The 72089-nt window shown below is 41.6% G+C and overlaps 1 gene segment (V, D, J or C); it reads right to left on the bottom strand.

Annotated features, from left to right (window-relative positions):
• Positions 1 to 30278: 30278 nt before the first annotated feature.
• On the bottom strand, positions 30279 to 53383 carry LOC122546401 (Ig heavy chain C region, membrane-bound form-like). The segment is given in 9 exon segments: positions 30279 to 30661; positions 30801 to 30928; positions 33729 to 34058; positions 34514 to 34822; positions 36767 to 37078; positions 40177 to 40482; positions 51571 to 51618; positions 52811 to 53137; positions 53265 to 53383. Coding segments are annotated over 9 exon segments (1818 nt in total).
• Between the last annotated feature and the right edge of the window lie 18706 nt (positions 53384 to 72089).

Genomic DNA, 72089 nt, shown 5'->3' with positions numbered 1-72089 from the left:
CGAATTTCTGTCATATATTCAATTAGGAACCATATAATAGATCATTGCACACTGAGAGAGTTCACGGTGTTGGATAATAAATCAGCATTAACTGTCCACTGTCTACTCACAAGAAGTCACCGAATCGGGATTATTGAATAGTTTTCAAGTTGAAAACATATAATTAGTGAAATCCAGAATGGTCAGTCATCGGGCTTCAATGATTTCTCTGTCTTAATGACTTGAAGGAAGTGGCAGAGTGAAATGTGTCCAGTTCTGCTGCCGATACGCAATCAGTGAGCGGGCTTATTTTGATGAGGATGTGCAAAACTGTAAAATGATATCGATAGTATGAGTGAGTGGAGAAATCTTGCAGTTTCATGTTGTGAGTGTGAGGTCATGCACTTTGTCAGGAATAATCAAAAGACAGACTAATATTAATATGGAAAAAAACCCAATAAAAGGGTGGTTCAGATGGTTTCCAAGAAAAGTCGGAAACTAAGTCGCCTGTAAAGTAATCGATGACCAAGATATGGCTTGTCTTGGTCTATGGGCCATACGTATTTTATTGATTATTGTTCTCCAAACATTCTTTACAATAGAACCGGGAGTGGGAGAGGGGAAAATAAGATCACCCGTGATTACTGCCATCTTTTAGCGCTCACACACAGTACTTTTTCTTGTCCGTCTTATTTCTCACTCTGGTTACTGCGAGTGGATTTACCAACTACACCTGCTACTGACTTCTTTTCTCACTGTTCCTTATCTCGGCACAAAACACATTTTACATCCTTATTTCCTGAATCAAGGCAATCTCTAATCATTGCATAAATATCACTAAAATCTCGGCCTTTCGCACGCCTCTGAATGCCATCTTCCAATATTAATTGATTCTTTACTGTGTTTTAATTGCACATGATGAGAGAAAGACAAAAAAGATATTGGTGGACTTGGGCTTCACACGCGCGTTATTGAAGTTAAAACGCAGATTACTGCCCACAATACGATCATAGAAGCACTCACTTAATCTTCAGGAAGCACAGAATAAGTACAGTGTTTTAGGGCATGTCAAGAGTAGCACTAGAAACACAACAGAAATACTGCTCTGGGCTACTATTTTGTATGTATTTCTCAATGAGCAATAGACTTTTACATGTGTTCCATCAGGAGGTACTTCACACAAGGAAGTAACCAGTGCTGCAGACGGTCATATAATCCCAGTTCCAACTCCCGGGATCAGAGATACTCAGTGTCCTGCATATCGATATGAGGAACAGCTGTCCGTGGCATTTACGGACTAGATGAACTTTATGAATGCAGCTCGCACGTTGTCAGCCTATTTCTCCTATATATTGTTTCTTGCAGTCCCTTGGTGGAATCTCGTCAAATACTTTGTCCTGCACTTGATGGTCTTGTGTTCTCAAACCCCAACAATCGGAAGCGGAAACTATTGATTGAAACTAATTCAATTCCTGAACTCACAGGACCGCAGCGTTTCACATGAGCTTCAGCAGCACTGAGAATGTCATCGAGAAAGGGGCGGAAAAGGCTGGAAACCTTCTTCACAGTTCCGCTGAAAATTCCAACAACAACTCCGAGGACTGGAGCTTTACATCTTTCTGCTCCAAAACTCTATGGTTTTCTGCCGCAGAGAGTTGCACCCTCAACTCCCGCGTGCAAGGTGAGGATACCAAGCCCTGCACTATCAAGGATGGTAGTTAGAGCGAGGGCAACACCGGTCACTATCATATGGACAGCCACAAACACACTCTTTTCATATGGAAGTCCATTCCTTCACAGTCTCTTCATTTTACCATCATCCCAGAGATTATTCTGATAAAACAGCTTTGCACTGCCTCTGTGACAAGGGGACCATTGATTTATAAAGGTCAGAAAGTCTGTCCACAATAGCCGAAATACTGCCTCAACAACACTCCACAACTCCTCCACATGATTCATTTTGTAATGAAGGCTGACATTTCATTTCCTGTCCTGGTTAATGGATGCCCTGCATGAATTCTGTTCGTGTTGTGTGACCAAGGACATTCCGGTCCTTTTTGGCAAAAGCACTTCCCAACCTCTCACCTTCTAATAAATACAACATGAAAAGGAATGTATAAGTTAACAAAAAAGAACAAAGGAAATTTACAGCCCAGCAACAAGCCCTTCGGCCTCCAAGTCTGAGCCGATCCAAATGTACTGTCTAAACCTGTCGGTCAATTCCTAAGCATCTGTATCCCTCTGTTCTCCATCTACTACATCTGTGCAGACGGCATCTTAAATGAATCTACCGTGCCTGCCTCTACCACCTCTGCTGGCAACGCCTTCCAAACGCCCACCACCCTCTGTGTGAAGTAGTTGCCACGTGTATCCCCCTTAATCTTTCCACCTCTCACCTTGAAATTGTGACCTCTCGTTATTGAATCTTTCACCCTGGGAAACAGCTTGTCTCTATCCAACCTGTCTATACCCTTCACCATTTTGTAAACCTCAATCAGGTTCCCCCTCAATCTCCTTTTTATTAATGAAAATAGACCTCACCGACTCAACCTTTCTTCATAGCTAACACCTTCCATCCTCGTAAACCTTCTTTGCACCCTCCAAAAGGCGTCCATATCCTTTTGATAATGTGGCGACCAGAACTGTATACAGAATTCTAAGTGCGGCTGAACCAATGTCTTGTACAATGTTAACATGATTTGCCAGCTTGTATACTCAATATGCTGTCCAATGAAGGCAAGCAAACCATATTCCTTCTTGACTACTCTATCCACCTGTGCAGCAACCTTCAGGGTACAATGGACCTGCACTCCCAGATCTCTCTGCCCAACAACTTTACTCAAGGCCCTTCCGTTCATTTTATAATTCGCTCCAGAATTAGTCTTGCCTACATGCATTACCTCACATTTGTCTGGATTGAAAACCATCTGCCACTTTCCGCCCAAATCTCCAGTCCCTCTATATCCTCCTGCATTCTCTGACAGTCCCTTATGCTTTCGGCTACTCCAACAATCTTCGTGTCATCTGCAATCTTGCTGATTTTACCAACAGTGTCCTCTTCCAGATAATTTATTTATATCACAAACAACAGTTGCCCCATCACTGACCCCTGTGGATCACCACTGGTCACCTTTCACCATTTCGAGAAACTTGCTTCAAATACTCCTCTCTGTCTCCTGTTTCTCAACCTGTTCTTTATCCACCTAGCTAGAATGCCCTGCACACCATATGACTTCAATTTCTCCATTAGTCTACCATGGGGAATCTTATAAAACGCCTGACTAAAGTCCATGTATATGACATGTACAGCCCTTCTTTCACCTAGCAAATTGCTCATTTCCTCAAAGAGCTCAATTAAGTTGGTAAGGCACGATCTCCCCTGCACAAAACCATTTTGCCTATCACTGTAAACCCATTCTTTTCTAAATATAAGTAGATCCTATCCCTCAGTACCTTCTCCAGCAACTTTCCCACCAACGACGTCATGCACACTCGTCTTTGGTTTGCCAGAATATTCCTACTACCCTTCTTGTACAGGGAGACAACATAAGCTACCCTCCAATCTTCCGGCACCTCACCTGTATTTAAGGATTCCACAAAGATATCTGTCAGAGCCCCAGCTATTTCCCCTCTCGCCTCCCTCAGCAACTTGGGATAGATCCCACCCGGTCCTGGGGATTTGTCCACCTTAATAACCACTAGCCTACCCAACACATCTTCGCCACTTATGTCAGCATGATCAAGACTAATCAAACTTCTATCTCTAATCTCAACATTCATCATGTTCCTCTCCTCAGTGAACACTCATGCAAAGTAATCATTCAGAATCTCACCCATTCTCTCAGGTTCGACACACAGCCTTCCTTCGTTATCCTTTAGTGGACCAATCCTTTCTCTAGTTACCCTCTTGCTTCTTGTATAAGAATAAAATGCTTAGTGATTCTCCTTAATTCTGCTCGCTAAAGTTATTTCATAATCCGTTTAAGCCCGCTTGATTCCTCGTTTAAGACTAGCCCGACTTTTCCAATATTCTTCCGGGGCCCGTTCTGCTCTTAGCTGCCTAGACCTTATGTATGCTTCCCTTTTCCTCTTGGTTAGTTGTAGAATTTCTCCTGTCATGCACGGTTCACAAATGTTGCACTTCCTATTATTTGCCTTCAACAGGACATGCCTATCCTGCACTATCCTTAACCTACCTTCAAAGCATCCCACGTCTCAAATGTGGACTTCCCTTCAAATAGCTGTGTCCATTCCACATTTCCGAGCTTCTGCCGAATTTTGATATAATTAGTCTTAGCTCAGTTTAGTACTCTTCCCTTAGGACCACTCTCTCCTTTATCCATGAGTATTCTAAAACTTACAGAATTGTGGTCACTGTTCCCAAAGAAATCCCCCACCGCAACTTCTACCACTGTCCTGGCTTGTTCCCCAGTACCAGGTCCAATATGACCCTTCCCTCGTCGGACTATTGACATACTGCAGTAGAAAACTCTCCTGGACATTTCTTACAAATTCCACCCCATCCAGACCTCTGACGCTAAGTATATCCCAGTCAATGTTGGGAAAATTAAAATCTCTCATCACCACTACCCTGTTGCCTCTACATATTTCCAAAATCTGTTTACCTATTTGTTCTTCTACCACATGCTCACTGTTGGGAGGCCTGTAATACAGCCCCAATAGTGTAACTGCACTCTTCTAATTTCTCTGCTCCACCCATTATGCCTCACTAACCAAGACCTCCATAGTGTGCTCCTTTAGCACAGCCGTGATATCGTCCTTGACCAGCAATGCAACTCCACCCCTCCCTTTTACTTCCCTCCCTGTCCTATCTGAAGGGTCTGTATCCAGGGATGTTTAACTGCCAATCTTCATGCCCTTACTTCAACCAAGTCTCTGTGATTGCAATGACATGATACTCCCAGGCACCAATCCAAGCCCTATGTTCATCTGCCTTTCACACTTTACTCCTTGAATTAATGTAGACGCATTTTAGGCTCCCAGTTTTTTTTTGTGCTCATCTACTCTCTGTCTACTCTTCCCTTTATGAACGCAACCTTCATAATTCTTACAGTCTCCGGTCTCCACATCACTGCCTACTTGTTTTCTCTTCTGGTTCCCAGTCTCCTGCCACATTAGTTTAAATATTCCCAAATGCAGTAGCTAAAAACCTACTAAGGACATTGGTTTCAGTCTGGTTCAAATGTAGACCGTCCATTTTGTAATAGTCCCACCTGCCCCAGAACCGGTCCCAATGTCCAACAATTTGAGCCCCTCCCTTCTATATTATCTCTCAAGCCATGTGTTCAACCTGTCTTTTTTTTATTTCTACGCTGGCTAGCACGTGGCACTGGTAGTAATCCCGAGATCACTACCTTTTAGGTCCTCCTCTTTACCTTCTCTCCTCGCTCCCTGAATTCTTCTTTGAGGACCTCATCTCATTTTCTACTTATATCGTTGGTGTCCATAAGCACCAAGACAACTGGCTGTTCACCCTCCCCTTTTAGAACGATCTGCAGCTGATCGGTGGCATACCTGACCTGAGCACCTGTGAGGCAACATACCATCCAGAAGTCCCATTCCAGCACAGAACCGCCTATCTTCTCCCTTCACAAGAGAATTCCCTGTGACAATGGTCCTACGAGTCGTTTTACCGCCCTTCTGAACAGCAGTGCCTGCCATGATGCCATGAACCATGCAACTGCTGCCCTCCCCTGGTAAGTAATCTCCCCCAACAGCATGCAAAACGGTATACCTGTTTTGGAGCGAAATGACGGCAGGGGACACCTGCACTGTCTTCTTAATCTTTTTCTTTCTTTTGGTCACCCATTCACTGTCTCCCTCAGCAATTCGAAACTGTGTTGTGACCAGCTCACTAAACGTGCTATCCACGGCATCCTCAGCATTGCAGATGCTCCACAATGAGTGCATCCACAGCTCCAGAGTCGTTATGCGGTCAAACAAGAGCTGCAGCTGGACACACTTCTTGTAAGAGTCTGGAGCGTTAGCCATGTTCCTAAGCTCCCACAACAAGCAAGAGGCACAGGCCATGGGTCTGAGTCAACCATTGTTGTTTTGTTAAAAGGTTGACATAATACTGTAGAAGTTTATAGTATCCATTTGCCTTACAGACATCTTACATTTCATTATTTTCCGTGATCCATGGTGTATGTATGTGTGTGTGTGTGCATGTGTGTGTTTGTGTGTGTGAGAGAGAGTGACAGAGAGAAAGGGGTGCTGACTAGAATCCTATTGTTATTTTGGTATACTCTAATTATATTCAGGGATTCAGCCTTTTTGCATGAATGTTCATTACTTCGGTGTTTGTTTGGAACTGAGAATTAACCGGACAGAATGGTTAGAATAATATAACTTGAGCAGCTATTTAAAACAAATCTGTATCTGCTCAAATCTTCCAAGTATTGACTCAGTCCATGACTCACGAAGGAATTAATATAAAGCTGACATGACAAAGAAAGTCTAAAAAATAACTCCAGAGGACATTGGGGCGCTATAGAGAAATATGGGTTAAGTGAGTAGCCAAAGGCCTGACAAATAGAGCTTTCCATGGATAAAAGTGAAGTTGTCCATTTTGACTGGAAGAAAAGAATTTTGTTTTGATAGAGGGAGATTCCATAGCTCTGAGATGCAGTGGGATGAGAGTGTAACATTACCTGAATCACAAAGTGCTAGCAGTACGTAATTAGGACAGTGAATAAATGTTTTCCTTTTATCATGGGCGAATTTAAACACAAAAGTAGAGAGCACTGTTGAGCTTGTATCTTGAATGCTCTAATTCTTATCGGTCACCCTGATTATGGAAGGAAGTAAATACGTTGGAGGCAATTCGGAGAATGCTTACCAGAATAATACTTACAGAATGACTTGTCATACAAAGGGAATCCGGATAGTCTAGGCTTTTTGTCAGTTTGTGGTTAGGAGAGGAAAAGGCAAATTAATTGAAACAAGATGTTTCCTCTGACAGAAGGGACGGGAATGAAGGATTGCTGTCTAAATGTCAGTGGTTGCCCATTTAAAACACATCCAGATGATTTGTTTTCTCTCAAAATGTGGAAACTCTGGCACGTTATTAAAGCAGATTTTGGAATATTTTAAAGGCAAACATAAACAGTTTATTTTTGAGAGAGAGATGGCGAAAGGTTTTCAGGGTAGGCAGGAATGTGGATTGAAAGTTACAATTAATGAGACATATTCATGTTGAATATCTAACTCATCCCTGTTTGTATGGGATGTGGCAGGTTGATTAAACTGATAAATTGGAGTTTCAGTGTAAAGATCCAACAAACAAGTTTATAATGCTGAAATCCTCCACCTTCAGAGCTTTTTCAATGGTTAAATTTTTCTAGTGTTTGTTTAAAATCACTTAATTTGTGCTGTAACACTAATTGCCGATATGGAAACTGTGACACTTCCAAGGCAGAAGAGATTCCAGAAATGAATGCAGTGATCACAAAGAAAGTTTTAGTCCAATGTGTGACTTAATTAAGATTCATCTAGAACACAACAATGTGAAAGAAAATTAGTGCCACTTCCTGTAAGTTCTATGGAGGGGTTTCTGTCTGAGTAATGCCACAGCAATGCAACAAACACCAACCTACGGCAGTCACATTAACAAAGTTGCTTTAATATGTCTATAATGTTTGCATTTTTCTGAGAGATTAGAGATTTTGCTTGCTTAAAAAATAGTTGCATCAATACAAAACCTTCAAAAGTGGTCAGTGGAAAATTGCTTGCCCATTCAATATTCAGATCTCAATTTGTATTCGAACATTTAGACAGCTGAACTCTGAAGAAAGAATAAATATATTGAACAATTAGGGTTCCTATATCCTCTGCTCCCCTCATTCTGCCTGTGATGTCTTTCAAAGCTCCTATGAAAGTTTTAAAGAAAAAAACCTACTGTTTTCCATTGTCCCACTACCTCTGGAAGTTGATCTACTTAATAAATACAGTTGATCAAAGAATATAATACTGAATCCCTGAGCATCCAGCAATTTTATACCAGCCATCAGCCAATTGTGCATACAAGACCTAGCTTAAATTGTTTCCTTTCATGACTAATTTCAGCTGCGTATACCGTGAAGAACCGGGAAATCTAATTTCTCCAGGGACAATTGCAGAAAATAAGTTTGCTCCAGTTTGTGTATAAATGATCCTTGATTCAGAATTCAAAGACGTGAAAGGAAATTGCTGGAGAGCTGTTGTTTAGATTGTTCAGGGGCTTCCTCTTGAAAGCATGTGACAGCAGTGCCACAAACACCTTTGCAGACCAGACCACAGCAATCGCACTAAATTTGCATCCCTATTGCTTGCTTTGTTCCTACTGATTGATGCTCTTATTTAACTAGAACAACAGAAAGCATCCAAATAAAACCCGAAACAACTGCGAATGCTGTAAATCAGAAAGAAAAACAGAGTTGTTGGAAAAGCCATTGCTTTAAAACATCCAAATCTCTTCAGTGAAACGTTTCCCCTTCATCAACCTGGTCCTGAACGTTTTTCCTCCCATTGACCTCTCTGGTCTATCCTGCAAGGAAAAATTCCATCTCCCCGACATTCTCTGCCTCTCCCCCTACCTGTGCTCTGACTTCTTGCAAACCAGTTATGTAAGTTTGACAAAAAAAATCACCAACTCATGCAGTTATCCTTCTGCAGCGTGAGCAGGTTTTTAAAAAAACAGCTGAATAAGTGCTGTAATACTGAATCCAGATCCTTCAGCCATTCCAGTAGCTGGCATACAATTGTAAATGCAGACAAATGCTAATTTCAGTGACTAAACTTGCTTGTTCAATTGCAAGCCTGGTAAATGTGACAGCCTGAACTGCGATGGAGATGGGAAACCATTCCTTTCAAATCTAAGGCCGTCTCGAAAAAGTATGTTTGATACGATATGTTACCATGATTTTGCTTCATTCAGAGTACAAGAAAGTGAAAGTAAGTTGCTGGTGGGCAGGCGGTTATGGTACGATAACGTACAGACCCCTCATGAAAACACCACACAGCAGTGCAGAGATTACCATTCCAGACCATAGCAATCACATACTGCCTCTCCATTATCCATATTGTTCTTTGGGTCGGAGAGTTATTTTCAAAACAAACAGTTTTAGGAGAGGACATCAAGGAAGCTTGAATTCAAAATTGCTTGCAAATTTGGGTTACTTATTCCTGATCAGTTTATTCTCTTAAAATGAATATATTCAAGAAATATGTATCCCATCACACACTCACCCCTATCACCAGCTATAGTGTCCTATGAAAGGGGTTGAAGAATAAAATCAGTATTGATTGCAGTATCCATCTGGATTGTAAGAAGTTTAACAAAAGCAGCTGAACTCAAGTTGCACGACTGAATCCAGAGTCTTCAGCCATTCAAGCAGCTAGATTAGATTAGATTACTTCCAGTGTGGAAACAGGCCCTTCGGCCCAACAAGTCCACACCGGCCCACTGAAGCGCAACCCATCCATACCCCTAACCTAACACAACGGGCAATTTAGCATGGCCAATTCACCTAACCTGCACATGTTTGGATTATGGAAGGAAACCGGAGCACCTGGAGGAAACCCACGCAGACACGGGGAGAACGTGCAAACTCCACACAGTCAGTCGCCTGAGGCGTGAATTGAACCTGGGTCTCTGGCCCTGTGAGGCAGCAGTGCTCACCACTGTGCCACGTTCTGCACATCAATAATACTCAATAGCTGGCACTCAATAGTAGCTGGAGGCAAATGCTAACATAAGGACTTAATTTTTCTTGCTTGACCAGTTACAGGCATGGCAAGTTTGACAATCCAAACAGATAGACATGAGTGGCTCTCAAATGGTGCCTTCATTTGCCCACCACTGACAAGATAATATAATGGTGCAGAAGGGATTGGGCTTTGCTCCTGAACTCCCCTCCACTTGGCCTGACTCATGAGAATCTTGGCAAGATCAAGTTGACGTAGAAAATTCAACCCTGTATGTCGAGACAGTACCAAAGGTCCTCATTGGAGACATTGGAAAATTGGTTGCCTCGTCTTCATTTGGGCCTGGAGCTCTTCAGTTGAGATATTTTGAGACGTTTCAACAAGTATAAAGTATTGAAGAAATGAAATGGTTGCATCGTATCTCCCTTTCTTTGCTCCCACACTCCAGCCTCATTACCTTGTCTTGCAAACAGCCAATGAGGGTTTTGGGGAAATAAATCACCATCTACTGTAATTGTGCCTTGAACGGAGTTTTACAAAACTAGCTGTCCATGGCTTGAAATACTTACTCAATGTTTCAGGTTAATAATGATGATTTTATTGTGGATGTAGATGTACGCTTAAAATGACTGAATAGCACTTTTCTGACTATTAGCAGACCACCTGACAGTCCATAGTACAAGGTCGATGGAAAACTGTACACTCCAAAATCTATTATGAAAAAAGTAAGTTTGAAAACAATATGTGATTAATGTTTTGTTTCATTCAGAGTACACAAAATAGAAAGAAAATTACTTTCTAGGTACTTTTCAGGAAACATCACACAGCAGCGCAGGGAACACCACTCCAGGCAAGAGCATTTGCATTACTGTCTCTCTGTTATCTGTATTAGAATTAGGGCTCCAGAATGTTGGTTCAAGAATATTGTATTAGGAGAGGACATCAAAGACACTTCATTGTAAGTTTGCTTGCATTTTGTTTTTGAAGTTTCTAAACTCTGAATATGAATACATTCAAGAACTTGATATCCCATTTCTGTCGCTAATAGTTTTCACCAGCAACAAAGGCTTTGAAAAACAAATTCACCATCTCATGCAGTCACCCATCTGGAGTGTGACCAGTTTCACTCAAACGGCTGAATGCAGGCTGCAGTCCTGAATCCAGAATCTTCAGTCTCTCAAACAGCTGGCACACAATTGTGGGATGGAGGCAAATGCTTATTTAAATAACTTCATTTATCTTTTATGACCAATTGCAGACATGGTAAGTACGACAATCCAAACTGCAATGGAAATGAAACCTATAGTCCGTCAGGAACAACTGAAGAAATTAAAGAGTCAGTTTGATCCAAAGTGCAATTTAATTCCTGATTAATATGGTATTTGGAATAAAGGTTATTGCTGGAGAACCAGCAATTCCTGTGCAGATATGTAGATACTTCCTTCTGCAACATGCGAGAACAATGTCAAGTACGCTAATCCAGGCCATAGTTAGCACATGACGGAAACTGCTGGGCTCTGCCTCCCAAGTGGGTATTTTTTCTAGAAGTTAGATTGTGGTGGTCTTTCTTAAAAACAAGCCATTTGCAGTAATAATGTTGTGAATTGTTGTGGAGCCCTGTTGCTTGGACTGAGAGCTGGACCCAGCGCTGCTGTGAATGATGGTACCACTAATGTTGACATGCTGCTGATGTGGACTGATCAAGAAGCTGTTGCTGGGTCACTATCCCAAGAAGGAAACGGCCAAATCTAAAGAGCTGATGGATCAATTGGAGCAGAAGCAGAGTAGCAAACCTTTCTGTGTCACTATTAATGTTTGCAATTGCTGAGCCACTACCCTTTGATGAGGAAAAGTCAATCCTGTATGTAGAACCAGAATCCAAAGCTCTTAAATGGAGAAATTGGACAGTTAGTTGCCCTTCTCTAATTGTCCTAAGCTCTTTATTTGAGACTTTTCTAGACTGTGCAACACGTGGAAAGTATTGACGAAATGGCTTTGTCACATCCTTCATTCCATGTTCCAGCCTGACTGTCAGTGGCTTGAAATCCTGACACTCCTATTCAAGTTTCTAAAAATGTTTTTATTCTGAACGTAAATGTTTGATTCAATTGACTTAATGGCACTTGATGACCATTTGCAGCTCTGAAAACATCAACTGCTGAAAGTGCAAGGGAGCTGGTCTTTCTGCTTCTCCAGAAACTAAGAAGGTCATTGAAAAGTAAGCTGAACACAATGTGTGACTGTCTACTAACAGCTAGCAGATCTGGCTGCATTTGTGGAGTGAAAGCAGAGTTAATGTTTTTCGTTGAATGACTCATGATCACAACTTCAGATGTCTCTGAAGAAGGGTCACTTGACTCAAGGTGAACTCTGCTTTCTCTCCACAGATGCTGCAAAATATGTTGAGTTTCTCCAGCAATGTCTGTATTTCTTTCAGTTTGTCAACTTCCACAGTTTGTTATTTTACATTAAAGAGATTATTGACTGGCATATAGTCGTTGCTCTATCGTTCGTCTTGTAAGAAAACATTTTAGGTGAAGCTTCCAGTGAATGCTGCAGACCTGATGCTGGGACTGAAACCTGGAGGTTTTGGCGTATGCTAAGGATTGTATATTGCCAGCAGTGACCAATGAAGAGATTCTTCATTGATGAAAGGCTTTTGCCCGAAACGGCGATTTTCCTGCTCCTCACATGCTGCCTGAACTTCTGTGCTTTTCCACCTCCATTCTAATCTAAAATGAAGAGATTCTTGCCAGGGTTACTCATCAGTTGACAGCGCAGCTTAGTTTCAAGAGTTGCTACTCCAGTTAGAGGGAGCACAGATCAACACATTTCTGAGCCCTACTGTTCATACTGATCATTGCTGAGGCTGCAAAGGTGGGCACAATCAGGGAAATGAGGGAGGCAGGCTTGAGAGATCATGGAGAGTCAAGATGTCAAAGAGAACTGGTCTATGTCAGCATGGCTTAGCAATGAGAAGTGCCAGAGTCCCGACCTGCCATTTTCTAAATCATACCACCTCCCACTTAAAAGCCAGTGAATAATTGAGCATGCATTAACACAAAGTCATTCAATAATCATTTCCAGACCTTCAATGTTCAGGCCTTCAGTTGTTCACTTCAAAGCGCTGGACTGTGCAATGAGGATAAACATATTGAAAACACATTGACTACCTAACTCTCTGCTTCCCAATACTATTACATCGGCCATCTCCCCTCACCCGATCTCTTCAAAAAGAACAGACCATGGTGTCCTTCAAACCTCTGTGCAAGTTGAAAAAAAGGCAACATATATTGCAGTCATAGCTTTTGAAAGTGGCCTTTTTAAAGAGAATGTAATGTGAACAGGAATTTCTGGAAAGCAGGAATTTCTGTAAGATTCCTCTTGACAACATCTCCCAGTGATATAGCAAACACCACCATTCCAGACTACAGTCCCTCCCAATATTTGCATTACTCTGGTGAGTAGAGTGATTCCTCTTTTTTTAAAAAAAATGTTGTATCAGCTCAATAGAGCCTTTTGATCTTCAGGGTTTATTTCCAAATGTTTGCAAGTTGGTTATAGGTGTGAGCCTTTTGCTTAATTTGTGCTTCATGATGACTTATGACTGGGGACGTTTTGACAGACCAGATTGTCAGGAGGATGGGAATCAAAGTTTGCCAGACATGAGGGCAACCATGAAGAAGCAAGTTTGATTTGATCTGATTTTGATGTGGTTTAATTATGCTTCATTTGGAAGAGAACAAGGTGTAAAGGGAATGTTGGAGAACCACTGATTCCTTTAAAATATTTTGTGCAATGCGACAAATGCCAGTTCAGACAACAGCAGCTACATTAACGATGCTGCTAGACTGCCTCGCAAGGAATTTAATATTAGTGACAGAGTTGTCTTAAACAGTAGTACCACCACCCTAAATGCTGAGACGGGAAATTATTTGCTGATCAATATTGAGGTTCTGTTTCTGGCCATTGGAGCTATAGTCAAAATACTGAAGAATCGGGTTCCTCTCCTTCACCCCATCTCATCGCTTCTCTTTTATTCTCTTTCCTGCTCATCCTCACTCCCCCACCCACCATTCCACACTCCCTCCAAAATCATTGCATGGTCTCCAGACTTTGGTGACATTTGATGAAATATGGCTATGGATTGCGACCAGCTCCTGGTCTCCACGCCTTGTCTATCTCCCACACAATGTCGCCATTGAATGCTTCGCACTTTTTATTCTTTAAGTTGACCAGAGGCCATGTGTATCCACGGAGTCAGGCATATTCCGTAGTAATAGTTATTTGTTTGAATCAAACTTATAAAGTGCTTTCATGGTGAATTCAATACAGGCAGCATCACATCCACACCGTTTCACTGATGTCATCAATTAATCGAAGCCTAAATACTGAGGTCATTACACTGCTCTGGGTCAGAGACCTGTAATTACTTCTGGGTTTATTATGGTCAGATCTTGCAGTAAACTCCGAATGGATGAAGGAGCATGAAAGGAAAAGGAATTTTTTTTTCAACAATACAGCCAATACTGACTAATATGACATGAACCTTCAGTGAATTAGCAAAATGAGAAATTACTATATTCGGATTCTGAATCAAACATTGAGTTACAAATTCTGCGTGTAAGGGTTAAATTAGCAATAGTATGTGAAGAGCTTGAGTTTCTTTTTCTAAGATCAGGAAGTTAAACTTAAATCCTTGCATTTGGGATGTTTTCCCTCTGTCCCAGTGCAGAAAGTCTTTATTTGATCTCTTTTCTCCCCAACCACCAGCTCCTGCCCTCACAGCCAAAACTCTCGATGTTGATAAGAAGTGCCAAATATTAACTTGGTGATCATGCACATATTTAAAATGACCTAATTGGCACTTTATGATGAGTTGCAGCTGTGAAAATGTTGACACCTCACACTGTGAATTATGTGGAAACCTAAGTTTGTCAGAAACAAAAGGAAACAGATTGGCAAGTAAGTCTGCTATAATGTCAGATTTAAATCTGCTATGTTAGGGATCCAATATTGTGAAAGGGAAGTGCTGGCAGTTGTTGTAAGATTATGTCAGGGTTGCCTCACGAAGGCATCCCAAGGCAGTGTGGTGAACAGTAACACAGATGAGAACAATCACTGAAAACAACTGCTTGACTGGTTCAGAAATGCTTGGCTTATTTTGAGAGACCAATCTTGAATCAGCATAAAACATCCAAAGTTTTTCAATGGTCGGTTGAATTTTGCTTGTTTTTTAGTATGAAGGTCTTGCATAGCCCAGAAATGGCTATAAACAATGGTGACATACTAAATAAATGGTTTTCTGTTCTTTTCACCCTGTACTGTCTTTTCCACACCCCAAACCCAGCATTCCCTCAGTGTGGTGTACTGTAGACATCCTGTGGAAGTCAAAAGAACCACATACCAACACGACCACGATGGTTCATGATGCATCTTGAAAACAAATAAAGTCCCAGCAACATTTTCCAGATCATAGGACAGCATTGCCAATACACTCCACGGGGATGGGTGGTGATAGCAGCAAAACTAATAACATTAGCAAGATTACAAGACTGGGATTCGAGGTATACTGCTTTGTCATTACCCCCTCATTAACTTCACCATTTCAAGGCTAAAATCGGGAGCATTGGAATCTTCACTGCTCACCTGGTGATTGGTTTAATTGCAACAATAGTCAAGAAGCTCAATATGATCAAAGAGAGAGCAGTTTGATTGACTGGCAAAAGAACTAACGTACCTAATTACCACTCCCTTCACCATCACTGAGCTACGATGTTGGGTTACCGAGCACGTACACTCCACGGAATGGACGACAGCAATTCATTAGACTTACACTGAAAGGACCTTTCCTGTCTATAATCTCTATTTCTGAAGAGAACAACGATGAGCTAAAGGCCTGTTACACCTGATTCTGACTTTGCATGGATATCTCTGTTCTTTTATTATCACTGTGGCAAAATAATGCGATTTATTAAAATTGCACAGTCATTGACTAACTTAAGAAAACTAGTCGATCAGGCTTGGAATATTGAATCTCAAGTCTGCGATTATTTTTTGTTGTTAAATTGCTTTGGACTTAATTCTGGATAAGGTAACTGATGTTAAATGACTGAATTTGTGCTCTTTGATGAATTGCAGTTCTGGAAACATTGTCAGTGCAAACAGTGAGGGAAATGGGAATGCATGTTCTCCTGCATCAAGTGAAGTAATTGCAAAGTAAGTTTAGTTGCAGGCATGACTAAGTTAGTCATTATACCAGAATATGACAAACCATTGGGAAATAACTGGTGAGCTGGTAGTTTGTGCAATGTTATACAATGATCAATGGTAACAGATCGGACGCAATGATTTGATCAGCTCTCAAAGAGGAACTTGCCTATGTCCACTCCCAAGTCCTTTTACTATGTGATACTGCAAAACCTCTCCTTATGAAAATTGTAGATTCCTTTTGAAGACCTCAGTTGAAGCTGCCTCCTCCACTATACCATTAGGCAGAACATTCCAGTTTCCGAACAATGCAGTTTTTTTTAAGTATTCCTTGTCACCATTGATTTTTTTTGCTGATCATCTTAAATCAGTGTCCTTTTCTTCTCAAGCCTTTTTTAAATAGAATCCGCACAGTATGGAAACAGGCCACTTGGCCCAATAAGTCCACACCAACCCTCCACAGAGTTCCCAATCCAGATGCATTCTCCTACCCTTTTACTCTACTCTATCCAAATCCCTCATGATTTTGAACACTTGTAAAATGTCTTATTTATCTTCAGTTCTCCAAAAAGAGCAGCCCGAGCTTCTTCAAACTATCCACATAGTTGTCCAGTTACTCAACTCTGGTACCAATTTTGTGTACCTTTTGTGCACCATCTCAAATCCCTTCCTGCAGCGTGCTGCATAAATACTAGACATGGGGGAAAAGCAGGACTGTTTATAACCATTTGTCATAATTTCCTTATTCTGCATGCCACGGTCCTATTTATAATGTTCAGAATCCTAATGATATCTTCAATCTGCACTGCCAACTATATATTTTGTGTGCATGCACACAATATGTATAAAAGGCATTAAATATTAAACTGGGATCATTTAAGGAAGCATTGATACTTGTATAGAAAGAATTTCGCTTGTGTATAAAATGAACAAGGAACAATCCAGAATAATTCTGAGTTGGAGGAGGGCTGAGTTCAATGGGCCAAGAGGGCATTTGAGCACAAATCTGGGCAATGTTCAGCTTCAGCTGTACAGTACAGCTTAACATTTCCACAAGCAGGAAATGGTGTCAAAAACAATACTCTAATTCCCTGCATGATGTTACAAAGAATATGGATTATTGTTAACCCCAGTGAGAACCATACTAAATATAGACAGTTCAGAGGGGAAATAAAGATTAAGGGAGACTGACAGCTAACTTTAAAACGGAATCTAAAAGTCATCATTAGTCACAAACAGTGAAAGGGTGGCAAAAGAATGAGTGGGGCCAATTATCATGAATCCCCTGTTTAAAATTCATAGGTGCAGGGGCCTGGCTGTGGTATTATGAAGAGGAAGTTCATGCCCAGTTCATGGTAAAAAAAGAGTAGTTGAGACTTGGATGAGATGAAGTTTGACAGAATTTTAGAAAGGCTAAAATAAATCAAAATTGCAGATGCTGGAAATCTGAAACAAAAATGAAACTGCTGGAGAATCTCAGCATGTTTGGCAGCATCTCTGGCGGGAAAGCAGTGTTAATGTTTTTGAGTCCTGTGACACTTGAGCATCTCCAGCTATTTCTGCTTCAATTAGAAAGGCTGATTGTCATTGAGTGTTGGAAACTGACAACAACTGAATTGGAGGCACCTGAGGATACAGAGAAGAGGAGCATTGAAGCTGCAGCGGTAATATCCACAACAACCTGATCCTGTTCAAATAGAGGCATGGAATCAGAAACTGGAGAATCACAACATTTAAAATATTTTTGTTCAAAATTGTCTGGATAAATCCAGCAACCAGATTCATCTTAGTGGTGGGAAAGCTTCTAATGAACTGTAATCTCAGCCTCAAGCAACAATACTGGGAAATCATATGGACTAACTTTATATGCTGACTAGAAAATCTAATGTGTAACCTGTTTACCTAAATCATCTGATGACGGCTTATAAATCTGAATCTTCAGTTTTCTTGGGTATTTAAGCCGGTTTAGAAATGTAGAAAATAGGAGCAGGAGGAGGCCATGCAATCTTTCGAGCTTGCTCTGCCATTCATCACGATCATGGCTGATTGTCCAACTCAATAGCCTAATCATGCTTTCTCCCCATAACATTCGATCCCATTTGCCCCAAGTGCTATATCAAGCTGCCTCTTTAATTGTAGTTGAAAGTGCTTGCTTGAAGTATCTTAATTTGCCCTTACGTTCAATTGAAGCTGAGAAACAAACATGGAGTCCAAACTCTGTCCAAATTCTGAGGAAGTTGACAATTTAAGTTCACGAGAAAAGACAGTGACAGTCAAAAAGTAAGTTTGATCCAATGTACGACCATGTCATGCTTCAGCATGTGTTCAGTCTCTTTCTGAACCTGTGCCAAGCTTCAAAGTTTAAGTCTGTAGGATGTTGCTTGATTGGAACAACATTTCCTCAATCAATATTATGTGTAGTGAGATTAGTAATTCCCAGGTTATTCCCATATATCTCCCCATGTGATTATACCAACTCTTTCAGGTCATTTCGATTTTCATCTGGAAGGTAACTCATCAGTTTATTCCAGTTTTCCAGAACTTCCTCATTGTTCAATTTAATTTGAGGAATGTCTAATTCACAATCATCTTGATGAGCTTTTGAACAAAATCCATCTCTTCAAGCCATAGAACGGTCACAGAAATAGGTGGAACAGTAAGCCATTCAGCCCCTTAAGCATGCGCTGCTGTTCAAAATGATGATGGCTGATTATCCAACTCAGTACTCTGTTCCATCATTCTTTGATCCCTTTAGTCTGAAAAAAAATCCATGTTTTGGACTCAATCAATTTCTATGACAGTGAATTCCAAAGAGTCACCACTGTCAGGGTGAAGAAAAGTTTCCTCATCTCAGACCAAAATGCCCAAGCCAGTCTCCTCAGACCGTGAGGCTTGGTTCGGGACTCCCCAGTCATGGAGAACATCCTTCCTGGTTATCTCATTCTGGACATAAACACTGATTTGTGTTGCATCTTGTGATCTTCGCCTGGGTCATGTATGGGGAGGGTTGTTCTCTGTATTGCCACACTTTGACAGTGCAAGTTAACCTCTTGCTGATAGCAGGCTCGAAGCAAGGTAGCCATTTGTTGCTAATAAAGAGATAGGACTGAGTGCTCACTACCCATATTCAAAAGGGAAGAATGACCTACTGAGGAGAGATATTAGAGAACTTTTTGTAGCTTTAACGGTGGACACTGACAGGAATTACTGACTCCCGTAGAACACACAGGGAATCAGCAAAGGTGACCCAAAGTGCTAATTCCTAATTACACATATTGCACTTTCCAAATGACAACAGCCCATTGGTTGAGAGGTTTTCCTTTTTTAAAAATTAAAATGTTCAGCGATGTATGACACACCTCTGGAGTAGGTGGGACAGGAATCCACGTCTACTAAATCTAATTTAGGACCTTACGCCTACTGACCAAGGGTAGGGAGACTATCATTCTATCATCAGAGGTCTGTTTTGCATCTCATACAGAATTGGTGCAATTGCCCTTAATTGCTTCATTAATCCCTGGGGATGTAAATAATAAGCCACTTATCAGAGCATTGTGTGTTGCTCAGGTGCCACTGAGTACAATGCTGGTCTTTGAGTCGGAGGGTTCAAGATCTACCCTCGGGGTTAGAATACACTAATTGATACTGCCACTGCAATGCAGTCCTGAGATAATCCTGCACATCAGACGTGTATGAGGCATTAAACCAAAGCAACTCTGCCCTCTAATGGGACCCTTATTATTTTGAATTAAAGTGAGATTATATCTGGTGTCCCAGCCAATATTTATCGCTCAATCCCGATGAGCAGATCATCTGGTCATCATCTCCTTCCTGCTTTTCTCACGGTACACAAATTAGATATCACATTTCTGACATGTGACTACATGATCAAAAGTACTTCGGTTGTTGTATAGAACATCTCTGATTGAAAATTGGCTTTGTCAGAACCTGCATGTATTATTACTCAACTTGGCCGTTCATTTTTCACTCTCTTGACCCTCTGTTGTAAGAAAGCGCTCCTTTCCAACTTCCACCAAAGGAGAATGAGACAAAGCTCAGTGCTGCAACATTTCACTTTATACTAACATCTGGATCAAACTGAAATACCATTCAATGCAAATATAAAACGAACTGAACCGGTTTTCAAGGATTAAAACAAATCATATTTGGCACCAAAGGAGTGTATTGAAATATTTCAATAGTTCTCATTGTGTCAAGTACAAACAAACAGTGGAGTCTGTTGCAATCTATTTTATCTTGTCGAAAGAATAGGCTGAGGAAAAGCATTGCACGCTCTTTAAATTCGAGAATGAGGAAAGGAGTACAGTGTGGAACAGTGACTAACAGCAGGAAAATTATTCTTCAGATTAGAATAGATGTGTAGTAGAATATACTAAAATGATAGAATGAGAGAAGCTAAAGTGGGATATTGTCAGCGGAATGTTTTATAAGCTTGTTAATATCGGGTCAGTCAGGATCTTATTGAATGGTGGAACAGGCTCGAAGCGCCAAGTGATATATTCTCATTTACTGTTCATACCTCGAAAACATTTTGCTAGTTACTCGAGCGGAGGTGTTAAACACATTTTAAACTGTTACTTGGGCACATGCTGATATTTCCGTCTATGATTCCCTGGGTTTGATAGTATGTAGCTGACAGTGGCCCCAGGAGTTCTGCACTTGTTTCAGAGATCTGGAAAGAGATGTTTAGGATACTCTGAGGTGGCATTAAGATGTTATATAAATGCGCAACTTTTCTACTCTGCGAGGGTAGAGAGGATTTTGCTCTCTATCAAACCTGTGCATCATTTGACTTCAATCTGCTTTTCTTTGTTGCATTATTGTATGGAGTTTATTCTCTTAAGTCAATAGCCTGGGATTTGCCAAAGTTTAAGAGGTTTTTACTCACATTGGTGAGTTTCTGTATCCCATGAGGTAGATTCAGTGCAATCAGTAATGGGAAATATAGCAGATCAAATATAATGTTGTTAATTGTTATTACATCTTTTAACATGGATCACTATGAACCTCAAGATTTAAAAGCCTTTTCAGTGGAGCCACTGCTGATTTACCCAATGCGCTATACTGGTGAACTCACTGATACTGAAACCTCTATAATCTGGGACAATGATGAAATTGAAACTGACTGGAACTGCAACTTATCAAGAAAACTAGGGATCAGCAAGAGGTTGAGGCCGAAGCTCAGAATACAGAGGCACTGCAAACCCAAACACCCACTGACACAGTTTCTCAAGATGAATTATGATGTGGTTCTGCATTATTCGGTTCTGATCTCTGTGGTTTGTGGAAAAATATGATATCTGCTAGAAGACAACTACAAAGCTCTCTTGCGATAATGTGACACAGAATCAAGTGAAATTTGGAGTTCTCCTTATGGGGCTTCTTTCATCCTTTCAAGTGGCAGCTGAATTTGGTGATCAGGTATCAGTTACTATCAAATTGGATGAAATCTTGATAGTGATTCCTTTATTTACATTTCCCTATCTCTGAGGTTTGCCCCATTTCTTTATTAAAGGGCCAATGGGTGTGAGATCTCTTTAGTGCTGTCCATAGGATAGCCGTGCTCCTGCCACTGTGTAACTTCATATTGATAGCTGCCTTTAAAAACAATCTGAATCTATGGTCAAATACTGGTGTCGGAACTAACCGGGATTCATAATAGAATGACTAATTCTTCAACTGCTGCAAACCAATATGGGCTAGACTTCCAAACTGTCATTATCACAAAGGTGCTTTTGGTGCCACATTCAGCATTCAGAATGAAAATTAGGTTTTCTGTTAGTGCAGAATTTCTCTCTATTACTTTAAATAATAGTGTGCTGTGTGTATGTGCATGTGGTTTGTTTCTATTTATTTCTGTTCCTCAATGACTTTGAAATTGTTGTTGTATAGGATCAAAGGCAAAGTATTGTCTCCACAAGGACATTGTTGCTGGTTTTCCTCTGAGACCAGTGCCGAACTTTACCAGTTCATTGTAGGCCTGATACATTATAGTTAAGTTTCACCTCTGCCAGCTGGTACAACATGGAAATTTGAGTACTGATGAAAATAAAGTTTTTTTTTTATTTAAGTCTTTAATATTGTACTTATCGGGACACTCTCAAGAATTCCAATGGAAAGGGAGAAAGCATTTAATCTGTCTGGGTAATGAATGCTGATTGGTAAAGGTATGGAGAGTGGACCAGGTGATGGTCGGCAGTTACCTGCCAATGCTTGTTGTGATTCAACTAAATTGGTGATGGCCATTCTCTGCCTCATTTGGCATGACAATACCTTGACCACTCAGGTAACCTGCCAATTGAAAACATAACAAAGTTCAGTTGTCAACTGTCCATCACCATCTGACCAGTCCATTTTTCCATTGGGAACGTCTCGATGAATCATTGTGCACTTTCCAAAGCATCAGAACTCTTTTCTTGTTCAGTATAAAATGTTGTTTCCCATTATGTCAAAATATTTCTGTATTTGCAAAAATCGTTTGAATTTGGGAACCTTTTGTTAATGGAGTATCCAACATCCAGCTGATATGATTAAAATGGAATCTAGTTTTCGAATTGAAATGATTTAACCCCCTGACAAGCCCACTTTGTTCATGAAGATCCTCTTTGAATATTGTATCAGTCTGGCTGTTGAAAGACAGCTTTGGAAAGTTGTTTACTTTGGTCAATGTCTATTTAATGAATTGCTGAAATTGTGCAAAATGCATTCTATCGCATTTACAAAACTAAGATATCTTGTGAAATCAGGAGATGTGCACAGTGCAAATAAAAATCCCATTTACTGCTGGCCTGGACAAGACTGGTAAACTTAAACTTGTGCTTATAGAGAAAGGACTGAGATCTTAACTGGCTCATTATCATCTAATGTATTGAGTTTAAACTTATGTCTATCTCTAAATTCTTCAAAGCCTTGATCCACGCTGTCTTATGTACCCCTTATATACACCCTCTGTTCGTTGGTTCTCTGATTGCTTTATATCTTTTTGTTCATGAATATGGCCAAGCCCCCTTAATTAGCTGTACTTTACTGATAAACTTCCTCAGATGCCCTCTGGTACTCATTCTCTCTTTGAAAACTTGCTTAAAAGCCGGTTTCATGTTTTTGGTATTGGTCCTAACTCTTCTGATACATGCCAATAAACTTCTCCTGTTTGGCATTTGGTGCATCCTTTTCTAGTTTGGAAGGTCGGACTCGAATAAATATAGGGTTAAAGACAGGAATCTTGGAAGTGTGGAGGAACAGAGGGATCTGGGTGTGCAGTACATAGATCCCTCAAAGTTACCACCCAAATGGATAGGGTTGTTAAGAAATCATTTGGTGTTTTGGCTTTCATTAACAGGTTAATCGAGTTTGAGAGCCGTGAGGTTTTGCGACAGCTCTACAAGTCCCTGATGAGACCACACTTGGAATATTGTGTCCAGTTCTGGTCGCCCTACTGTAAGAAAGATGTAGAGGCTTTGGAGAGCATTCAAAGAAGGTTTACCAGAATGCTGCCTGGACTGGAGGGCTTGCCTTACGAAGAAAGGTTGAATAAGCTCAGACGTTTCTCTCTGGAGAGAAGGAGAAAAAGAGGAGACCTGATTGAGGTATACAAGATAATGAGAGGAATAGATAAAGTCAATAGCTAGACACTTTTCCCCAGGGCAGGATTGACTGGTGCTAGGGGGGTAATATTTTTAAGATATTAGGAGAAAGGTATAGAGGAGACGTCAGAGGTAGGTTCTTTGCGTAGAGAGTTGTGAATGTTTGGAATGTATTGCCAGTGGTGGTGGTGGAAGCAGAGTCATTAGGGACTTTTAAGCGACTGCTGGACATGCACATGTTTAGCAGTGAGTTGAGGGGTGTGTAGGTTGTTATTATATTTTACATTAGGATTAAACCTCGGCACACCATCGTGGGCCAAAGGGCCTGTTCTGTGCTGTACTTTTCTATGTTCTATGTTAAAGCATCTCATAAATGTGAGTATTTAATGTCCACTTTGGCAGATTTAATTGATTCTAATTGGAATGTATCTGTCAAAGCTTTAGCAAAACTGAATCAGCAAACAGCTTCAAACTGTGCACACATCCATCATATAACATTGCTGCTCCACATTAACTTTCCAAATGCATTGCTCCATTCCAAATAGCGGACCACCCGTTCCCATTCATAGAAATCTGTTTCTGATGGACGGAAGTGGTTGTTTCGGTACTTCTGCCATTTTTAATTGAACTCATCTCAAGTTACACTTTAGAATTTAACACTCAGGACAAGACTGTTTGTGTTAAGCTTTATCAATTTTGACCAGTTTGCCAGCTCTTCATGTTCTTGAATATTGGAATGGGACTGGGTTCTGTCAGCCCTCTAGGGACAGGCTGCAAGGTCATTAGGTGGATAATAATAAGGAAAGGAAGGAGTTTCAGTGGCTCTAATATTTCCACCTCCATAGTATTTTATTGATCCCAAATTAGGGAAAGGATGACCATTCAGGTGGTCAATGTAGAGTCTGTTCCCGCCAATGCTGGCAGTTTTTTAGCAGTAGCTGGGTCCTCCATTGTGTGGGAGACCTCCTGCTGCATCCTCGAGACACGCCTACAGGATGTCCCTCCTAATGAAGTACCTTATGGCTCACAACAGGGTATCCCATCTGCATATTGGAACAGTCTCCTGTCCATGGTGGCGATCATTACGGGAACTGGAAATCAGAGTAAGTGAGTGAAAGAAGCTGTGAGGGCTAGAGTGTTCACAACATTCCCAGGACCAGGTTGGCAGGTCCTACTGAGACCATTAATAAGTCATTAAGACCCCCCAATTGGTGCATGGACACTGGGTTACTCCTACTCCTAGTAAGAGTACTGTGATTACTGCTGTTTCAGTGCTAGCAAGCAAATAGTGAAGTGTGGCCATGTGATAAAATCATTTACATTCAGTGCTGAATACTTGAGACTTTTTTTGAGAGAAACTTTATAATTCTTCTCGATGTTCTTAATACACTTTTTGTTTCATACAATGGTGATTTTCTACATAGGATTACAGAGGAAATACAGACCATTTGGCACAATCATTCATAGAACATAGAACATAGAAGAATACAGCGCAGTACAGGCCCTTTGGCCCTCGATGTTGCGCCGATCCAAGCCCACCTAACCTATACTAACCCACTATCCTCCATATACCTATCCAATGCCCGCTTAAATGCCCATAAAGAGGGAGAGTCCAGCACTGCTACTGGCAGGGCATTCCATGAACTTACGACTCGCTGAGTGAAGAACCTACCCCTAACTTCAGTCCTATATCTACCCCCCCCCCTTAATTTAAAGCTATGCCCTCTTGTAATACCCGACTCCATACGCGGGAAAAGGTTCACACTGTCAACCCTATCTAACCCCCTAATCATCTTGTACACCTCAATCAAGTCACCCCTAAACCGTCTTTTCTCTAATGAAAACAGCCCCAAGTGTCTCAGTCTTTCCTCATACGATCTTCCTTCCATACCAGGCAACATCCTGGTAAACCTCCTCTGCACCCGTTCCAGTGCCTCCACGTCCTTCCTATAGTATGGCGACCAAAACTGCACACAATATTCCAGATGCGGCCGCATCAGAGTCTTATACAACTGCATCATGACCTCAGGACTCCGGAACTCAATTCCTCTACCAATAAAAGCCAGTACGCCATATGCCTTCCTCACCACACTATTTACCTGGGTGGCAAGTTTCAGAGATCTGTGTACATGGACACCAAGATCCCTCTGCTCATCCACACTACCAAGTATCCGACCATTAGCCCAGTACCCCATCTTTTTGTTATTCTTCCCAAAGTGAATCACCTCACACTTAGCTACATTGAATTCCATTTGCCACCTTTCTGCCCAGCTCTGCAGCTTCTCTATATCCTGCTGTAACCTGCCACATCCTTCCTCACTGTCAACAACTCCTCCAACTTTCGTATCATCCGCAAACTTGCTCACACAACCTTCTAACCCCTCTTCCAGGTCATTTATAAAAATGACAAACAGCAATGGTCCCAAAACAGATCCTTGCGGAACACCGCTAGTGACGGCACTCCATGAAGAAACTTTGCCATCAACTACTACCCTCTGTCTTCTTCCATCCAGCCAATTCCTAATCCAAACCTCCAACTCACCCTCAATGCCATATCTCCGTATTTTCTGCAGTAGCCTACCATGGGGAACCTTATCAAACGCCTTACTAAAATCCATATATACCACATCTACCGCTTTCCCCTCATCAACCTCCTTCGTCACCTTTTCAAAGAATTCAATAAGGTTTGTGAGGCACGACCTGCCCTTCACAAAACCATGCTGACTATCCTTGATCACATTATTCCTATCCAGATGTGCATAAATCCTATCCCTTACAATTCTCTCTAAGACTTTGCCCACAACAGAAGTGAGACTCACCGGCCTATAGTTACTAGGGTTATCCCTACTCCCCTTTTTGAACAAGGGAACCACATTTGCTATCCTCCAGTCTTCTGGCACTACTCCTGTAGACAAAGAGGACATAAAAATCAAGGCCAATGGCTCTGCAATCTCCTCCCTTGCTTCCCAGAGAATCTTAGGATAAATGCCATCAGGCCCAGGGGACATATCTATTTTCACCTTTTCCAGGATTTCCAACACCTCTTCTCTACATACCTCAAAGCCATCCATTCTACTTATTTGTGACTCAGTATTCACATCGACGACAATGCCCTGTTCCTGAGTAAATACTGAAGAAAAGTATTCATTCAGTGTCTCCCCAATCTCTTCCGCCTCCACACGCAACTTCCCACTACTATCCTTGACTGGACCTATTCCTACCCTAGTCATTCTTTTATTCCTAACATACCTCTAGAAAGCCTTAGGGTTTTCCCTAATCCTACCGACTAAGGACCTTTCATGTCCCCTCCTTGCTGCTCTTAGCTCTCTCTTCAGGTCCTTCCTGGCTACCCTATAACTCTCAATCGCCCCAATTGAACCTTCACGTCTCATCTTGAGATAGGCCGCCCTCTTCCATTTAACAAGGGATTCCAATTCCTTATTAAACCACGGCTCCCTCGCACGACCCTTTCCTCCCTGCCTGACAGGTACATAATTATCAAGGACACTCAATAGTTGCTCCTTGAACAAGCTCCAAATATCATTTACACTCTTGCCTTGGAGTCTACTTTTCCAAGCCACACATCCAAAGTCATGCCTCACCGCATCATAATTTCCCTGACCCCAGCTATAACTCTTGCCCTGTAGTACACACTTATCCCTCTCCATCACGAGAGTAAAAATCACCGAATTATGGTCACTATCCCCAAAGTGCTCACCTACCTCTAATTCTAACACCTGGCCTGGTTCGTTACCCAGAACCAAATCCAGTATGGCCTCACATCTTGTTGGCCTGTCTACATATTGTGTCAGGAAACTCTCCTGCACACATTGAACAAACACTGACCCATCTAACGAACTTGAGCTATAGCTTTCCCAATCAATATCAGGAAAGTTAAAGTCCACCATAAGAACCACCCTATTACTGTCACTCATCTCCTGAATCACCTTCCCTATCCTTTCTTCAATGATTCTAGGACTATTAGGAGGCCTGTAAAAGACTCCTAACAGGGTGACCTCACCTTTCCTATTCCTAACCTCAGCCCAAACTACCTCAGATGGCAAGTCCTCATCCATCGTCCTTTCCACCACTGTAATACTATCTTTGACAAGCAATGCCACACCTCCCCCTCTTTTACCCCCCACCTCTGACCCTACTAAAACATTTAAATCCTGGAACCTGCAACAGCCAATCCTGTCCCTGTTCTAGCCATGTCTCCGTAATAGCCACAACATCGAAGTCCCAGGTACCAACCCACGCTGCAAGTTCACCTACCTTATTTCGTATACTTCTTGCATTGAAGTATACACACTTCAAGCCACTTTCCTGTTTACAGGCACCCTCCTTGGAAATTGATGCCATGTTCCTAACCTCCCTACACTCCAGGCCCTGCACCCTGAAGCTACAATCTGGGTTCCCATGCCCCTGCAGAGTTAGTTTAAACCCCCCCCCCCCCCCAAGAGCACTAGCAAACCTCCCCCCAAGGATACTGGTGCCCCTCAGGTTCAGGTGTAGACCATCCTGTTTATAGAGGTCCCACCGTCCCCAGAAAGAACCCCAGTTATCCAAAAACCGGAATCCCTCCCTCCTGCACCATCCCTGTAGCCACGCATTTAAGTGTTCTCTTTCCCTATTCCTCGAATCTCTATCACGTGGCACGGGTAACAAACCAGAGACAACAACTCTGTTCGTTCTAACTTTGAGCTTCCAACCTAGCTCCCTGAAAGACTGTCTAAGATCCTCGGCACTCCTCCTACCTATGTCGTTGGTGCCAATATGGACCACGACTTCGGGCTGCTCCCCCTCCCCCTCCAGGACCCGGAAAACACGATCAGAGACATCACGTACCCTTGCACCTGGGAGGCAACATACCAAACGTGAGTCTCTCTCGTTCCCACAAAACCACCTATCTGTGCCCCGAACTATCGAGTCCCCAATTACTACTGCTCTGCTCTTCTTCACCCTTCCCTTCTGAGTAACGGGGACAGGCTCCGTGCCAGAGGCCTGAGCCCCGTTACTTACCCCTGGTAAGTCATCCCCCCCACAAGTATCCAAAACGGTATACTTGTTCTTGAGGGGAACGGCCGCAGGGGGTCCCTGCACTGGCTGCTTCCTCCCAGTCCCCCTCACTGTCACCCATCTATCTGCCATCTTTAGAGTTACTACTTCCCTATAACTCTGATTTATGACCCCCTCTGCCTCCCGAATGATCCGAAATTCTCTCCTTCACGCTTTTAAAGGGGGAAAAACCTACCCAGGTAAGCTTACACTAACTGCTTCCGGGTCTCGGCTGCCCCTCTGGTCGTCGTCACTTCCCCCTGGTGCTCCCGCTCTTTCTGTGAAGAGAGAGTGAAAGAGGAAAAAAAAACACCGCTGCCCGCTACCGGTAAGCACTTTTAAAACCAAACGGTCTTACCTTCGCTGCTGCTCGCACTGGAATCAGCGTTTTTTTTCCACTCAAGGTGTTTCTCATCTTTTCTCATCTAAATCACCCATTGTAATTCTCTATTCCCATCCCTTCCGAGTGCTCGCCTTGTTTCCTTGACATACATCTAAACTATTGATTTCTACTATTCCGTCTGGTCACATATTCCCCGTTCTCATCATTATTTCCGTGAAGAGGTTTCTTCTGAATTCCCTTTTGGATTTCTTGAGGTACCGTTTTGAATTGACAGTCTCTAGTTATGTTCTACCCCGTAGTGAAATGTTTTCTCTGTACCTTCTCTTTTCAAAAGCTTTCATAATTTTAGAACTGTCATCCTTCTTTGCAAGCGAGAAGTGAACAGCGCAACAATTCTTCCTTGATATACACAGCCAGAAACTTGTGTAGCATTCTTATAAATCTTCTCTTCACTCTCTCTCATCCATTCTATAATATGTCAACTCGAACTGCAGGCAATACTCTTAATTATAGTCAACCAAATTTCTATAGTGAACCTACTTTCAAATCTATCCCTTTAGAGATAAAGCTTAGAGCTTTGTTTGCATTTTTATTGCCTTTGGAACCTGTGGTGAAATTGTTAGTGACGGATGTAATTGTCTGAAATCCCTTTGATTGTCTCCCTCACTTAGACTGCATCTTTGAATAAGTGACCTGCACATTATTCCTACCAAGATGTAACACCTTACGTTTATCTGTGTGGATCTTCATTTGCTAATTATTTGAACTTGCCGTAAATTAATTAATGATCTCTTGCAACTTCTTGTAGTCCTCAGAATTGGCTCCGTTTCAACATTCCTTTCCAATTTGGTGTCATTGAATTGATAATTATTTTTCTCGTAATTAGATACAGTATTAATTTGCAGTTTTACTTTATTTTGTTTTGAATTTTTAGAGAGGTGCAGTAATCCACACGGTAACTATAACAACTAAATGTAGAATGACAGATAGATGAAAATTATTACACACACAGGACTAATTAATAGACTCTATTAACTTCAAGGTCAAAATAGGGAATTATTTTTTACACGAATGATATGGTGAGATTATCCGTAGTGAGATTATCCATCAGGCATATCGTGTGAAAGATGTATTTACATCAGTGGGCTGCATGGTAGCGCAGCATTAAACTAAATGACTGGATAAAATACAATCAAACAGAACAAGTGAAAGTATTTGGCTGAAAAAGGAGTAGCATGTGGGAAAGTGTATTATTACTGACTGGCCTTGAAGAAAGAATTAAGCAAACTCAAGATTAGTGCATATTCATTCGAGATTTATTACCCATTTCAGAAAGCATTTTTATCCAAAAGGTTTATTTAAAAGCTAACAGAAGTGAATATAATGGCTGGATGCCACGTTGAGACGAGAACACATGCGCTGTGAGCTGGGAATTTTCTGTACATTAGTAACAGTCTCAAGAAAGGGAATACAAAGGCTCATCAGAAAGGGTAGGCAACCATTCTGAGTAAGGAACAAATAAAAACAAAACAAACGGGCTTCAAACAACTGGGAAGCTACAAATTCTTCCAACCACAACCATCTCAAAGATATCAAAGTAAAAAGGAAAATCCATCAATAATTGTCTCAGTTACACGCTGATAAACGGAAGTAATCTCACTGTTAGAGTCAGCAACAGGACAGATTGGAGATTGGGAATTCGGAGACCTTGATAAGCAGATCAGGAAAATCAAAGGGGTCCACAACTCATTCACTTAACCTGGAAAAGAGAGAGAAAGCAATGACGCAGATATTTATGATCAGGGACTTTCAGATATAATGTTTATTCAATGGCACACTTAGAGATTTCACAAAACATATTGGGCTGCTTGGCGTGAGAAAGATGTGATTATTCTCACCTTCACCAGAGTGACGGCAGCGCTGTAGAAAATACTCAGGAAGAACAAGGTGATGAACGTGGAAGCAGTTGTCCAGATGTTGCTGTTATCATCCTCATAGTCTTCAATCCAAGTGCGATCTATTGAATCTATGAATATAAAGCCGAGAGAACGCATTTAGATTGTTTATTGATCCAGATCAATCTATCTGCATCCAAGTCATGTAATTGGAGACCATTACATCTTCATAAAGCAGTCAGGTATTTCTCAAGTGTGACTCTTATCTGTATCTATTAGTGCATTATTGACTCAGCAAGAAATTACAAATACTAACTGCACATGTTCTTTCTTCATTGTCCATGTCAGAACGTTTTAAATTATTTTTCTTTTCATCTATTATTTAAGGATATTATTATTTGAGGAATGCTTATTACGAATGATGATTTTAATTATTATATTATAAATATAGGCAGTGACAGCACTTTAGTTGAAAATTGTAGCCATCACTGAATAAAGGTTCAAATGTGATTCTCATCTTTTATATTGGTGACCAATTGCTTGGCAAATCATGAATATAAGTGACATCACAGTCAGGACATTGCTTCATATTTTAGTTTGTAGGATCTGTATATTTAGGAATAAGTTTTTGTACGTGTGTCCCTTAATTTATTTGATCTTCTGCTTGGTGTGTTTGGTTTTCCTTTAATGTTTGTGTATGTGGTTATGAGAGTCTCTTACTTCACTCTAGCCCATGTTGGAGTCTGTGCATGAATAAACATATTCCTGTTCCTTTACTGCTGGTGTGCTCATGTGTTTGTGCAGCTAAAGTTTGGTTTTTCCCAGTGTGTAAGCATCATCATGCTAATATGCCACTTCGTTGCTGCCTATGCTTATCTTGTAATGTCTTTGTGAGTGTTCACTTTTCATTAGTGCTATCTAAAATGTGTGATTATGTGTCTGTTTCAGATCCGACCTACACTGGGTTATTTTCATGTTTATGCTTAATAAATGTTAGCATGCAATGTTATGTTTTCATGGATGTTTATATTTATATGATGATGATTGCTTGTGTGGCAATCTTTCCCAAACCATCTCCTGATAAGCTTGTTTGTGCTATTGTTTGTGGATACTTGCTGATCCTTGTGCCCATTACCCTTATTGAATAAACGCCCCTCTATTTGTTCATCTATGCACTTGTGTGTCTGCATGTGAGACTCTGAATTTGTGTGTGCGTGTGATATTGTATACATGCTGATCAATGTGGTTTAAAAATAACTAATTCAGCTGCCTCTGTCATCGTATGTTTGTGATTCTGAAAATGGGAAAATAATGATATTAATGTTTATCTCTGTGCACTTACGTGCCTGTGTGAATTGACATGTGGGAGGACATTTTTCGGAATTTGTATCTGTGTGTTCATGTGTGTATGTCTGTACGCATTGTGCTGTATGAATGGATATGTATTCATGCCCATTTGTGTGTTACCGTGTGTCTATGTTTCTCATGGTTATGTGTGAGTACTCCTGTTCATTTGTGCAAATGATTTTCTTTTGGTGTATGTGAGTTTTTGTATGAGCTCAGGTGAGTGTTCAAGTACCACTTGCATGTGTGGCTCTGTGTGAGTATGCATGTGTGACATCTTATCTATATGCACATTTGAGTGTGCACATAAATATGTGTCATTACATGTGTATTTGCGATCATCTCTCTGCATCTGTTCTTATACCAGACTGCAATTTTCATTATTCTAATTTATTGTTCTAATTTTAATGCATTGCCCATAATTAGATTTGACCTTGGTGTTACAGGAAACATTTCCCATTGTCGTGCAGAGATAAGCGTTTTATGAGCAACTCTTCTGTTGCAGTGATAGAACTTCTGTCTCTGAGAGAAAAGGCGTGAGTTCAAATCCCCACTGCCTCAGAGATAACATTTCTGAATATGTTTATGAGAAAATGTCTACTTGTGTTCCGTATGTGAAACAAAATGATATCAGGTATTCGAATACCAGAATTGATCCCATGTGCTCCAGAAAACTGAGACAAAACTATGGAATTCAAACTGGGACGATGCAAACACCAGTTTTTCATTATGGGAATCAATGTTATCATTTGTTAACAGAGCCAAGCGTGTCTAACTTGCTTCAAAGGTATTGTTTTGCATGGGAATGTTAAATCTTTGGACAGTAAGCAAGAAGCTGACTGTTCCTGTTTGCAACTGGGTTACATTACAGAGGACATCTACCATGAAAACTCTGCACAGGGAGCAAGAGGACAGACCATTCATCGTTCCCCTCCCCTCTGCCCAACAACAACTTCTCTGTTGATTCTCTTTGGTGTGAAAGTGAAGATACATTCTGTCAACTCATGCGCTGGCGCAAGATCCCTGGCAGTTCCCCAGAAACAAAGCTTACATTCAAACTGCTCGGCACTCTTTACGATTGGTATGTTCCAATCAAATTTAATTTTAAAGTGTCTTAAATTTACATTTCCAATTGGTGCAATTTGGCAGTTTAACACTGACATGAACTTTGTAAGAATGTCCAATCGGGGGAATCAAAAACACCAAGTTCAAAACTCGTGCCCTACTCTTGACATAAAATGGACATTGTCAGATTTTGTCACAGAGGGATTTAGGATGGATAAGGTACTTGGTGGAATCCTGCAATGAGTGAGCTTTACTCTATCTCTGACCCAGGGTGTATCTGAGCAGGGAACATTAACTGCACAAGACACTCATCCTAGACCTGTTAATAATCCACTTTAACTACACAGATGGAATGTAAGTCAGAGTGAGAAACAACTAATTCAGTATTTAACTCACAACTGGAGGAAAAAAAAAACACTTCATTACTTCTGTTGAATTATTAAATGCAACTTTGAGATTTTTATTGACATGAATTAACAGTGTCCATCAGTGCAAGTGATATGTTTACAAAACTCGGTTTACCGCTGGATTTATCGACTGTTCTGTTGATGATCTTCAATGGAATCGCTTCATGTCCCACCACACAGGAGTAAGAAGCACCGCTGGCCCACTCCTCCGCTGTAATGGATAACAGGCTGTAGATGAAGAAGGAGGTGTTGTCACTCTCCGCTATCACCTCGGTGTTCTTGTAGTTACTGGGATTCACCGGCTTGTCATTGTTTGTCCACTTGACGAAGATCTCTCGGGGAGAGAAACCTCTCGCCAAACAGGTGAGGGAGAGAAACCTCTGAGCGGAGATTTCTTCTGTTGGTGGCAGGAGGACCGACACTGATGGCTCCAGCGGATTAATCACTGCAGAATATTTGAGACAAATATAAATCAACCAAAAAAATCCTGAACCAATATCACAATTTCACTAAATATTAAAATACGCCATGTTTAATTTGGGATTTATTCACTTTCGTTTTCTAAAGGAGCAGTATGGTACACATTCTGTTCAGTAAAAAAAGGAAAGTTTAATGTGAAAGTTGTCTCCATGTTTCCAGCCCACAACAAGGGCATTCTGTCCATTTGTCATTGCTGATGGTGACATCACAACCCAGGCTTCTTCCCACCTTATCTGACTTAATCAGAATACAATATCCTTTGGTCCATCTTTTTCTGAATCAGCTACTTAGCTATCCTGCCTTCAGATGCATCATTAATGCTCCCAACGGTGTTGGTTCATTTCCAATCAAAGCCTGTCATTGATGTAACTGGATCTGGATTACACATAGGATCCTTTGTGCTTTAATCTCACCGCTCACCTTTCTCCTTGTGGATGGAGTCTCTCAGCGGAGTTGGCAGATTCTGATGGTACACCACACATTCAAAAGTAACGCCACTCAGCCAGGCTTCAGTAGAAATGTCTAATTTGCTGATCACGCTGTCGGGATTCTGTCCAGGCTGCTCAGCAATCTCTGATTTCAGAGGCTTCTTTTCTTGTTTCCAGGTCACATTGACTCCAGAAGGAAGATTGGACACAACGCAGGTTAACGTCACCGTCGCCTCCAGTAAGACTTGTTCTACTGGCGGTGGGAGGATTTTAACGGTGTTAGGGTGGCACTCGGTATCTTCTATGAAACAAAAATCAAAGTCAATGAAAAATGCCCCTTTCTGATACAAACAGCCAATCCTCAGATTACTCCTTCACAGGGTGAAGACACCACCTTCAAAATGGCAACTCCAACTATTCTGAAACGATGCTTACTATTGTTGATGTATTTTGATCTGTGAAACATTTGTGATTACCTAGGACATACCCTGTGTAATTATTCCGAAAGAACACTGGCTTTGTAACAAGTGAAACCTGTGAAAAAAGTAAAATCATCAAAGATACCATCATGTAACCCATGGAATGACCTTTCTTTCGGAGTTTGTCTCTCACTTAAGACCATCTATTGATACTTGTGACAAGAGTAATCTGAATATAATGAGTTCATTTCCATGTTCATAACCTTTAGGTGCAAGTGCTGCTGGTCACACTGACTGCCAAATCACATCCCAAATTTTGGACAGATTATAATAAATAATTATTATTCTCTTTGCAGAGTTCTAAAGTGTTCCAGAAGCAGTGAACAGCCATGGAAATTCTGTTCATTATATTTAACATGATTAAAAATACTTTGCGTTATTGGTGTGATGTCATTCTCTAATTTATGTCATTGTTCCTCGTGGGCTGTGTTTGGAATAGATCTGAAAACAAGACATTGAGTACAGCATTGGATATCGGGAAGGACACCCATCTCCTTAAGTCTTTCCCTTCATTCAGTTAGTTCATAACTGGTCTGTACTTTCACTTTATTTACCAAGCTGCATTTTTAAATTTCTTCATAGAGCAGGAGAGAAAAAAAACAAACAAAAGCGTCTTAAATTAATCTACAAACGCGATGGAAATGTCACTAATTTTATAGACATCCACTACTCACTGTGTAAACATCGCCACCCCAAACCAGGCTAAATCAGCCTGTCTCGAGTTCCTAGTTCATTCATCCCTATTGTAGCATTCCCACCAGAATTTATTCTCCTGCCTCATCCACTAATTACAGAGAGCATCTTAAAGAAGCTCAGTGAGATCACGTTTATCCCAGTTCATCAAATGTGATAGCCACTTGGTCTGTGGTCTGATCCCATAAATAAAGTTAAAGAGCTCAGTACCAGATAAAAATCGATGTCGTACAATGTCCAACCAACAGGTTATTCCTGAGCAGGGAATGAAGAACTGAACGCATTTTGATTTATTTTCAAGTAAGGGTCACTGGATATTTTAACCACGTCAATTTGATAGAGGATCAGAATAAGGCTGTTCGGCCAATCCAGAGTTTAGATCAGAATGATGCTGGAAAAGCACAGCAGGTCAGACAGCATCCGACGAGCAGGAAAATCGACGTTTCGGGCTAAAGCCATTCTCCTGCCTCCTCCCCGTACTAAACAAGAGCCGGTCTATCTCTGGCTTGAGTACACACAATGGCCTGGCCCCCACAGCCCTCTGCAGCAACATGTTCCACAGACTCATCACCCTCTGGCTGAAGAAATCCCTCCCCATCTCAGTTCTAAACGGTGCCCCTTTGACCCTGAGACTGTGCCTTTGGGTCCTAGTCTCGCCTACCAGTCAAAACATCTATTCCACATTCACTCGACCTCAGTCTCTCAGTATTTTCTATGTTTCAATCAGATATCTCTCCAATATCCCCCTCCACCCCAAACTTACCCTTGAAGCGGCTACCAGGCAAGGATTCAGCACTCTGAATGCCTCTCCCAGCATGGTCAGGCAACAAACTATTTAACAAAGCTCACTGTCTCTCTATCTATCTTCAACAGAGAGGAAACCTGCTTTTCTGACTTGCCAAAAGGTTGAATTATGAGCAATGCTAATGTAACACTCAAACTGAAATGAGATACGTGGCATGTTGGGAAACGAGAAGCTGTACCGAGCTGTTTACTACGCCTGATAAATTAGTGTGTTTGATTCACATCAGAGTTCAGAGTGATTTGTAGCTCTCTCAGTCTGTGTCTCTTACCCTGGAGTGCGGTGATGTTTTTATTTTGAGTGTTCTCTCCATGAGTGACCTGGCAGGTATAGACCGCACTGTTGTACCATTCACCATAAGGGACCATCAGCCGACTCGTCACCGAGAAGTTCCCGTTCGCCTCACACACGGGAGACGTGAAGAAGCCAGAATCCAAGCGTCGGCCATTTTTCAACCAACTCACGGAGATTGACTTCGGATGGAACTCGATAATTGAACAGACGACGGTTGCAAACTTGCTGCTTGCGATTTCTTCACTGGAGCTCACAGTTAGGAGAAGAGTTGGTGCGAGAGGACCTGTACCTTTAGGAAACACATCGCATACATTATCCGACGAATTTCATAATAAATACAATCAGTTCTCATATATCAAGGTTTCTTGTGGTTAATGGACACAGGAATCATAATTGTGCAGAGTGCTGGAGAAGCTGGGATCCACACAGAAAGACCAGCAGGACAATGTGAAAGGCTAAAGTTAGAGGACACAGCAAGGGAGTCAAGGAGGCACAGAAACTATAGGCCGGTAACATCAGAAGGGAGATAGCAACGTTGGATGGTATTCGTTTTAATGACAGAGTCTGATGAACAAGGCAGACGAATTACTGGCATAAATGAAGATATGATGCCGTTGCTGTCACGGAGACATATTGAGAGCCGGGCGGGAGGCGCTATTCAATATTCCAGGATTTAGTGCCTTCAGGCGAGACAGGGAAAGATAGAAAATGATGGGGGCGGGGGTGTGCGGTACAGATGTTGCTTCTGTCGCAATTCTGACAAGAGTATTTTAGGCTGTAAAGAGAAATGAAATCATGGATACCTCCTTGAACAAAGGCAAATGGACAGTACTTCAAAACCAAAATACAGCAAACATAACTACTGGGAGAGCACGATAGACCTTACTATTGGTCCAAAATACCAAGTGCAAATACATGGGCAAATTTCAGAGACATGTAAATTAAATAGGGGAATGAGAAAAGAGGTTTTTAACTTCCTCAGCATAGGCTTGGATATTCATTTTGTCAAAAATTTAGAGGGAGCACAATTCTGAAAATGCCCCCTGGAGAATATTTGAACAAAGTATGTGTTTAATACAGTGAATTTTAATCCAGACCTTGCAAGAGAGGGGTGAACCGGAACTTAACTTTAGGGAATGAAGTGGACCCAATGGGTAAAACAGCAATGGTGGAGCACTTTGCAGACAGTGATGGTAAATCAGTTGGATTTCAGATTGTACTGCAAAGGAATAGAAATTGGCCCAAAGTTCTGAAAAGGGGAAGGACAGTTTTACTAAGATCAGGTAATGACTTGACCAGAGTGGACTGGAAGCTGACACTTATTGGTAAATCTGAGTCAGAGCAGTGTGACTCATTTCATAAAGAGATAGGAAAATCACAGGGAGGACATTTCCCAGGAACCCACTGCGTGGTACCAAGAATGCAGCGGGCTCTGGACACCAAAGGGCATGGAGGGGGAGATAAAGAGAAACAAGGGAGGCTTCCGGTCTATACTGAAATCTCAAAACAATAGAAACTAATATAGAGTACAGAACGTGCAAGGGGGAGTTTGAAAGACAAAGGAATTAGAAGAGCAAAAAAGACCATGAAAAAATAATAGCAATCAAAATAAAGGAAAATATTTTTAAAAGTTACAGACTCATTCATAATAAAAGAATTATTCGGGAAACAGTAATGCCCATTAAGTGTTATTATTGGAGTGGAGCCGGAGGATTTGGTTGTGGTCAAAACGAATGTGTTGTGTCAGTGTTCACTAGGAAGAAGGACAATGTGGGGACAGAAATCATGGAGGGGTATTGTGATGTACTTTCAGAAATTAGGACACATGACGTGATGTTCTGTGTTGTCTTGCTGAATGAAAAGTGGTTATATTTCCAGGGCAGATGAAAAGTATACCAAGTGGTTGAGCGATGCAAAGGATGAAATAGTTGGGTCGCTGACAATAATTTAGAATTCCTGTCTGGCCACAGCAGTTGTACCGAGTGAGTGTAGATCAGCCAACGTTGCACTGTTATGCAGGACGAAGGAAGGGATAAATAATGAAAACACAGATCTGTCAAGCCAGTCCCAGTGTTAAGGAAACTATTGAAAAGTGAAATTAGTCTTCATTTGGAAGAAAAATCAACAATTTTCAGCACGGGTTTATTGAGAGGAAGTCATGTGTAACAATTTGATAGTAGTTTTCATAGAGATGACTCGATGTCCATGATGATAGCAATAATCAGAGCCAATGGGATCCGAGTTAATTTGACAGATTGGATCTAGAACTGGCTGAGTGATGGGAGCAGGGGATAATAGTCATCGGGTGTCTGCGTGACTGGAAATCTATGTCTCCTGGTGTTCTGTAGGGATTGGTGTTGATTTCCTTGCTATTTCTCTTACATACCAATGATTGAGATTCAAATTTAGGAGGATTAACCAGTGAATTCACAGATGAAATGAAAACTGTCATGTTGGTAAATCATGAGCATAATGGCTTTAGATTGCAGGAGGATATAAAAGGGTTGGTTGTATGTGAAGAGAAAAGTTGCAAATGGAAATTATTCTGAATAAATGTAAGGTGATGTAATTCGGCAGAAGAATCTGTGAGGTATGACGTTTTGAATGGTGGAACCCTGGAAAGGCCTGAGGATCTTTGGTGCATGTACCCACCGATCCCCTATCGTACTGTGTCGTCTGGATAAAGAGGCTTAGAAAGTGGGAGGATATTTGCTTTTATTAGCCTAGACATTGACAATGAAGAGTGGTGAGATGATACTGGAACTTAATAAAACACTGGTTAGGCCATACTGAAGCGTTGTGTGCATGTTATCGAAGGAATGCAATTACACTGAAGGCAGTATTGATGAGATTTGCCAGGATCTTGCCTGGGTTGGAGGGTTTTAGTGATGAAACTAGTTTAGATGGACAGGGGTTTTCCTTGGAGCAGAGGAGAATTAGGGAGAAGATTATCATGATGTCTAGAATTATTTTAGGCATAGACAGGGTAAACTGGATGAAACCTTCCCCCTTGATGAGAGATCAATGCCTCAGGGGCACAGGGTGAAAGTAAGGCCAGGAGGTTCCAAGTGGATCTCAGGGGAAAACAAAATCAAACAGAGGGTGGTGTTAGCCTGGAGCTCAGCACCGATAAGTCATGTAGAGACTGAGCCCCTCATAATAAGTATGAAGTATCCTTGCAAGGGCAAGTCACACAAGGCAATGGATCATGTGCTGGCACATGAGACTGGAATACTTAGGTGGCTGTTATTGATAGGCGTGAATTGGGTGGATCAAAGGGCCTTTTTCCTGTGCTGTATAAGGTGATTCTGTGAAAACGGTTATAAATAATGCCTTATTTATGTTAATCACAGATGATCTGTTTATCTCAGTTCCCACAACACGTACCTGGACATGGCATTTCTTTGCTCTTGTGTGTCCCGCTGTGTTGAACCTCACAGGAGATTTTGCTGGGGCAATCTACCGCTGACCCGGGCAGGGTTAACTGGCTGCTCAGGGTATAGGTTCCCTTCTTGTTTCTCACTGATGGGTAAGTCTTCAATCCAGTCGTGATTAGCTCCCCACCTTTCTTCCAAGTTACCTTGGTGACGTCAGGGGAATAGTCCATCGCCAAACAACCAAAGATCACAGAACCGGTGTTGTGCTCCTGACAGGAGGAGACCAGGCCATAAAGCGTGGGGGGAGACGGTGTCTCTACAATAGAATGACCAATTGAGCATGTTAGTTTCTGTTAATTTGACCTTATCAGTTACTCAAATGTATCCTCAGCTGTCAACGTTTGCCAGTATGCTCCCGCTGAAGTCGACAGCATAACTGGGGTTTATTTTTGTTTCCTATCAGTTGCTGATCATGATCATTGGTTCCCTCTTTAGAAACATGCCCTCGACCTTGACCATTGCCATATAATTTCGGAAGAAGAACATCCTGATCCCACCCCAGTAACTGTTTGAAGATCTCACCAACTGACACTTTCACTGGATTGCTGTGAAGAGCAGAGAAGGTTCACAAACTACAAACCAAGGAAATGCAGATTCATCGAAATTCTACAGTGTGTGCAAACAGGCCATTTGGCCCAACAGGTCCACACCCACCCTCTGAAAAGTAACGCATCCAGACCCATTCCCCTATCCTATTATGCTACAGTTAACCCTGACTAATGCACCTAACCTCCCAATCACTGAATACAACATTTGCAATTCCCCCAGCTTGCACATCTTTGGACTGTGGGAGGAAACGCACACAGACATGGGGAGAAAGTGCCAACTCCACACAGACAGTCACCCGAGGCTGGAATGGAACCTGAGTCCCTAGCACTGTGAGGCAGCAGCACTAACCACGGAACCAGCGTGCTGCCCCACGAGGTGCCGTGCTGCTGGAAATACCCAACAGCTGGCAGTACCCCCGGAGAGAAATCAGAGTGAATCATAGAACATAGAACATTACAGCGCAGTACAGGCCCTTCGGCCCTCAATGTTGCGCTGCCCTGTCATACTAATCTGAAGCCCATCCCACCTACACTATCCCATGTACGTCCATATGTTAGCCCAATGATGACTTAAATGTACTTAAACTTGGCGAATCTACTACCGTTGCAGGCAAAGCATTCCATACCCTTATTACTCAATGAGTAAAGAAACTACCTCTGACATCTGTCTTATACCTATCTCCCCTCACTTTAAAGTTGTGTCCCCCCGTGTTTGCCATCCCCATACTTGGAAATCAGGCCCAGTGAGCCTTCCTCACTTATCAATGCAAGGCAGAATGTTCTCTCTGGGAGGAAGGTCACTGCAGCAGCAGCACAGGCAGGAGCTGAGCACTGGGACGGGGAGGATGGCTGTCACGGCTGAACTCATGCCAATTGTCTGGAAGTTGAAACATCTCATTTACAATTCTCTGAATTCTGGAGGCCTCTGAAAAATGGAGGACTATTAAGGTTCAGAGACTTTGGAATGTTACAGCTGAGTATTTACGTAAATATGATTTGAGAAATGAACAAGTAATCTGTAACTTTAATAACTATCAAACTGACACACAGTTCACCACCAAACCTCATCTTTCAGACTAACCACTGCACTTATTCTGTCTAGACCTAAATTCCCACTCACATTGACAAACCCTACCCTGCTATACACCCATTCATGCCCGGAACACACAACCCCTATCACACGAAACACATCCAAGGCAATCCATATTGGTAGTGTAGCTGAGCAGAGAGATCTCGGTGTCCATGTACATAGATCCCTAAAAGCTGCCAGCCAGTTTGATAGAGTTGTTAAGAAGGCATACTTTGTGTTGGCTTTCATCGATAGAGGGAATGAGTTTCAGAACCACGAGGTTAGGCTGCGGCTGTACAAAACTCTGGTGTGGCTGCACTTGGGAGTATTGTGTACTGTTCTGGTCACCACATTATGGGGATAATGTGGAAGCTTTGGAAGAGTTCAGAGGAGGTTTACCAGGATGTTGTTTGGTACGGTGGGAAGGTTTAATGAGGAAAGGATGAGGGTCTTGAGGCTGTTTTTATTTGAGAGAAGAAGGTTGAGAGGTTACTTAATTGAGACATAAAAGATAAACAGAGAGTGGACAGTGAAAGTCTTTTTCCTTGAATAGTGATGGCGAGCAGGAGAGGACATAGATGACAGATGTCAGAGGTTGTTTCTTTACTCAGAGAGTAGTAGGGCCATGGAACGCACTGCCTGCAACAATAGTACACTCGCCAACTTTAAGGGCATTTAAAAGGTCATTGGATAAACATATGGATGAAAATGGAATCGTGTCGGATAGATAGGCTTCAGATTGGTTCCACAGGTCAGCGCAACATTGAGGGCTGAATGGCCTGTACTGCACTGTAATGTTCTATATTCCAGATGGACATATGATCTCAATTCCTTTCACTCCTTTACACTGCTGCCTTCCTGCACCTGGCCCATGGTGAATCTGGCCCTGACTGGACCTAGCACCATCATTTTCACAACCTCTGACAAAAGCCCACTACCCAAAACATGACCTCAGCCCTTGATCACTGACCTCTCACCTTACCCAAGTCAACCTGTGCACATTGCATCCCAGCTCCTTTCGCATCTGTGCTTTACCACCCACCATTTTGCCAGACTCCGAGCTTTGCATTTTGACAACACGTCCCCCTGTCACTTCATTACAGTGACCCTCCACCCCCGAAACATCCTGGCACTCTGCCCATCTCTGCACTAACCTGCCTGGCATGCTGCTCACCTCTCCATAAACCAGCCTGGCACTCTGCCCACCTCTGCACTAACCAGCCTGGCATCCTGCCCACCTCTGCACTAACCAGCCTGGCCCACTACCCACCTCTACATAAACCAGCCTGGCACACTGCCCACACTACACTAACCAGCCTGGCACACTGCCCACCTCTGCACTAATCAGCCCGGCACTCTGCCCACCTCTGCACTAACCAGCCTGGCACACTGCCCACCTCTGCACTAACCAGCCCGGCACTCTGCCCACCTCTCCACTAACCAGCCTGGCACTCTGCCCACCTCTGCACTAACCAGCCTGGCACACTGCCCACCTCTGCACTAACCAGCCCGGCACTCTGCCCACCTCTACACTAACCAGCCTGGCACTCTGCCCACCTCTGCACTAACTAGCCTGGCACTCTGCCCACCTCTGCACTAACCACCCTGGCACTCTGCCCACCTCTACACTAACCAGCCTGGCACTCTGCCCAACTCTACACTAACCAGCCTGGCACACTGCCCACCTATGCACTAATCAGCCTGGCACACTGCCCACCTCTGCACTAACCAGCCCGGCACTCTGCCCACCTCTACACTAACCAGCCTGGCACACTGCCCACCTCTGCACTAACCAGCCCGGCACTCTGCCCACCTCTGCACTAACCAGCCTGGCACACTGCCCACCTCTGCACTAACCAGCCCGGCACTTTGCCCATCTCTGCACTAACCAGCCTGGCACTCTGCCCACCTCTGCACTAACCAGCCTGGCACACTGCCCACCTCTACACTAACCAGCCTGGCACTCTGCCCACCTCTTCACTAACCAGCCTGGCACTCTGCCCACCTCTGCACTAACCAGCCTGGCACACTGCCCACCTCTGCACTAATCAGCCTGGCACACTGCCCACCTCTGCACTAACCAGCCTGGCACACTGCCCACCTCTGCACTAACCAGCCTGGCATCCTGCCCACCTCTACACTAACCAGCCTGGCACACTGCCCACCTCTGCACTAACCAGCCTGGCATCCTGCTCACCTCTCCATAAACCAGACTGGCAAAGACAGACCTCCTGCATTTCAGCTCAAACTACCCCTCACCTACCAAGCACAATTCGACCAAATTATCCTGTGACCATTACCATTTACCTTGATGCCACCTTGCTAGACAGAGTGCATGCAAGCTTACCCAGCAGCCAGCCAACACCTCACAGCCTACCAGCCCAAACCTTCCCACATGCCTAATCTAGCCCCTCACTTGCTCACCACCTTCCAACTTTAGCCTACTCCACCATAAAGTCAGTGAGTCATAAAGTCATACAGTACAGAAACAGTTCCTTTGGTCCAGCTCATCCATGCTGACCAGAGTTCCCAAATTAAACTAATTCCACTTGCCTGCCTTTGGCCCATATCCATCCCGACCTATCCAGTTCCTGGAGCTGTTCAAATGTCTTCTAAATGTTGGACCTATCTCTGCATTTACCACTTCCTCTGGCAGTTCATTCCAATGTTTTGGACAGTTACAACATGAAGCCCCAACTCCTGCACTCAGTGCTCTGACCAATGAAGGTACATGTGCCAAACGCCTTCAACACACTAGCTACTTGAGACAACGCTTTCAAGAATCTATGAGTCTGGACCCTCAGGGTCCTCAGTGTTCAATATCACTACCCAGTGCCTTACCATGAACTCTGTAAGACTCTATGAATCTGGACCCTCAGGGCCCTGTGTTCAACATCACTATCCAGTGCCCTACCATTAACTCTGTAAGTTGTGACCTGATTTGTCTTCTCAAAAAGCAACACGTCATATTCATTTAAATTACATTCCATCTGCCTCTCCTCAGCCCATTGGCCCAGGTAATCAAGATCTCATTGTACGTTTGGATAACTTTCACTGCCAATTATACCACCAATGTTGGTGTTACGTGCAAACTTACAAACCATGCCCCATTCAATGTTTTCATGGCTTTCAACCAATATTGTACCCTGTTTGCCTTTCTCCCACATAACCGGAGCATTTTTTTAAGGATTGAAGGAATCTATCTCCTTATTGAAATCATTTAATGTTTTGTCCTCAATCAATTTCTGTGGTGGAGAATTCCAAAGGTTCACCATTCTTTTGCTGGAGAGTAAACAATCAGGTTCAATATTATCGGTGTGTTGGGAAGACTGGTGAGCAGCAAGATTAATGATGATCCCATGAATGGAATAGCCTTCTAGAGGGGCCGCGGGGCCTTCTTCAGCTTCCAGTTTGCATGCTGACATGTCCCTTCAGCAGCATGTTCCAAAGCTGTGATCCTTGAGGATAAGGGCGCACATGCATGTAAATGCTTCAACTGAAAGCTCTCCTCCAAATTAGACTTCAACTTGACTCTCAACTATTTCTCTGCCGTTTCCTCTTCCTCAATCACAGCCATGGGACTCACTTCCTAACAGCTCTGTGAATGTGCTAATACCACACAAACTTCAGCAATTCAAATAGGCTGATGATAACTGGTTTCTCAAGGCGATATAAAAAGTCTGACACTTCCACACCTGTCTAGAGATTCAAACAACCACTGGAAGAATTGAAAATTATTTGAGGCACTTGTGTGTCTGCACAAGATGACGTGGTTTCCTTTTGTGTGATTTGACTGTGTTTTCACTGAATGAACAGAGCTATTTCTTAATCATGTAATAGGAATGAAGCTTCCCTCATTTTTAGCAAGGCAATCACACACTATATTTCCTTATTCCAGGGAAGTATAGTGTTAAATTAATGAAATATGATGATTGGGATGTTTCAATTGGAAATTGTCGGAGATTGAAAGTTTACTTTCATGAGCAATTAATTCCAGCCTCATTGTTTCACAGTACTCACAGGAATGTCTTTCAGAAATGGTGTCTCCCTTTGTTACGGGCAGTCGAATCAGTAAATCTGGCATAGTTTTTGCTTGTTAATCAAAGGTGTTGAAGAGTTTTAGCCAAAGGGAGACCTGTGGATTTAGCTCACAGATGCTCCATGATCTAAGTAAGTGGTGGAACAGCTCGAGGGGCTGAGTGCCCTTCTCTTGCTCCTACCTTCCTATCATTGTGTCATTCATTAAGCTAGCACTGGTGGTGAACACTTTTTATTAAAATATTTCAACAAATTAATTGTTTCACACATGCTGTAAAAAAAACCTTCAGTTGATTATTTGGAACGGGATCATTGACATTCTCTATCTGAGTGATCAAAATAACTTCCACCCAATTACAGCAGCCACTGCGCTCTGGAGTGTGTTGTTACTTCATCATAGTTTCTTGTGAAACTACAGCTCGAGATCAGGGCGCTCCAATTTAATGATTCTCTGATATTTAATATCTCTGAACATTCAACTTTTTTCAATGAAACAACAAACTTTAAATGCTAGAAAACCAAAATAAAGACAGAAATTTCTGAAGAAACTCAGCAGGTCTAGCAGCTCCTGTGGAGATAAGGCAAGGTTAACCTTTCGCATCCAGAGACCCCGCCCCCCCTTCGCCAAATTGTTTTCATGTTTTTGGCACAAGAGCTCACACCTGTTGAGATAAACAGTGATTACGTTGGCTTGACTCCTGTTGGAAAAAGAATTCTTAGCAGAGGTACTGGATGGTCTGAGATAGCAATTGAAGACCAACTGAAGAGCTATCACCATCTGATGCAAGTGTTGGATTCAGCAGAACTCCCACCGTACTGAACAATCAAATTCAGCTACAGCACTGGTTTAATATAAAGTAAAACAGCCTAAGCCTAATCTCATCAAATATGCTTCGAAAATGATTCATTCTGGATTAGTTATAAATGATATTGTCATAACAGCAAGTCAAAAGTTGGGAGTTCTTTTAGCACTTACTCCATTAACCCCAACTAGCGCTGCCCAAAAGCTTGTGAACAAATATTGATCTGGAAAAAGCTGCTAACCACCAAACTTCTGTTTAATATCTAAGAGACACAAGTCAGGACAGCGATTGAATAGATTTCATTGGCCTCTGTGAGTGGAATTCCAACAAACACCCAGACATGTCAATCTGCTTTCTTGCACTGAAGTAACCTGATAAGAGATTGTGTTACATACCTCTCTAACAGGTTGTGAGTGAACACAGGCCACCTGGCACAGAATCAGGGACTCTACTACAACATCACAACAGACCTGAACACAATGAGCTTGACACTATCACAGAGAACACAGCCCACATGTTTTGACAATACATAAACCATGTTAGTTATTATCACCTTCCAACAACCAGGGATTGTTCCAGAATGTTTGTACAATGAAAGTAACATTTCAACATTTATCCAAGAATGCTTTGACAGCAGCTCCAAATTGTTCAAACTCTATAGGAACTACAGAGGAATAAATCTAGGAATTGCATTGCCATCAATTCACTGTCACTGGATTCCAACCTCGAACTCCCTTCCTCTTTCCCCTGTGAATGTTGCTGCACCAGACGGTCTATTTAAAGATTAAAATGTTTTGAAGTGTAATATGACCGTTGCCAGTGACATTAAAAGCTGATAATAGGTTTTCAAATAATAAGATGCAAAAAATTCTGATTCTACATTGTGCCACGGAATATGTCCTGCATAACTGAGGCACAAAGAAAATATGCAGCAAATATCTCTTGTTGCCAACAACCAATTTCAAAACTCTTGCTATCTGCCTTTTGTTCCTGAAACGTTCGTTCTGATTGGAACAACTTAGTCAGGGCTCTCAATTCTGAGGCACCTAATCGAATATTGCATTTCTGTCAGATAAAAGTGATTTTGAAGCGCGAGATGAAATTGAATTGTCTGAGATTCAGGTATCCGAACTGGACAATTTACAAATGGTCAGGACCATTGACAAGTTAGTCAGACATAGCACTGAAACAAACTGCACAACAGACTTAATCCTAGAGGATACATTGCTCAACTCCTCACGTCAAATATATTCACTGTAATTGAACATTCATCAGAGGAACTAACCAGAGGATTAATGTGAACAAGAATGTGTTCACAATGAACATAAATAACCACTGAGTTAATAAACTTAATAAGTCATTGTATTTAACAAAATTATTGAGGTGGGAAATATCGCCAATTAAAGCACAGATCCTGAGGAAATGGATTATTCTCTAAATTATTTTTACATATTCTTAAAACGTTCCTTGAACTGTGGAGATTTTGCATGCACTGCATAAAGTCAATACTGCATTCCAGTGTGGAAAGCATTTCTCTGGAAGGAATTAGGGCAAGGTCATTTTCTTGTTAACTGCTTTTAATGAACGAAAATGTTTAAAAAGGTATGAATTGAAAACATGCTTCTGTCTGGAGTTGCCCAATTTAGCGGATGTCTAAGTAAATGTGGGCACAGCTGCCTCACAGATCCAGGTACCCAGGCTCGGTTCCAGCCTCGGGTGCCTGCCTATGTGGAGTTTACACAATCTCCCCTGTGTCTGTATGGATTTCCTCCCACAATCCGAAGATGTGCATGTCAGGTGAACTGGTCATGCTGTATCGTCCATCGTGTTAGGTGCATTAGTCAGGGGTAAATATAGGGTAGGGGAATGGGTCTGGGTGGGTTACTCTTCAGAGGGTCGGTGTGGACTTGTTGAGCCAAATGGCCCGATACATACTGCAGGAAATCTAATCTAAATGGTTGTCACACTTAACTAATGTGAGCAGATTCCTTCTGATCGCTACATTGCAATAAATCGGTCAAGTATATTTATTAAAATAAATATTACTCTATTTTCAGTGTCTGAATAAACAATGTGCTCTGTTATCCTCTAGTTCATGTCTTCTGCAAATTTGTGAACTCTGCATCCGTCTGAACACATCGATGTAAAATGAATTCTCTGCGTTTGCAGCAAGCACTCCCATGGTTTTAAGAGTAGGGTTCCTACAATATTGAAACAGGCCATTTGGCCCAACAATTCCACACTGACCTTCTGAACAGTAAGTAGCCCAGCCAGACCCATCCCCCCTAATTTATATTTACCCCTGACTAATGCACCCTAACCTACACATCCCTGAACACTGTGTGCAATTTAGCACAGCCAATCACCTGACCTGCATATCTTTTGGACTGTGGGAGGAAACCAGAGCGCCCGAAGGAAACCCACGCAGACACAGGGAGAATGTGCAAACTCCACACAGGCAGTCACCCGAGGGTGGGATCGAATTTGGGACCCTGGTACTGTGAGGCAGAAGTGCCAACCACTGAGACACCATGCTGCCCTGCGAGGTCATGAGTGGATTATTTTAATTCATTCGAAATTTGGCCTTGGTCACATAATTCACAATAGCAGTTGTTTCCAAAAGAATGACTCTTCAGTTGATATATTGTTGTAAAATGTAACTATTTATTTAAAATGCACAGATTGGGAACACCTAAAGTACTGTGCAGATTAAATAATTCAGTTAATGTTTTATTTTTATCCTGTAAATCCAGTTTAATCAGGGACATAACAATTAATTAACTCAAGTTACGTGTGAAACTGATCAAAGCAGTGAAACTGACCTGTTCTTCATAAAATTGAGCAGAATTTCCAAATGGTCTTTGCCAATGATCTTTTCCAGCCAGAAAAATATGTATGTAGTGTACAGCGGAATTGAAAGATGTTTCTTGATCAATTATAACACAGTCATGGCATTTTTGCTCAAGAGCAAGAACTATTAGAACATTAGACTTTTGGAATTCTATTTATATTTCTCTATGAATTGTAAACTGTTTAAAGACAGACCTTGAGATTGAACTAGATAGTGGAGTTCTGAATTTGGATCGTAAAGCATGGATTAGATTAATCCTTAATTATTACTTTTAAGTAAAAATGGCGCCCGAAGGTATCTGTTTTCCCTTCATTTCTAAAACCTTTGCGATTTGCCTTTCACTTAATATTAGGCTTTATGAAATTTCACCTCGCATGCTGATCGCATTGAATGAGGAACCTGGAGCGGTTCACTGTCACCAACCGTGTTAACATTGCAAAAACAATGTAGAAACCAAAAACAGTTTCCCAAATATGCAGCAGAACTAGCTCTGCAAACATTTTCAACAGAACCAAGAACATGATGTAACCTCACAAAAAAAAAACAAATTGAAGTCTAACAAACCTGCTCAGAATCCAGCAAACTAATGATTAAATTGAATAGAAATAACAAGTCATAACAGCAGCCTTGTTTGTGAGGGGACTTAACACTTAAAGCTGTAACGTTTCTGGCAACAGTTCAATTTATTTCCGACCTGTACACCCTTCCTGATCGTGACAATCTTGTGCAGCGCACAGTAGAGCGGTTGAAGGCATATATTGATTAATCACTTCATGGTCAAAACAAAATTACTGAATGGACAAATATTACCACATTATAATTTTAAGTTAGTTTTAATTACTTAATCTGACCAATTCTGCAGTTTCAGATTTTAGTCCCAAATTTTATTTTGAATGAGGCTACTCAAAACAAAATTCAGTTAGTTTACTATTAGAACTGAGTTTTCTTTTAAAAGTCAATGCATTAAAAACTCGTTTTTTTTTTCATGTCTCACACTTCCGGGTTTCTGCCTTAAGTTGTTTTTCAGACCGTTACAAATGGATGTAATGTTTTCAATCAAGCAGAGAAAAATGTGTCATATAAGTTTAACAAATGCAGAAATGATTCATGAAAAACCAAAGAACTTCACAAATATTGGTAATGAAAAGTAATCCAGAGAGTCAATCTCCTCACCAGAGAGAAAACACCGATTACAGAAAGCATGAAAACGCTGATCAATTTCACAAACTGAATAAGATCCAATCAACTCAATTCAACAGAATCAAGGAAAATAAAATCAGAATCCAATCAACTCAGAACAACAGATTTGAATGAAACATAATCAGAATCCAAACAATTCAATTCAACAGAATCAAATAAACAATTTCAAAATCCAATCAACACAATTCAACAAAACCAAGTAAAACCAAAGTCAGAATCCAATCAACACAGTTCAAACCGAATCAACTAAAACAAAGCCAAAATCCAATCAACTCAATTCAACAGAATCAAGTAAAACAAACTCAGAACCTAATCAACAGAATGCAATATAGCACCGCAAGAAAATTGTATGACAGTTTCTAACCTGCTTGTCATCAACAAAATTAACAAAATAAATGCGAAAATATAATCAGGGTAAGAACATATATTCAAGAAATTAATAATGATATTTTAGCATATTTTAATCATGTTCAGTAATGTCTCAAACATCTTTGAATTCTTAGCGTTTGTTGTTGATAATAAAACTCACAGTCAGGGTGTCACTGACATTAAACATTGTTTATAGCTGACTGATTAAGAGACATTAGGTGTTTCAAGTAACCCAGCCACACAGAATGCCCATCTGATCAAAAAAAGAGATACACCGAGTAACTGACTCCATTATCCCCATTGTAACTATTTGCTGAGCCTTAACTGAAGTCTGTAATCAGTCTGAACAAAAATCAATCCGAACCAAACCAAACTCAGCACAGAATCTGAGTTTCATTTAATTCAGAAATTAGTCACATGAATAGAAAGTTTTTAAAAAGTCACTAAGAAAGTTCAAGGGTCTTACCTGAAGTCACTGTCACCATGGTCCCTTGGCCCCAGTAATCAAGATCGTCACAGTGTTACATCCTCTGGACTGGGTCACACAATAACTCTGTATAAAACAAATCAAAAATCTACCATCATTTTAAATTTTCAGAACCACAGGCAAAATAAAGTCACGATAAATCTTCATCACATAATTGTGCTAGTGAATTCTGAACATTCTTGATTAATGTTAATACTATTTTATACTTCACAGAGTAACACATGAGCTGATTCTCAAAATCCCCAACTGGGGTATCGATAATTACCCAACACTTTTACAAATTAAAGAGTGATACTGGCATTAAACCGCACAGAACTAATACTGCACTGCAAGTTAAGACGGTTTGTAGAAGTAATCACTGACCAGTTTCAAACAATGGAGGCTGAATAGGTTTTTGTATTGGTCATAATTGCAGTGTCACCCCAGTTATATCACTGTGAGATACGTTGTGTCAAATACTATGACAGACTGTAAACTGTAAAATGCAGAGAATTTCTTCACTTCCTAGACAGCAGTGATTTAGACTCCTCTAAAAATGATTCAGTGTGTTATTTCAGCTTTTACGATTCATTGTATTTTGAAAGCTTGGAATACTTTTCCAGGTTTGGTCTGTATTTAACTTGACAATCAACACGAAGAAGGTAGAAAAAATTATACATTTGTACAAACTAGCACTACTGGATTGCGTTTAAATTGCATCTCACATTATTTCTCGCTCCTGCCATGGTAGAAATCATCAATTTGAGATAAACACTTGTCAGTGGTTTTTGTATGAGGATGTCGCTGTGCACAACACTGTGACCCACTGTAGTATCACAATGATGTAGACCAGTACACTCATTCTCTGTTCTTTACTCCAGGTCTCAATTTTCATTTGAAAGAGCCATTTAGTACTGATCATGTTTAGAATTAATGCCATAGTTGACATAACAATGAGCAGTGATTTCCTGAGCTGTCAGATATATTAAAACGAACATTTTGTCCGAGCATTTAATTGATGGAAGTGTGAGCAGTACATATGAGATGCCCAAAACATTGTCCCATTGTGTCAGCAGTTTGCTAGTTTAAATGATACATTTCCTCTTTGATAGTTTTGTAAGAGGCAGCCTGAGGTCTGCTTCAGATTGCAGTTGGTATAATTGCATTTAAAACTCGTACTGACCGTCAGTTTATGATGGAATTGACAAAATGTTCCCTCGAGCTGTTTTTGAACGGGTCCAGCCCTGGCTCCTCTCGCTGTGGTCTCTTGCACAGTAATAGATGGCGGTGTCTTCGATCTTCAGGTTCCCCATGTCCAACGCGAAAATGTTGTTTGAAGTGTCTTTGGACGCAGTAAATCGACCCTTAACCGCTGGTGCATAGTTACTGCTGGATGAATCATCGTAGCTAACCAGCCACTCCAGGCCCTGTCCGGGAACCTGTCGGACCCAGCTCATCCAGTAGCTGCCAAGATCGAACCCGCTGGTTTTACAGGTCAGTTTCAGGCTGCCTGCGGGACGGCCAGTCTCTGCCTCTGGCTGGGTCAAAACAACCTCCGACTGGACACCTTTAAAAAGAAAACAAATAAACCATGAGCATTAATGTTGGTGAAATGATGGCTGAGTCTTTTACATTCCTGCCGTAGACTAACATTGAGACAGTAACAAAGAGAGACTTGAACAACAAACACTCACCTGATAAGAAAGTCAGTAACAAACTGAGAAAAAGTGTCGACACAATCATTCTGATAACTTGTGGGAAGCGGTTCTGCTAAGATCTTTCTAAACAGATCCGACCCAGGAGTGTTGAATAACGGTCCAGTGCCCAGGATTTATATGGCCATCGGAAGGGGCAGGCTTACAGTTTCCGCATGTTGGTTTCCTGCTGGAGGCTCAGACTGGATCCTGGTATCAGCTTGTACAGCCCGAACACATTGGATCATGTCTTTACATGAGGTTCTGCTTAAACATGGACACATACACATCTTGGGATATTTGTTTTGCTGAATAGCTTCTTTGGAAGTAAATTTGAGTAGCTTCAGGTCTGTTTCACATGATAGTTGCATGTATTTTGTTTAAAAAAAACATTCAACTGGAAGTTAGCTCCCTTTATTTCTACATTCATTCACAAGCAGATAAAACTAAAATTAAAGTTCAAACATATTACTAGCTAATAAAACAGTTGAGATTTTCTTCCCTGGATACTGCAAGTCTCTGTCGCATTAAAAAATAACATGTAATTCATACTAGACATTTCAAAATTCAATTTAGTCAACTGAATACAGAGCGTGTCCAAAGTGATTATATTAAGAATATTCAATTAGAAGTTAACTCCCTTTAATCCTACATTCCACCACAGCAGATAAAGCTAAAAAGAACTTCAATAATATTATTAGCCAACAAAATGAATGACTTTATTTTTGCTGTCACTCAAAGTCTCTCTCACATTACAAAATAACATACCATTTCTAATCTGCGTTTCGAAATTCAGTTTCGGCAACCTAATAGAGAGCATGTCTAAAGTGATTATGTTCAGAATGTGAGTGTATGTCACTAAACAGTTTGGACCCGGAGATTAGAAGCGCCTCCTTACATTGCAGAATGTCTCTCCCTGCATTTTTTTTTCAAATTGCTCCGACACGAAAATGCCCAGTAAAGGAAAGCTGTGTGCCTGAGAAACAAAATGTGAGTCCGCAGTGATACATAACACCTAGGTAAACTTTTGAAAGAGCATCAAATGAACTAGAACAAGACAGTCCATAACTTTTTTTTTAAAACCCTCAACGTCTAAACCATTGCAGGTAACAGTCTGGGTACATCAGGAAGGTTTGGTTAAGTTAGAGAGTATTACAGTAATAATTATCACGAATGTAGGTTATAAACAGTACATTTCTCTGCTCACTGATAGCACTGACAGGGCAGTTAACTCATAAAAATCAGCAAAAATTCGCTGTTACAGTACACCAGTGTTAACCATGTATAAAGGGCCCACTCAGTTTTAATGAGATACATGAATCAGAGAATGGTGTAACAAGTGATGTGAGTTTGAACCAATTGAATTTTGTTAATTTACATTGAGATGATAACAAATGTTACTGCAATGTGGGATTTTGGATCCATTAACTTCATTTTCAGGAGCTTTAAAGATACTCAATAAACAGACTGAACTAACCACAACGTCACTGCATTCAATGTCCTGTTTTCTGATAGTCATACAGTGAATGCTATATTCAGTGACTTTCCTTTTAAAGGGAGAAATACCAAGTGAAATGCGTCCATTGTGAGTTAATGGGAAAATATAGTTTGTTTGGTAGGATTTTACTTTAGTTGATTCATTTTCCCTTTAATCGGCCGGATCCAATAGTTGGCAGCAATTAAGCTGACGACAGAAAAGGTCCTTGAGTTCCCAGTTTCATTTACTGGAAGCAGGTGGAGTTTCTGCAGTGGATCAAAGATATTTTGTCTCACTGTTGACCAGTTGGTGGAAAGCCAACTGCAAAATATAACCACCACCTCCGCAGAAACAAATCGACTCAGCAACAATGCTAGAGAAAAGTTTATTTTCAGTTGTGTAACTTGGAGATCTAGTCACTCCTCTCATTGAAGGAAATATTCGCAGAGTCTCAGACACAACCTTAACATCAACAGTTCATTCAAGGATCACTACAGCACTGTTTAGTATTGAGAAAAACTGATCAATAGTCATAGAGTCATGTAGTGATACAGCATGGTTACAGACCCTTCGGTCCAACCAGTCCATGCCAGTCCTAATCCCAAACTAAACTAATCCCACCTGTGTGTACTTGGCCCATATCCATCCAAACATTTGATATTCATTTACTGATCCAAATGTCTTCTAAAGGTTGTAAGTATCCACCACCAAATCATCCCACACACAAACCATTCTCTGTATAAAAGGTTGTCTCTGATCTCTTTTTAAAATTTTTCTCCTCTCATTGGAAAAGCATGTTCCCTATTGGTGAAATCCCCCACCATAGGGAAAATACCCCAATGTCTGGGTCAAAAATTGAAAACAATCCCAGCTCCAAACATTTACAAAATTTCACTATGGATCTTCCTCGAATCCAAAAAAGATTGTCCCCTTTGATCAATGATTTGTAAAATTTACTCGCGTATCTACTGTGATAGACGTTTTCAAACAATTTCTTAAGTGCAAATGGTTCACATCAATCGGATTAAAGTAACATTTCGTGCGCTACCCCCACACACAAAAAAACAAGTTTGTTGACAAGAATTGCTCTGAGGAAGTCTACGATGGATTCTTTTATCAAACAAAATCATTTCCAATGTTGTGAGCGCTCGTCTATCTTCTGTGCAATGGTCTGAATTTTAAGTTGTGTCTGACTGCAGATGAAATTGGCTGATCTGGGTAAAAGTACAGTTTGTGCCTTTTGCATTGTGAATGTATATTGCTGACTTTAGTTGAATAAAGAGATGTTGTCCCAGGCATTGTCTGGCACCATTAATTAGACCATCGCTAGCCGTAGGGTCAGGTGGAGTTTATTGATATGTGATATTTTTGAAACGAAAGCTTCGTACATTCCCAGTATGAATCATGTCAATTAGAGCCATTCACCTTTCCACTCATGGCTTTATAAACTTGTATGAGGTCACCCCCGCCTCCCCCCCCCCCCCCCCCCGAACTCTCACCCTCCAGTGACAAAAGTTACAGTCTATCTGGATTTCCAACGGTGACTCTGTTCCCTCACATTCTGCTGTGAAAGATCCTCCTGCCACCCCAGGTCCACAGACAGTGTCCCTTGTTACTAGTTCAAAGAAATGAAAGGAACTTCTCCCACCATATTGTTCAATTTTAGTTGGCTTCAAACACCATCAAAGATAAATGTTCATGTCATTGCTGATTTATGGGAGAATTCCGTGTACACAGTATCTGCTGAAATACCTGTAGTACCATCCTGAATCTGGTTCACAGATTCATCTGTTGCTCACAAAAGCATCCAGACATCAGGGAATAGTGAACATCGCCCACCCCCACCCCTCCACCCTTCCCCTCTGTACTTTGCACTTTGTGAAATCTGTGTTGTCAATAATCAGTTAAAAGAAAGTTTTTTAAAAACTTTCTTAATTCATGTTGCTGATCTTGGCTGAATAAAGGTATGTTGCTGTCAGCATTTCTGGGGAACATATCTGCATTTTTTTCATGTCAGTTTACAATGATATTAAGTCAAGAATAGTCAAAATATCCTGAGGAACAACGTTTAGAAATGGGCCTATTAGCTCCTCAGGGCTGGACCAACTGTTTGAATATTGATACAGTTCTGCCCCTACTTTTTCCCCATAAGTCAGGATTTACAGCATTGGAGATCATATCGATGTTGATAATGGGTTAGACCCTACACAATGTTCCCGAATGTTTACAGTGCTATCACCTGCAGGGTTATGGACAACATGCTATAAAGTGGGTGTTGGCTGGAAGGCTTTGTCTTCACGCGATACAGGTGCGACGGGCGAAGTGATCTCTCTCTGTCGTGAAAACTTCCTACTACTCGAAATTCATCTTTCCTACTTTGTCTCCAGGATGTTGCCTGGAATGGAGAATAGGTCATACGAGGATAGGTTGAGAGTGCTAGGCCTTTTCTCATTGGAAAGGCGAAGGAAGAGGGGTGACTTGATAGAGGTTTATAAGATGATCAGGGGAATAGATAGAGTAGACAGTCAGAGAGTTTTTCCCCGAGTACAACAGAGTGTTACAAGGGGACATAAATTTAAGGTGAAGGGTGGAAGGTATAGGGGGGATGTCAGGGGTATGTTCTTTACCCAGAGAGTGGTGGGGGCATGGAATGTGCTGCCTGTGGGAGTGGCAGAGTCAGAATCATTGGTGACCTTTAAGTGGCAATTGGATAGGTACATGGATAGGTGCTTAAGCTAGGACAAATGTTCGGCACAACATCATGGGCCAAAGGGCCTGTTCTGTGCTGTGTTGTTCTATGTCTCGTTCAGAGGCTCCACTTCACATGATTTATACCGGAAGTATTAAAGCATTCGTTTCAATGAGATCAATACACTCCCCCTGATAGTCTGGCTAGTGATGTGGAAATTAATGGTCTAATTAATGGTGCCAGACGATGCCTGGGACAACATCACTTTTTCAACTAAAGTCAGCAATATACATTAACAACGTGAAAGGCACAAACTGTACTTTTACCCAGATCAGCCAGTTTCATCTGCAGTCAGACACAAAATTCAGACGATTGCACAGAAGATAGACGAGCCCTCACAACATTGGAAATGATTTTGTTTGATAAAACAGTCCATCATAGACTTGCTGAGAGCAACTCGTGAATATTGCTTGATTTCTTTTTGTGTGGGGTAACACATGAAATGTTTCTGTATTCCGACTGATGTGAACCATTTGCACTTTAAGTTATTTGAAAACGTCCTTCACAACAGATATGTGAGTAAATTTTAGAAATCATTGATCAAAGGGACAATTTTTTTTGGATTCCAGGAAGATCCATAGTGATATTTTATAAATGTTTGGAGCTGTGATTGCTTTAAATTTTGAACTAAGACATTGGCATACAATGCACAACTTCACAATTTGCTGTAACATGAAACTCGCAACCACTGTGAACCTGGAAGGCGATGGTTCAGAATTTAACAAGGACCTCGCAAGGTTCGTGGAATGGACCAACAAATGATTCATGAAATTTAACAAAGGCATTTCTGAAATGATTAATTTAGCAAGGAAGAATGTCGAGACACAAATTCACATCTCTGTTTGCATTTCAATATACTATAAATTACTTTTCTATTATATCCTAAAATACTTGTGTCTTTGTTCATATTTAATACACTCTATCTTGTTCCGGAGCTAACACAGTTTCTTTATTTATTTCACTCAAGACTGTATGCTGTATTTTTGTCTCAGTATTGACCAAACTCGGTTTGGTGCCAGCTTATACCACTTGAGCTGCTTTTTCAGGAAGTGAATCTCTCCACCTGTTTTGTCAAAATAATCTGTTCATGCTTAGATCAAAATAAATCCTGTCAATATCATCCCAAATTCAGGCTCGGTTATTTTGTATTTATTCATTGGAAATGAACAGAATATGACTGGCCTGTTCTTGGTGGAGTGGGAGAGGGAGTTAAAGTGGTCAGCCACGGGGCCGTGGGGTTGGTTGGCACGGGTGTCCCAGAGATGTTCTCTGAAATGATCCGCAAGTTAGTGTCCTGTCTCCCTGATGTAGAAGAGACCACAGCAGGTGGAACAGACACAGTGGATGACATTTGTGGAAGTATAGATAAATTGCTCCGGGATGTGGTAGGATCATTTGGGGCCTTGTCGGAGGTGAGGGGGGAGGTGTGGGCTGGTGGAGGGGCATGGACCTGACGAGGGAGTCGCGGAGGGAATGGTGTCTCCGGAATGCAGATAGGGGTAGGGAGGGAAATATACCCCGAGTGATGGGGTCTGTTTACAGGTGGTGGAAGCAGCGGAGGATGATATGATATATGCGAGGTTGGTGCGGTGGAAGATGAGGGCCAGGAGGGCTCCCTGTTGCGATTGGAGGGAGGGAGTTCAAGGGCATCGTCGACCACATGGGAGGGGAAATTGCAGTCTTTGAAAAAGGAGGTTATCTGGGATGTTTTATGGTGGAACTGGTCCTCCTGGGAGCAGGTGCGGTGGAGGCAGAGGTATTGACAATAAGGGATGGCATTTTTACCGGAGGTCAGGTGGGAGGAGTATAGCCCAGGTAGCTGTGGGAGTCAGTGGGCTTGCAGTAAATGTTTAGTCGGTCACTGGAGATAGAGGTGGAGAGGTCTAGGAAAGGGAGGGAGGTGTCCGAGATGGTCCCTGTGAAGTTTAGGTCAGGGTGGAAGGCTTTAGTAAAGTTGATGAACTGTTCAATCTCCTTGTGCTAGCATGAGGTGGCGTTGATACAGTCATCAATGTAGCGGTGGTAAAGGTGGGCAATGATATCGGTGTAGCTGTGGAAGATTGACTGTTCCACATATCTGACGAAGAGGCAGGCATAGCTGGGGTTCATACAGGTGTCCATGGCTACCCCTTTGGTTTGGAGGAAGTGGGAGGATTGAAAGGAAATGTAGTTGAGGTTGAGCATGTACTGCTTGGTTTGGCGTGACAGGAAGAAACGGAGGGCTTTGAGGCCTACATCATGGCGCTTGGATGTGTTCGGGGCCTGGACATTCTGTTCTCTCTGGGGCTGAGCAAGAGCTTGCAGTTATTATGGAACTGCAAGTGCAATGACTGGGAACTCGGAGAAACCAATGTTTAAATCTTCTGCTTGAAGCACATTTTGACCAGAACATTTAAACACCACAAAGCTCACTGTAGGAAATGCCAGGGCTGCAACTTTTAATAATATTTGAAACTTTGTTAAAAATAGGGATTTTTAGTCATAGTTTCTGAAATAATCAAGAAAAGAATTAACCGTTAGAACAAGCTCTTTCAAAGAGAGAGGATTTGCAAAGTTTGAAACCATACAGTGTTGTGCTTTATTTGAATTCAATGTCGGTCAGAGTTCGATACAGCCAAGGTGATCTCTCCATATATTGATTCTGTTAATCTGACACACCAACATACCTGTCTGTACAAAACTGTATTATTTGTTTAGTTGATCAAAATTTAGGAAACAGATCAAACAGAATGTATTCGGCTGGGAAGGTGATGGATACAGAAGACAGAATCAAAAACTGGGAACATTAAATCTGAAAAGAGAGTAACAAGTAGTACAAGATCAAAGACATGACAAGGTGCATGTCGATATGTCCCAGACGTTAGTGAATCGAATGAGCTTGTTAGATGGTCGAGAGACTCGTCCAATGATGTCCTGGAATCAGACCGTGAAACAGAGATCAAAAGGTCAATTTGCAAATGTCACTTCAATGTAATCACTTCACACTCTGTGTCCTGATATAGGCCACATTGGCAGATGTTTCCGCTAGATTGCATCCCCTGGGTTTATTTTCTGATCAGAAGTGAGATGTGTGGCTTGCTGCTGGCACATAGAAACAGGAAGTTGTGTGCCAGCTGAGAATGATACATCAGGCGCTACTTTCCGTATTATCAGCACAAAGTCTTCCTGCCTCTGAGGGGGAACACACACTGACAGTGTCAAGAACAAACGGACAGATTGCTGTTGGTTTCAACACTGTATTCAATTCCATTCCCATTTCCCAGAATGAAACAGAAGAGACACAAGATTATTTCAGATAGAGTAAATTATCTGTCAGAGAGATAAGAAGAGTTGTCATCGGGTGAAAGGAGCTAAGTGACAATGTGTAGTTTCACTCATGAACCTATGTTTAAAAGTAGAAAGCTTGAGGGAAGTTAATAAGTAAATCTAAGAGACAGCATTCATTAAAAGTTGGAATTGTAAGGTTTAAGCAATAAAATTCAGCATGGCTTTGGTGGAAGTGATATCATATCGGAAGTGGTTGATTCTGTTTTCCGGAGAGGCAATGAGATGTAACATCGGGTGTAAAAAGTGGATGTAATGTTTCTAGACTTCAATCAGGTTTTTGATCAGATCTTGCATCTTTAATATGGTAAGGGTTCATGGGATCTGGTGCAGTTTGGCAAATGCATCGAAGTTTTATTTGTTGGCAGAAGGTAATGGTCGAAGGTAGTCATTGTGAAGACATCTTGTGTCCAGTGGCTTACTACATGACTGGTTGCTGGATCCTTTGATGTTTGCAGCGTATATGAACGGTCTAGTTAAGAATGTAGCAACTTTCATCAGTAAGTTCAAAGATGAGGTGAAAAACGTTTGGTTTTGCAATTAGTGAGGAGGAAAGCCAGTGTGACATCGATGACCTTGTCTGTCGGAGAGAAGAATTGAAAACAGAACATTATATCCTAAAGTCTGTTAAGTAAAGTATTTTCGAGACTAACAATTTAAGCGAATATACAATGCATTGTTGGAATCTACACAATACAAAGGATAAGCAATCTTCTGTTGTGAATATCCACATTATGGAGTGGGGGTTGGAATTATAGTCTGGAGATATTGTGGCTAGACCATTCTTTCAGGAAACAGGGGTCTGAGCCCACAGTGCTGCCACATCAAGACATGAATTAAAGTTGATAATTAAACAACTCATTGAAGGAACAAGCTCCACAGATATTTCCTTGCTCTGCTTTGGAGAGCACAACACATCAGCACAAAAGTTAAGGCTGAAGCATTCACAGCAATCTTCAGCCAGAAGTGCCAATTGTGTGATCCATCTCGGCATCTTTCATAGATCACCAATATTACAGATACCTGTCAGCAGGGAATTCGCCTCTCTCCATGTGAAATCAAGACACTGTGGCTGGGTGGGGGGGGGGGGGGGGGGGGGAGGAGGCAGGGGTTACTGCAAATGCTATGGAGCCTGACAAAATTCTGGCAATAATACTGATGAGTTGTGCTAGCCAAGCAATCCCGGTACAGCTAAAACACTGGCATGGACAATGTGGAAAATAGGCCAGGCACGTCCTGTGCACAGAAAATAGGTCAAACCACCCTGGCGAATTACTGCCCCATCAGTCCATGCTCAATCATGAGTTAGATGTAGGGAGGTGCTATCAAGCAGCACTAGCTCAGCAACAACCTGCGTAAATGTGGGTTACGCAAGGCCTCCTCAGCTCATGTCTGAATTACAGACTTGATTTAAACATGGACAAAGAACTGAATTCCAGAAATGAGGGGAGAGTGACAGCCCTTCACATTAAGGTCACATTCGACAGAGGGTGATATTATGGAGACTAGCAAAACTGGGTTCAATGGGTATCAGGTGACAACCTCCCTGCTGCCTGCAGTCATACCTCACACATTGAAAGATGGCTTTGCTTGTTAGAGGGCAGTCGTCTCAGCCAAAGCAAATCCCTGTTGGAGTTCCTGAAGAAAGTGTCCTTGGCACAATCATGTTCAGCTGCTTCAGCAATGACCTTCCCTCCATCAGAAGGTCAGAAGTGAAATCTGCATTAATCTCGCACTTTTTTGTGACTCCTCAGTCCACATTCAAACACAACAAAATTTGGACAATTTCCAGACTTGAGCTGACAAGTGGCACATAGCATTCACACCACAAAGCTGCGAGACAATGACCATTGACAATAAGAGACAACCTAACCAAAACCCCTTGACATTCAATAGTGTTACCATCACTGAATCCCTCACCATCGACACCCTGGGTTTTATTGTTCATTAGAAATTGAGCTGGACACTCCATATAAATACAATGGTTGTACGAGCAGGCCGGAGGCTAGGAATACTGCAGCGAGTAACTCACCCTCCTGACTCGCAAAGCCAATTGACTGTCTAAGAGACAGAGGTCAGGAGGCTAATAGCACAGCTCGCCCCTTGCCTGGATAGGAGCAGCTTCAACTGCACTCAAGAAGCTTGGCATTGTCCAGGACAAAGCATCCCACGTGATCAGTAGCACATCCACAAGCGTCCATTGCCTCCAAATCTGATTCTTAGTACCTGCCATATGCACTATCTAAAATCCTACACTGCAGTAACTTAGCCACTTCCTGAGACAGTACCTTCCCACTACCACTTGCATCTCGAAGGACAGGAGCAGCAGATACATGGGAACAGCACCACTGTAAGCTCCTCTCTAAAACACTCGGCATCCTGACATGGAAATATGTCACCGATCCTTTACTGTAATTGGGTCAAAATCTGGAATTCCCTTCCTCAGGCCATTTTGGAACATGTTATTTCAGAAAGGCAGCTTACATCTCCATCTGCTGAAGGACAACTACGGACAACTAAAAGCAACCACCATGTTTCAGGAGTCAATAAAAAAATCATTGAAGCTAACATGACAGTTTGATAAAGTGGTTGAGGAGGCATTCTGAGTATGTAATAAGCAATCAAAAGGTTTGAAGTAAAGTTCCAGAATCAGTCCCTACCATGGTAGCTTCAATTAATAAAAGAGTATGAAATGAAAATGCTGGAATAATGAACGATAATCACAGACCTACCAAAGGTTTGAAGCATGTCACATGGTTCAGTATTGTCCTTCAGAGGAGGTCGTCTGACCTTCCTACCTGGCCTGCACTACCCGTTCAACAATAAGGTGATGGTCCTTTCCTGTGCCGAACCTGACTAAGAAACCCATCAGGAGAAAGTGAGGACTGCAGGTGCTGGAGATCAGAGTTGAGAGTGTAGTGCTGGAAAAGCACAGCAGATCAGGCAGCATCCGAGGAGCAGGAAAATCAACGTTCCAGGCATAACCCCTTCATCAGGTATCCTAATGAAGGCCTCATGCCCGAAACGTCGATTCTCCTGCTCCTCGGACGCTGCCTGACCTGCTGTACTTTTCCAGCACTACAGTCTCGACTGAGAAGCCATTTGGCTGTAATAAAGCTTCTTAAGAAAGATCAACCATAATTAGCCGAGTAAGATGGCAGGCCTTCAAAAAGGGAGCTGATGAGCACCTTCTTGGGATATGTGACTAACTTTTTCATAAGTCAGTGAAGAATTCAAAAAATGCAAATTATGGTGAGTCAGGCTCTTCAGACAGAGTCCGGTACACAGTTTAGATTGATGATTGGATGCAAAGTCTCCTGTGATGTTGCTGTGAACAGCAGGAGAGTTCTTGCCAGTATTGCACTCCAATATTTGTTCATGAGGTAAAGTGTCAGATTGATTGCATTTCTGTTTGTGACTGCTTTCTGTGCATTCCCAATATTAGGCTCACAGCGGTGACACCATGACACCAATATTCCCAAACTCCAGTTTGATGCTGAATGGACGGGGTTTGGAATACCATCGTTTGCCCAGGGTGAAATTTGAATTCAAAGAAAGCCTGGAATCGGAAAGAAAGCCAAATGGTGACCATGTCACCCGAGTCAATGGGAAAATACAAAAACAGCTGGTTCACGAACGACAAGGCATCTGTCACCTTTCCATGGTCTGGCCAACATGAGATTCCAGACCCACTGTGTTCTGAAGTGGCTTTAGCAAGCTATTGAATTGGCAGTTGGGGATAGGGACTCATTGCTGACCCTTACCAGAAAGTGATACGTGTAACAAAACCTCACAACAACTATATCAATTAAATGTAATTGTTACGCAGTTCCTGATGTCATTTCAAGTATTTCATGTGAATATTCTAAAATGCACTTTGAGTGATGTTGCACCGTCTAAACGGACTACAATATAAATTAGTGGGACATTCAGAGTAGGAGAAAGTGAGGACTGCAGATGCTGGAGATCAGAGCTGAAAATGTGTTGCTGGAAAAGTGCAGCAGGTCAGGCAGCATCCAAGGAGCAGGAGAATCGACATTTCAGGCATAAGCAACACATTTTCAGCAGCGACATTCAGAGTAGATCCAGTTCAACATTGAAGTTTAATTGCAGAATTTTCAGCACTGAATATTTAACCTAAATAAAAGTTTTAAATTCTGTTTATCATTCAGAAATAAATAAAATCTGTTGCAATTCGTCTTCATAAATTGGTATTCACTTCTGAAAATGGTCACCATTCTTAAAATAAACTTGTTTCGATTTGAATCTTACCAACAAATCACTTCTTTCATCTGGCTTTGCTGTCCCCATCACTTCATTGAAACCAATTAAGCATTTATGTAAATAAACACAGAAATAGAATTCTCAGAATAAATTACAGAACAACAAAACCGCAATTTATATTTCCCCACAAGCACAGCACACGAATTGTGGAAAAAATGCAAATAACTCAATGGATTCCAATACTAATTGATGTTAGGACTTTTTAATACATAATTTGTATAATTGTTGAATGACAGAGGTATCAATTGTCATGTTTAGTCAAAAAAAACTATAATTAAGTGATACATTGGCACAGCTAATATTTCTGTCTCTCTTTTTCTCTCTTCCCCTCCTGCCTCCCCCCATTTTCCTTTATATCTGATGCATTGTTTTGCCTCTCCACAATCGGACAACGTTTTCCTTAATAACATGAAGCCAACACCTCACCAACATATGCTCTCAGCCAAATTCATCCATTTCTTTCGAGAGATTTGAGTCAGTACAACCAGATTTTCTCAAAAATCTGTCTGAGTATTGAGTGATCTGGAAATGCTTGATCGGAAAGACTTTACTGTGATAGTGTTTTCATTGTAACTCAGCAGTATTATTCTTGGCTGAGGAATGTTTAATGGTTCAGTGCAATGCATATTTAGTCTACAATTAACTTTTACTGCACATCTCATGGAATGTTTAATATTGTAGAGGGTGATTTATTCTGTGTAGACTCTGTGTTGTACCTGCTCTGGGAGGGTTTTCTTCAGGGAATCCTGGATGCGGATCTATACTGTGTCTAAACCAAAATGTATTTGACATGTTTGCATTGGACAGCACAATATAGAGGGAGATTTACCCAGCACATTACATGAGCTGTACAATCACAGAAAACATTTGATGTAGCCGTGTAAAGGGGCTTGAACTCCGACGCACTGTCATTCTGATTTTGAAATGCTTGATACCAGAATAAAAAGGGAACAACACGATGCATCGAAACTTTGTTATACAAGCAGATTATCATCTACAGGCACAGACATACATACACACATAAGCAAATCTTCTATGAACAACCCTTGCAGTGTTTAATGGATAAGTGCAGAGAGACCTTTAATATGCAATGTGTGTATTCCATGCAATGCATACCGACAATGCGTTTGATATGGTAGTTTAAATGTAGGTTTGATCTGTCTTTAACCTTTTCTGTGACAGCTGTGGTTGTGTTTGACAAATATTCAACAGAACTGGAGGCCTATAAATGCAGTCACTGCATTAGAGGCAGAATGCCATGCCATCAAACAGGGAGAAAGGCGATCCCTGTCTTTTTTCATGATGAGGAGGCATTGAAGCAGCTGGGCTTCAAACATGAAATGGAGGTTAATTTAAATGAGGCCGAGATAATTCTGAAAAGACTAACTTAGAGCAAAGGACAATGATAGAGAACCAGAAGCAGCCAGTTCAGCCAATGGGGTTTGGTCTTCCAAACAATGACATCATGGCTGAACTGATAACCCTCACCTCCACTTTCCAGCGTTTTAACTGTCAGCATTGATTCAATTACCAATCAAAATCTGTCCATTTCCGCCTTCAAAATACTGAATGACCCAACCTTGACAGTCTTCTGTGGTAAAGAATTCGACAAATTCTCTACATTCTGGGAGACAAAATTCTCTTCTGCCCGAAATTTGTGACCTCTAATTCAGAGATTCTACTCCCTGGTCCGAAACTCTCCCACAAGGGGAAACAACATTTCTGCATTTACACCATCAAGTTTCCTGAAAATAATAGATGTTTCAGAATGTCAGTACTGAATCTTCTATGTTCTAATGAGTATAGGCCCAAACGACTCTACTCTCAAGACAGTCCCTGCATCTTTAGGATCAGTCGACTGAACCTCGTGTGGATTGTCTCTCTGTCCAGTGTACCTTTTCTTTGTGATATGAGTCCCAAGAACAGGTCACAGTATTCCAGCTGTGGTAAGAATACAGCTTCTTTTCAGTTTTAACAAACATTATAGTCATACAGATATCCAGCACAGAAACAGACCCTTCGGTCCAACTGCACTGACTAGATATCCCAATCTGACTGAGTACCATTTGCCAAACATTTGGCCAATCTTCCTCTAAATGTTACCTGTTCATACACCCATCCAGGTGCCTTTTAAATGCAGTAATTGAACGCGCCTCCACCACTGCCGCTGGCAGATTTTCCCACAAACACGTGAAAAGGTTGCCCCTCAGGTTCTTTTCAAACGTATCTCCTCTCACGTTAAACCGCTGTCCTCTCGTTTTGGACTCTCCCGCTCGAGGAAAAAGGCCTTGGCTATTCACCATATCAATGCCCTGCATGATTTTATAAGTCTTGTTCAGGCTACTCCTTAGCCTCCTTTTCTCTCACTGCAGGGAAAAGAGAAGCCCCAGCCTATTCAGCCTCAGCTTATACCTTAAAACACTCCAGTTCCAGCATCATTCTTGGAAATCTTTTCTACACCCTCTTAAGTTTCACAAAATTCTTCATAGAAACGGTCAGCCAGATTTGTCTATAATAATTCTAAATGTGGCCTCACAAATGTTCTGTACAGCTGAGACATGACATCTCGACTCCTACACTTAACATTATGACCAATGAATGAAAGCGTGCCAAACACCTTCCCCATCCTGTCTCCCTGCAACTCCACTTTCAAGGAATGATGCATCTGCACCCTTTGGTTTCTTTTCTCAGCAACACTCCCCAAGGCCCAGCCATTAATTGTATAAGTCCTGCCCTGGTTTGCCTTACAAAAATGCAACACCTACATTTATTTAATGAATCATGGGTTCATGAAAGGCAAGTCATCTTTAACTGATTTATTGGAATTCTTTGAGGTTGTAATGAGCATGGTAGACAATGGGGAACTGGTGAACGTGGTGTATCTGGATTTCCAAAAGGCATTCAGCAAGGTGCTGCACAAAAAGCTGCTGCATAAGATAAAGATGCACAGTATTACGGGCAATGTATTAGCATGGACAAAAGAATGGTTAATTAACAGAACCCAAAAATTGGGGATAAATGGGTGTTTTTCTGGTTGACACTCAGTGGCTAGTGATGTGTCTCAGGGATCAGTGTTGAGAATGCAACTGTTTACAATTGTTGGGACTGCAATTGTTTACAATTCAGGGAGATTGCTTCGAGTTAGAGACCAAGTGTAGTGTGTTGTAGTTCGCAGAAGCCACTTAAATGAGTGATAGAGCAAAGTGTGCAGAAGGATATAGATAGGTAAAGGGAGTGGGCAAGGGTCTGGCAGATGGAGTATGATGTTAGTAAACGTGAGGTCATCCATTTTGGTAGGAATAATAACAAAGTGGTCTACTTTAAAATGGTGAAAAATTACAGAATGCTGCTGTGCAGGGGGACCTGGGTGTTCCTGTGCATGAAACACAAAAGTCTGGTTTGCAAGTCCAGTAGCTAATTAGGAAGGCAAATGGAATAATGTCCTTCATTGCCAGTGGATATAGTTTAAAATTAGGACTTTCTGCTGCAGCTGTATAGGGCGCTGGTGTGGCCACGCCTGGAGTACTCTGTACACTTTTCATCGCCTTACATGAGATGGCACTGGGGTGGGGTTTGCTGAGGAGTTTGACTACGTTGATTCTGGAAATGAGGGGGTTGGCTTATGAGCAGACTGGGATTATACTCATTGGAATTCAAAAGAATGAGGGAGGGGATTGTAAAATTATAAATGCGATAGATAAGACAGAAGCAGGGAGGCTCAAAGTTTGTGAGAAGATTTGTAGCTCGGGTGCACGTTGTTGTGGTTCTGTTCGCCGAGCTGGGAATTTGTGTTGCAGACGTTTCGTCCCCTGTCTCGGTGACATCCTCAGTGCTTGGGAGATCCTGTGAAGCGCTTCTGCGATGTTTCCTCTGGCATTTATAGTGGTTTGTATCTGCCGCTTCCGGTTGTCAGTTCCAGCTGTCCGCTGCAGTGGCCGGTATATTGGGTCCAGGTCGATGTGCTTATTGATTGAATCTGTGGATGAGTGCCATGCCTCTAGGAATTCCCTGGCTGTTCTCTGTTTGGCTTGTCCCAATAGCAGTTTGTCCCAGTCAAACTCATGTTGCTTGTCATCTGCGTGTGTGGCTACTAAGGATAGCTGGTCAAGCCAACGTCTTCACCCAAAGAGTTGTGAATCTCTGGAATCCCCTGCCTAGAGAAGCAGCTGAGGCTAACCTGTTGAATGTTTTAAAGGTGAAGATAGATTTGTGAACAGTAAAGGAATGAAGGGTTATCGTGAGCAGTGGGTAAGTGGAGTCTCAGTCCATTGAAAGATGATCCATGATGTTATTGAAAGGCAGAGCTGACTCATGGAGTCAGATGGCCTACTCCTGATTGTATTTCTTATGTTCGGATGTTGTTATGTTCTAACAGGCCTCCAATTCAAAACGTAATGTTCTCTAACTACTAAATAAAAACTGAAAGAGCTGTGGATGCTGTGTATCAGAAACAAAAGCAGAAACTGCTGGAAATGCTCAGAAGGTCTGGCAGCATCTCTGGTGTGAAAGGCTCACCAGTTTATGGTTCCTTTGTTTTTCCATACAACTTTCTTCAATAATGCTGCCACATTAGTCACTCTCCAATCTTCTGGCATCTCATCTATGATTATCAACGATACAAATATCTCAGCAAGGGGTCCAGGAATCTCTTCCCTAGCTTCCCACAAAGTTCTGGGAAATATCTAATCAGGTCTCCAGGATTTATTTCCATTTTTCTACTTTAAGACTTCCAACACCTCCTTTTCTGTAAAATGAACTCATTTTAAAGAACTCATTATTTATTTCCCAAGTTTCTTAGCTTCCATGCTCCTGTCTACTGTAAATATTGATGCAAAATATTTCCTTAGTGTCTCTGCCATCTCCTGTGGTGACATGCAGGAAAGCCATGTTGATCTTTAAGGCCTGTATTCTCTACTTAGTTATTCTTTTAAACTTAAAATAATTTTAGAATCTTTTCGGATTCTCCTTAATTCTATTTGCCAAAGCAATTTGATGTCCCCATTTTCCCCTCATGATTTCCTGTTTATGTATACTCCTACTGCCCTTATACCCTTCTCAGGATCACTCAATCCCAGCTGTCTATATCTGATGAATGGTCCCTTCTTTTTCTGGACAGGAGTTGCAATTTCCCTCGTCATTGAGCTTTTCCCATGCCTTGCTCTTCACACAAACAGAAACATACCATCACTGAACTCTCATTGTCTCATTCTTAAAGGCCTCCCACTTGTCAGCCATCCCTTTACCTGTGAATAACCTCCCCCAACCAACTTCTCAAAGTCTAATACCATCGAAACTGGCCACACTCTAATTTGAAACTTTCATTTTTAAATCAATGTTATCCTTTCTCATCATTATTATTAAACCAATAGAATTATGATCACTTTCCTTGAAGCGTGCCCCTGTGGACACCTCAGTCACTTGCCCTGCCTTGGCTCCCAACAGAAGGTCAAGTGTTGCGAACTGTCTCGTAGGTGCATCCACTATTGAATAACAACGTTTTCTTGTACACACTTAACCAATTTCTCCACATTCCAAGATCTTAACACTATCCCAAACTCTGTTTGGAAAGTTAAAATTCCCTACCATTATCCTTTTTTCTTACAGATAGCATAATCGCTTGTAAATTTCCCATTGACTATTAGGAGGCCCATTGTACAATCCCAGCAAGGTCATCACCTCTTTCTTATTTTTAACTTCACTGGGCAGTCTCCAAGAAATATCCTCTCTACATCCAGCTGTAATGTTCTTTCTAACCAAAAACACCACTCCATCTCCTCTCTTGCTCCTCTGTCTATACATTCTACAGCATCTATATCCTGGAACATTAAGCTGCCAGTCCTGTACATCCCTGAGCTATATTTCTGTAATGGCAATGTTATCCTTGTCCCACATTCCCATCTATGCCCCATGTCCATCTGTCTCACATGTCAGGCCTCTTACATCAAAGTAAATGCAGTTCGCAGTCTTACCTCGCTCTTGCCAAACTGTTGTCTGCCTCGACCCCTAGAATTGCTCACCACATCTCACCTCAAACATTTCTCTTTTCTCACTATCTTGTTGGTTCCCACCATCCCCCTTACTAGCTTAAAACCTTCAGCATACTGCTAGCAAACTTCCCCACAAGAATATCGGTCCCCTTCCAATTCAGCTCCCTCTTATACAGGTCATTTCTATCCCTGAAGAGATCCCAGCGATTGAAAAATAGGAATCCTAACCCCTGCAGCAGCTCCTCAGCCACACTTTAGCTGCTCTATCTGACTGTTCCTCATCTCAATATTGCATTAGTTTTTAAACAAACCCCAACATGACATTTGCCATCCTTATTGACAGTTGAAATTAAAAGCTAACTTTTTGTGGTTCGGAGATGCTGACTCCCTGTAGATTTCTGAATTCAATCTCTATCTTGCCCGTTAAAATGCATGACATCACTGTTTATGTCTGTTCTCATTTATTTAATCCACATTACATTATTATGCAAAGCTCCTTGTTCACTCTCTTGTCCTATCTGTATCCCTCCGCAAACTTCTTTTTTGTGTCATACTCACCACTTGTCTCTGCTCCAATTTTTGAGTCATTCGCAAACTCACCTACAATATACTCACTTTCCTCATCTAAGTCATCAAAATACTTTGTAATTTTTTTTTGTCCCCAGAACAGATTTATGTGGTACTCCACAGATTGACATTCTGTAAAATAAAACTCTCAATCAAACTTTTCTGATTGGGATTTCAAAGATCCTCTCTCCATGTTAATCCAGTACCTCCAAAGCCAAGGCTCCTATCTTATTCAGTAATCTTATGCATGGGTGCTATCAAACACCTTCAGAAAATCAAAACACATTACAATCACGGTTTCCTCCATTTTCTCCAAGAATTCCGATACTTTTATCAGGCAAGATTTCCATTTTATAAAGCCATTCTCAGTTTTCTGCTGTAACATCCTTTTTTAAACACTTGACCATTTTTTTCAATAAATGATGTTAAACTAAGTA

Source organism: Chiloscyllium plagiosum, unplaced genomic scaffold, assembly GCF_037043375.1.
Source record: "Chiloscyllium plagiosum isolate Xiang-an unplaced genomic scaffold, Cpla_swu_hap1 HiC_scaffold_51, whole genome shotgun sequence".
NCBI lineage: Eukaryota > Metazoa > Chordata > Chondrichthyes > Orectolobiformes > Hemiscylliidae > Chiloscyllium > Chiloscyllium plagiosum.
Note: the sequence above shows the minus strand (reverse complement) of the source record. Positions and strands in the feature narration are given on the sequence as shown.